The following is a 72089-nucleotide window of genomic DNA, read 5'->3' on the forward strand; positions in this document are numbered from 1 at the left end:
TACTCTTGTAAAGGTAAAATACTATTGTTATTCTTTTGATTTGAAATCACGGTTGTTAAACCAGTCTTGATTACTTAGCACCCTTTATTTGCTCTTCAGATTAGTATCAACATCAGTTCCACTGTTATCATGTACCAAGTACATGATCAAGTACCAGACATTTTCTGAGCTTTAAGCCAGATCTTGTCGGAGGTAAGCAGAGTTATCTTTGGCACTTCCACATTTTGGACAGGGTTTTTTCCATCTTATGGCTCCACCTATTTCTTTGTCCTTAAAGTCGTCTCCATTCAGCAGGAGAATGGGTAGTGAAAGAGTGAGGATTGTGCTTGGGAGGTTTTTATGGACCCAGGAGTGGTTTCTGCCACGTCTGCTCACGTTCCATTGGCCAGAACACAGTCACATGGCCACACCTAAGTGTAGTGCAAGCCGGAATGGATTCTAGCTGTGGGCTAGGAAGAAAAGAACACAATTATGGGTGAGCACCAAGCCTCTGCCACATGTAAGCAATCATGTGACACCAACATTAGCTAAGTCAGAAATTATTTTTCTTTCTTTGGAATTCCTTCAGCATTTATATATCCACTATATCATGTTTTGTTGTAACATTTAATTATATATTTCCTTAGATTTATGTCTCCTGCCTCCATTTTTATATCATAAGCAGGGGTCCTGCTTCAAGCGCTTTGATATTTATAGTGCAAGCTATACAACAAGCAGCATAAATAAATTTAAAACTCATGCTGAATGATTTCAGTAAAGATCTAAGAAGCTAGAATTTGCAAATCAAAGTTCGAAAATAACTGGTTTAGTTGCTATGGTACAAATTAATGATTAAACTATATATAATATATACATTTTTTCTTCCGGTTTTATTGAGACATAATCAACATACAGGGGATACGGGTTCAAGCCCTGGTCCGGGAAGATCCCACATACCGCGGAGCAACTAACCCCATGCATTACAACTACTGAGCCTGTGCTCTAGAGCCCATGAGCCACAACTACTGAGCCTGCGCGCCACAACTACTGAAGCCGCGTGCCTAGAGCCCATGCTCAGCAACAATAGAAGCCACCACAACAAGAAGCCCGCACACTGCAACGAAGAGTAGCCCCTGCTCGCTGCAACTAGAGAAAGCCCGTGCACAGCAACAAAGACCCAATGCAGCCAAAAACAAATTAAAAAAAAAAAACTGAGATACAGCACTACATTAGTTGAAGGTGTACCGCACAATGATTTGACTTACATACATTATGAAATTATCAGAATAAATTTAGTGAACACCCATCATCTCATACAGATACAAAATTAAAGAAATAGAGAAGAAAATTTTTTTCATGTGACAAGAGCTCAGAATTTACTCTCAACATCTCTTCATCTCTTTCATAGATAACACACAGCAGTGTTAATTATATTTATCATGTTGTACATCACATCCCTAGTACTTATTTATAACTAGAAGTTTGTACCTTTTGACTGCCTTCATTCAATTCCCCCTCCCCTTTCCCCCACCTCTGATAACCAAAATTCTGATCTCTGTTTCTATGAGTTTGTTTCTTTTTGAAGTATAATTGACTTACAACACTATATTAGTTCCTGTTATACAACGTAGTCATTTGGTGTTTATGCACATTTCAAAATGATCACCATGATCAGTTTAGTTATGATATGTCACCTTGTAAAGATATTACACAGTTATTGACTATATTCCCTACACTGTATATTTTTTACCTGTGACTCATTTATTTTGCAACTGGAAGTTTGTATCTCTTCATCTCCCTCACTCACCTATTTCTTTCCTCCCCACAAACCTCCCCCCTCTGACAACCACCTGTTTGTTCTCTGTATCTATAACTCTGTTTCTGTTTTGTTATGTTTGTTCATTTGTTCTGTTTTTTTAAGATTCCACACCAGGAAGATAAACCCCCAGAATGTTTGGCTTTGAAGGCCAGCAAGACTTACTTTCGGGAGAGCCAGAGGGCTGTGGGAAATGGAGACTCTACTCTTAAAGGAAGCTCACAAAATCTCACAGGCTCCAGAGCCCAGGGCAGAAGCAGTAATTTGAAAGGAGCCTGGATCAGACCCACCTGCTGATCTTGGAGAGCCTCTCGGAGAGGCAGGAGGCAACTGGAGCTCACCCTGGGGACATGACACTGGTGGCAGTCATTTCTGGGAGCTCGTTCTACCATGTGGAAGCTGGTGATGGCAAGTTCCATTTTGGACTCCTCCCTCTAGCTTATTAGCACCAAGACCTGGCCCCGCTCACCAGCCTTGCTGCACCTGTACTAGGACCTTGGACCAAGCAACTAGTCTGATGGAGACACAGCCCCACCCACCAGTAGGCCTTAAGTCCCTCTAGGCCCACACCCGCCATGGGGCCAGACCCTGTCTACCAGATGGCCCAGGACCCTGCCCCACACACCAGTACACCAGCACTAGCTCCAGGACCCACAGGGCCCTGCAGCCAGAAACCCGGGATCTAGCCCCACTGACTAGTGGGCCAGCACCAGCTCTGCAACACCCAGAAATGGAGCATGTCAAAGGGACACAAGGGACCAACTGAAAGAACTCCAGATAGGCAAAGCTGGAACAACTTTAGTAACAAAATTAATAACATAGTGTTGGATTATAACTCAGAGTAAAATTTGGCATATATGAGTCCACATAGATATGAATGAATTAATGAATAAACAAATAAATGGAGAAGAAACAAATCTTACTGACAGAATTCCATTTAATATATGTAGATTGGCCCTCTTCCAGGAGGTGAACTTAATCTCTACCCCTCCCCCATTCCATTCCGCTTCCACCTTCATGAGAGTAGGCTAGATTTAGTGATTTGCTTCCAAAGAATAGATTACAGAAAGGGAGAAAAAAGTAACTGTTGTTTTTTTTTTGGCTGTACCGCGTGGCATGGGGGATCTTAGTTCCCTAAACAGGGATCGAACGCACGCCCTCTGCAGTGGAAGCGTGGAGTCTTAACCACTGAACCTTCAGGGTAGTTCCCCAAAATATCTTTATAATGGAGAAACCTGGCAAATTCTGCCTTAACCTAGTGATGAAGGCTAACTTCACCAGTGATGTCATGTAATGTCATCTACCCCTGATATAAGAAGGGCACCTCACCTCTGAGGTGTTCTTTTCAAAAACCCATAACTCCAATCTATTTGTGATTAAAAAAAATCCTACCTTGAGAGGCATTCTACAAAATATACTCCTCAAAACTGTCGAGGTCATCAAAAAACAAGGAATATCTGAGAAACTGTCACAGCCCAGGGGAGCCTAAAGAGACAAGATGATTAAATGTAGTGTGGTGCCCTGGATGAAATCTGGAATAGAAAAAGGACATTAGGGAAAAACCAGTGAAATCTAAATAAAGTGTGGAGTTTACTTAATAGTAGTGGACCAACGTTGGTTCCTTAGTTGTGACAAACATCCTATAGTAACATAAGATGTTAACAACAGGAGAAACTGGATAAGGGGTTATGGGCACTGTATTATTGTTGCAACTTTTCTGTAAATCTAAAATGATTCCCAAATTAAAACTTTTATTAAAAAAATTCTTACAGGGCTTCCCTGGTGGCGCAGTGGTTAAGAATCCACCTGCCAAGGCAGGGGACACGTGTTTGAGCCCTGGTCTGGGAAGATCCCACATGCCGCGGAGCAACTAAGCCTGTGCACCACAACTACCGAGCCTGCACTCTAGAGCCCGTGAGCCACAACTACTGAGCCGGCACACTGCAACTACTGAAGCCCACGCGCCTAGAGCCCGTGCTCCGCAACAAGAGAAGCCACCGCAACGAGAAGTCCGCGCACTGCAATGAAAAGTAGCCCCCACTCACTGCAACTAGAGAAAGACCGCATGTAGCAATGAAGACCCAACGCAGCCAAAAATAAATAAAATAAATAAATGTATTTTACAAAAATAAAAATTAAAAAATTAAAAATGCTTATATACAAGGTGATTTTTTTTGGAGAGAGCCTCAGGTTGTAAAATACACTTTTGTATAAATTATTCCCTCTTGAAAGTGGTCCTATCAAGAAATAGAGAGGCTTCCCTGGTGGCGCAGTGGTTGAGAGTCTGCCTGCCGATGCAGGGGACACGGGTTCGTGTCCCGGTCTGGGAAGATCCCACATGCCGCGGAGCGGCTGGGCCCGTGAGCCATGGCCGCTGGGCCTGCGCGTCTGGAGCCTGTGCTCTGCAACGGGAGAGGCCACAACAGTGAGAGGCCCGTGTACCGCAAAAAAAAAAAAAAAAAGAAAGAAATAGAGGCCATGAGGGTGAGGGTGAGGTGCCCTTCGAAAGGATCCCTTAATTTTATAAACTGTGTTTTAGGTCAGAACATATTAGCATTTGGTCTAGCAACTCCATGCTAAGCATTTACGAGGAAATTTTTAGAATGTTCACATAAGCAACATTAGGGCCTGCCTGTCCTTGCCTGAGGCTTTATTCATCTGTCCTTGTTCTCTGGTAGAAGCTGTGGATTTGACATCTAAAGGAATATTTTCCCACTGATTTCTCATGCTAGCCTGGGGCCTCTGAGAACCAGGGGGTGAGCCTTCACGCGGAGCTCCGAATCTGGGGAGGGTGTGATTATGCAGACCAAGCTTTCTGCATTTTCCCTTCCTCTGCTTGGCAGCCCAAGTACAAAGTCCTAAAGATAAAAGGCTTCCATTAATACCAAACCAATGGAAGTCAAAGAAACTTCTTGGCTATGGTCAGGTCCTAACTACAATTTCTTTTTCTTTCCTTTCTTTTTCTTTTTTTTGAACATGTTTATGAATCAAAGTCAGGATTTTGACTATGTTAGGCTGTGTTCCAGCTTCTATATTCTAGGAGTGCTGCAAAGATTCAAATGTAGCTTTAACAGTGAGTAGAAGCAAATGCTTTAATCCCTGGCAGCTCCTTTTCCAGCTTCCAAGGAAGGGAGGGAAATAGGGAAACAATAGGAACTGTCTTCTTCTGTGCAACATCATTGTTCCTACCTTCATAGACATCTACTCTCTCCATTCATCATTCAAAGAGCTGTCTTCACTGCACTTCGGGGACTCACACCCACTTTTACACCCAAACCTTGTTGTCATTATGGCTCCACTTCCTTCATTAGGCTCCACTTCCTTCATTAATGTGCTCTCTGGCCACAGTCTCCTTCTTTGTTTGTTCATTTATTTATTCAAAAACTATTTATTGAGCATTAATTCTTATACGAATTAAGTGCAGGAGATGGGGTATGCACAAGATGAAATGGATCCTGCTCTTGGGGAATTTACAGTCCACTGGAGGAGGCAGACGTAGGCGAGTAAATAAATAACTGAGGGCTTCCCTGGTGGCACAGTGGTAAGAATCTGCCTGCCAATGCAGGGGACACGGGTTCGAGCCCTGGTCTGGGAAGATCCCACATGCCATGGAGCAACTAAGCCTGTGTGCCACAATTACTGAGCCTGCGGCTCTAGAGCCTGTGAGCCTAGGGCCCTGAGGCAGGAATGTGCTTAAAGTATTCACCGATCTATGTGGCTGGAAGGCTGTGATCAAAGAACAGAATGAAAGGAGATAAGGCCAGGGAGATAAGCAGGGTCTACCTCTCAGGGACTTTGTAAGTCCTAATGAGTTTTCCTTTTCATGTCTTCAGAAGCCATCAAAGAGTTACTACCAGGGGACTAACATGATCACTTTTCTTTGGAGGGGGTAACTTTTCCATATACCCTTTACTCAAATTCATCAGTTGGTTAATTTTACCCTTATTTGTTTTCTATCCCATCTTATAAAACCTCAAAAATATCAACAGCAAAAACCTTTCCTTGGGGACTTCCCTGGTGGTGCAGTGGTTAAGAATCCACCTGCTAATGCAGGGGACCATGGGTTCGATCCCTGGTCTGGGAAGATCCCACATGCCGTGGAGCAACTAAGCCTGTGTGCCACAATTACTGAGCCTGCGGCTCTAGAGCCTGTGAGCCACAACTACTGAGCCCACATGCCACAACTACTGAAGCCTGCACGCCTAGAGCCCGTGCTCTGCAACGAGAAGCCACTGCAATGAGAAGCCTGTGCACCGCAACGAAGAGTAGCCCCTGCTCGCCGCAACTAGAGAAAGCCTGTGCACAGCAACGAAGACGTAATGCATCCAAAAAATAAATAAAATTAAAAATAAAACCAAAAACCTTTCCCTGGACCTCCCTTTCCCTTCCAACTGCTGACCTCACTCTCTTTCTCCTCTGGCAGCTTCTCCACATCCTTGCCACCAGGCTACCCTTCCTCCACCTAGATTGCTCGCCTTATATTACCTCCTCTTTCTTCTTTATTATTATTATTATTATTTGGCCACACCATATGGCATGTGGGATCTTAGTTCCCTGATCAGGGATCGAACCCACATCCCCTGCATTGGAAGCGTGGAGTCTTAACAGCTGGACCACCAGGGAAGACCCCTATTACCTCCTCTTCCATGTGGCTAAGGTCTATTTCTTCAGGGCTCAACTTACAAGTTACTTCCTCAAGGAGACGTCCACTGACCTCCAAGTTGGAAAGTCTCTTTTCTGTGTCTTCCTAGAGTCATGTACTTTCCCATCACATCATTCCTCACACCTTGTTGTAATTTACCCCTTATCAACTGTTTTCTCTCCTATGCTCCAAGAAAACAGAGACTTTAGTTTTCCTGTTCACTATGTACTCAGCATCTGACACAGTGCCTGAAACACAGTACTCGGTACATAGTTGCTGAATGAATGCGTAACTGTTCTTCAGGCATTTTGGTGGCTTGCAAGGGCTATGTATTATTGAAGTGAGTGCTGTATGGGATGACAGTGTTTTTGGAATCCCAAAGGTTTCTGGTAACTCTGCATATGGATTGTTAAATTCGGAGATGAGCAGCTCGTGATGAATTTGCACAGCAGTGGACACCGGAAATTGGATACCTGGCAGATTTCTGGCCTTAACGTCCAGGGCAGCTAACTCTCCACCCAGAGTCTCTTTAACAGCCCAGACTGGCTCATTCTATTGTGGATGTCTCTCTGTTTGAGGTCTTAGTTCGAAAAAGGCTTTGCACCAGCCTTTATTTGTTTCCCTGATAAGGACAACTTTCAGATGTCCAGCAGGTAGCAGAATATTACCTGGCAGTGACACTGCCCAATCTACACTGGGAAGCCTGGTTTTTAGTTATTCAAATGTAAATAACTCTCTTTGAAATAAATGTGTTTTATATTTGCTTAAGAATCAGATGTAGGTTTTAGGAAGAATGGGTCAGAGTGTGACGATTCTGACTTCTGGAAGAGAAAAGCTAACAAGGAGAGTTGGTGAGACATGGTATGGTGGTGAGGGAGATGCAAGGTCAGGAACCCTTTCCTAGGTTTTGAAATGGGCAGTGGATATGAGTAAAGCAGGTTTAGAGTAGATGAAGAAATTTTTTTTGGCACATGGTGAATCTGAGTTGCCCATGAGACATCTAAGTAGCAATACTGAATGTATAAAATGTATACATATGCCTGTTCATAGAAAAAATTCTGGAAGGACACACACCAAAGTTTTAAGTTATTATTTCTGAGTGGTAGGATTATGGGTGATTTTAATTCTTTTTAGTATATACATGCTATGATGAACATGTATTATTTGTGTATCAGGGAGTCGTAGGAGATGATCCTGAGGCATCCCTTGTTCCCCGTGGCACCTATCCTAAATTGCTTTCTCCTACCTACTTACCACTTTGTTTCTTGTCCATTCAAGATTTTCCTAGATTCTGACCTTCAGTACTTCTTTTTTCCCCATGTAGGGACTCTCTCTGTCCTCAGACTGGATTCCAAGCACAGTCTCCTTGGCCTTGCCACTTGTTTTTCTTCTAGCACAATTTGGACTCTCCCTCAGGCCATGGTGCTGCTGGCCATCCTGAATAACAGAGAAAAGATGCTGGAATATGCAGCAAGGTACTCTTCCTTGTGAAGTATTATTTCACTTTGTAGAATTCTGTAGGACTTTGAGAACTTGGGGAGAAAGATCAAAAATGCAAAATAAAGGATTGGCAAAATATGACAGGCTTATGAAGTAGATGAAAAGACAAAGCTTATTTAAGATTGAATGGTTGATTATTTCTTGAGAGGCCCTTAAAATGAGTTACATAACAAATTATTCATCTCCACTGAAGGAAGAGCAAAAGAAAATATGCTTAAGTTGCAAAAGGGAAATGCCGGTTAGATCAGTAACTTTTAAACTTTTGGCAATGGAACACCTTCTTTAAATAAAACGGAACCTGGGAGTTCAATATATAAAACAGAGAAAAGGGGAATGGATAATGGAAGCCTGAGTGGGGACAGCTTAGTACAAACAGCTCTTTCACCCCTCAGAGGACTTGCCAAAGCAGTTTGAAAACCAGTGGTTTAGGTCAGGAGTCAACAAACTTTACCCGGCTGCCTGTTTTTGAATGGACCATGAGTTAGGAATGGTTTTTCCAGTCTTAAATGGCTGGGGAAAAAATGGATTATTTTATGTGCCATGTAAAATTAGATGAAATTCAAAGTTCGATGTCCATAAAGTTTTATTAGAACACAGCCAAGCTCATTTGTTTAGATATTATCTATAGCTGTTTTTGCATAACACGAGCAGAGTTAAATGGTTGCAAGAGAGCATATGGTCTGTGAAGCCTAAAATATTTACTGATCCTTTGCAGAAAAAGTTTGCCAAACTCTGGTTTAGATGAAAGAAAAGGTTTTATGATACTGCTTTTAACACTGGGATATGTGATCAATGGAGTTTATATGATTTCTCCTTTTGGAAAGCATTAAAGTTAGGCTAGGCTGTGGTTTAAAGAGGTCCTGTCTGTAGGGAGGGAAATGACTGGTCTCAACCTCCCAGGATTCCTGAGTCTGTCCCTTCCAGCCCTGGGAGGCTGTGGTTTTATCCTTGGCCTCCAGCCAGTCACCTCCAGATGGCTGAAGGGAAAAGAAGAAGGCAATTACCTGGCGGTATGCCAAAAATCCACCCCTCCCCGCTCCCACCCCCCGACCCCCACATGCTCCCTTCACCTCCCAGTTTGGAGCCTGAAATTCCCGGCAGTTAAAAAAAGGATTTCCTTCAGAAGAACACAATTATGGTAAGCTCTGGCCAGCTAGTCACTACATTTCACAGGGTGGGAAAACATCTGTGATTTGGGAAGAGGAAAGAAAACCCAATTCTTTTTTTTTTTTTTTTTTTTGCTGTACGGGGGCCTCTCACTGTTGCGGCCTCTCCCATTGCGGAGCACAGGCTCTGGATGCACAGGCTCAGCGGCCATGGCTCACGGGCCCAGCCGCTCCGCGGCATGTGGGATCTTCCCGGACCGGGGCATGAACCCGTGTCCCCTGCATCGGCAGGTGGACTCTCAACCAGTGCGCCACCAGGGAAGCCCGAAAACCCAATTCTAAGAATTGACGAGAGATGGAGGAAAGCTCTAAGTAAGACCATGAGAAAGAAAAGCACATCTAGAACAAGTAAAGAATGAATGACAAAATCTTAATATCTATTTATGCTTTCTTTCAAATTATTACAGATCATTTAAGATCAAATCAGATCACTTAATTACACTTAACTACAACCCTTAGGCCCCCAGTCTAGCATTTCATAAACATTAGGTTTCTCCCATTATATTAAACAGGTGGAACCTGGAGTTATAATTCTGTGACCATAACTCTTCTGTGATTCTAGTTCTTCTGCTATAAAATGGGGATGATGGACTTCCCTGGCAGTCCAGTGATGAAGACTCTGCTTCCACTGCAGGGGGTGTGGGTTCAATCCCCCGCGTGCCCCACAGTGTGGCCAAAATATGAGTAAATAAAAAATAACAGTAATAGGGGCTTCCCTGGTGGCGCAGTGGTTGAGAGTCCGCCTGCCAATGCAGGGGACACAGGTTCGTGCCCCGGTCTGGGAAGATCCCACATGCCGCGGAGCGGCTGGGCCCGTGAGCCATGGCCGCTGAGCCTGCGCGTCCGGAGCCTGTGCTCCACAACGGGAGAGGCCACAACAGTGAGAGGCCCGCGTAACGCAAAAAGAAAAAAAATAAATAACAGTAATAAAATGGGGATAAGACCTTAATACCTTAAAAACCATAGGGTGATTTCTCAGCCTAAAGTATAAAGACTAGTAACTGGGGACTAAGGGAGGGAATATGTGGAGAACTGATGAATCTCAAATAATTTGTTCATTCCTACTTTACACTCCCCACTTTGTTCTTTATTTGAAAAGCCCTGGTGATTACACTGGTGAGATCACAAAGCTAACAGAAAATATATAGCCCTCCTGCCCTCTGCAGGGAAAAAATTAAACCAATAAACAACAAAACAAATAGCCGGTATCATAGCTTTAGATAAAACGTACATTGTGGTAGCTTTGGACTATGGCTTTGTTTATTTTATATTAAAAAAAATAAAAATAATACATGTGAAAAATAACATAAGCACATGGTTTTCATAAAATGAAATGATACAGAAAGGAATGGAAAGCAAAAATCTGTCTCCCTATTCTCTGATCCCCAAATCTCCAACTGCTCTCTCCAAAGGTGGCAACTGTTAAGTTTTCTTGTAGATGGGTCCAGTGGAATAAAAGAAAAGAGTTACATATATATCCTTTCAAAGATTTTACACAAATGGTTTCACACTGTTCTGCACTTTGCTTTTTCCACTAAATAGGTACCTGGGAGATTTTTCTGTATTTTAATGGTTGCAGTTTTTGGACATATGATTATTTACTGGCCCTTATTTATAGGTTATTGGGGTTGTTTCTGGTTTGTTTTACTATATGAACAATGCTATAATATATATCCTAGTACCTAAATCTTAGTGATGTTTATGACTATATTTGTACATTAAGCTAGCAATATCATTGCTTGATTAGCCCTTTTTTTTTTGCCCTTTTAATAGATGTTAGCAAATGCCCTCCAAAAAGCTTCTACCAGTTTATACTCTTACCTATAATGTATGTCTGTTTTCCGACAATCTGGTCAACACTGGGTATTATTATTATATAAGGGTAATTTGATAGGGTATAACTCCTCTTATGTTTATCGATCATTTGTATACTCTTTCTAGGATTACCTGTTATTTGTATTTTTTATCTTTTTATTATTAATTTAACTTCTTTACATATTAAACCATTTCCTTGTCATATTTTGACTATTTTACACTATTTTTGCCATACAAGTTTTTATGTGGTCAATTTTATCAACCTTTTCCCATTTTCTGAATTTCCTATATTTTAGAAAGAACTCCTCCCTGCATAATTATAAATTTCTCTGTCTCTTTTAAGACCTAAACAGCTTAATTATTTATCTATTAAAGAGGTTCTGTTCTTTTGGCCTTGTTTAGTTTGGTTTTAGGTTTTTTTCTTTGCTATGTTGATTCATAAAAGGTAAAAAAACAAATGAAAAAAAATATTTTGACTGCATGACAATCAGTTATTTTTGATTCGGCAATGAATTCAACTTTTTCGATTTGACAGTGAATTAAAACTATGTGGGCCAGCATTCTGTGGAGCAAATCAAATATCTTTACATCAGAATCTGAACCAAAAGCAGGCAGTTTACTATCCACGGGCTCAACAATCCCAATTTCCGTCCCATCTCTGAGAACATGGTTTTTAAAAGACTTCCTCAAACAACAAGGACCAACTTTGGAGCACAGGAAACTACATTCAGTCTCTTGTAAGAACTTAAAAGGGAAAAGAGGGCTTCCCTGGTGGCGCAGTGGTTGAGAGTCCGCCTGCCAATGCAGGGGATACGGGTTCGTGCCCCGGTCCGGGAAGATCCCACATGCCGCGGAGCGGCTGGGCCCGTGAGCCATGGCCGCTGAGCCTGCACGTCCGGACCCTGTGCTCCGCAACGGGAGAGGTCACAACAGTGAGAGGCCCACGTACCGCAAAAAAAAAAAAAAAAAAAAAAAGGAAAAGAATCTGAAAAAGAACATATATATAAATATAAAGAATACATATATAAATGTATCACTTTACTGTACACCTGAAACACAACATTGTAATTGACTATACTTCAATTTTTAAAAAACGTTAAAGGACTTCTCTGGTGGTCCAGTGGCTAAAAATCCGGGCTCCCAATGCAGAGGGCCCAGGTCCGATTCCTGGTGAAGGAACTAGATCCCACGTGCCACAACTAAGAGTTCGAACACTGCAACGAAGATCCCACACTCCACAACAAAGATCCCGCATGCCGCAACTAAGACCTGATGCAGCCAAATAAATAAATATTTTTTAAAATAATAATTACTTAAAAAGTAAAATAAAATAAAAAGATTGACCTTATCTAAGATGGTGTTATTAAGGGTGCACTAGTTGCTGAAACAAATAAGAATATCTAATAGGTTGAATCATATGAAATTATCATTTATATAGGTAGAAAAGTCAAATATTGGCAGTTTCATATGGTTCAAGCTAATATAATGGCCCAAGTGTAGCAAAAGTTTATTTCTTCCTCTATAAAATCCAAAATGGAAGTTCTACATCAGTGGGTAGCTCTTCTCCAAGCCACTGGTGGTGATTCAGAGCCCCAGGTGTCTTTTACCTTGTAGCTTTTCTATCTTAACACTGGCTTCTAAGGTTACTGTGTTTGTCTGCATCAAGCCAACAGCAGGGTGATAGGGCATTGAGGAGTGCAGTGGGGGATTTTATGGACCAGGCCTCCAAGTGGTGTACATCACTACCATTCCATTGGCTAGAACTCAGTTACATGGCCACACCTAACTGCAAGCAAGGCTGAGGAATATGGTCAAGCCGTGTGCCCAGAAAGGGATAAATGGTAAATGGCTTGCTAGTGGCTGCCACACAAGGTTCCCCAATCCCTCCCACTGACTTCTCCCCTGGCATACATAATTCTCGAGTCTTACTGTTTTTAACTAGAACAGATCTTGAGTAATAATACCTTAGATTTGTCCAGTTTACAAGGAATTTTTGCATAAATGATCTCACCTGAGTTTCCAAGCGCCCTAAGATAAACAGAGAACTATTATTTCCATTTTATAGATGCAGAAACTGAGGCTCCAAGAGGGCACAGGTTTACTTGTCCAGGGACATGAACTAGTAAGTGGTGAAATCAGCTCATACTAACAGGAAGGATACTTTATACAGTTTTGGCTTATGCAGCACTTTCATGCGGATTATTTCATTGACCACTAGTGTAGGGATCTTCCCATTCTGACAGTCGGCTTGTGGCCTCTCCATCATGCCCAGCTGGTTATTAGCATGTTGCTGGCCCAGCAGATTATAGGATATAAATAGATGCATTTGTTGCCTGACCAATTTTTTTTTCCCCTGGAGTCAGGCACATTTAACATTCACTCTTGCTATGAAACCAAGGCCTTCTCTGCTTCTCGGCTCAGGTTAAGAAGGCAGGAGTTTTGAGGCCCCAAGAACTCACAAGATGGCTTCCCCACACTTCTATGACACAGCATGGCTCCAAGTGAGTATCAAATTGCCAAGGCTCAGGACTTCCCCAGTGGCCCACAATGCAGGGGACACGGGTTCAATCCCTGGTCCAGGAAGATCCCACATGCTGTGGAGCAACTAAGCCCATGTGCCACAACTACTGAGCCTGCGCTCTAGAGCCCGTGAGCCACAACTACTGAAGCCTGTGCGCCTAGAGCCTGTGCTCCGCAACAAGAGAAGCCACCGCAATGAGAAGCCCGCGAACTGCAACGAAGAGTAGCCCCCGCTCGCCACAACTAGAGAAAGCCCGTGCGCAGCAACAAAGACCTAACGCAGCCAAAACAAAAACAAACAAAAAACCTAAATGCTGCTGTGATCAACAGATGGTAATAACTGCTATTAAAAAGAAAAAAAAATTGCCAAGCTTCAAAGGCTGTTGGAGAGCAGTTTTAGGATGAGGATACAGGGTACAACGGGATGCAGCTGCACTGACAACTCTATTACCTGCCAAGGGGTAGGTCTCTGCTGCCGTTATTTCTGCTCTTCTCTGCTTCCTTCAGAAGAAGGGAGGGGGATGATTTCTCTTCCATAAATTCAAATTCCACTTTGCAGCTTTTGTCTTCATAATTTCCATATTCTCATCTTCTACTGGGATCTCTACTAGCGCTTCCCTGAATTTCCCCTTCCTCAAAACAGACTTAAAAAAGACCTTCAGAGGGTGTGAGGTTTGAAGTTCACTTTGTAAACTTCCTGAGGGCAGGATCTTCCTGCTGCCGAATCTTCTGTTCCCTTGAGTTCTCCTGGTCATCTAACAAGTGCCCATAGTGGCTTTCCCCAAATACTTGTTGATCAACAATGTTGTAACGATCTTAGAAGTTTTCAGAGATAAAGAACACAGAATTAAAGCAAAATAAACAGCATGCTATTGCTTTAAAAAAATAAACCTTTTAATTACGATTATTTTCAAGCATACAGAAAAAAATACAATGAACATCCATATATCCACCACCACATATTTCAATAAGATTTGAATTATCTTCAGGCTATTAAGAAAATGTTTCGCTATTAAGAAAATGTTTCAACGTAGAGTAGCTTGCACTTTTCAGAATCATAGAGCATTAGCATTAGAGGCATTCCTAATGATTGGAATGGCATTGACTAAGTTCCTTAACCTCTCCGTGCATCTCACATATAAAGTGGGCATAATAGTATTTGTTAGAAAGGGCTGTTTGACTAAAAGTTAACAGCACCTGACACATAATAAGTGCTCAATAAATGTTAATTATCATTTTAGGCTTACTACTTCATATTTTCCAATAAATGATAGTAGACCATAATTAAGAACCACAGAGGTGCAGCGCCATGCTTACAACCGTGCAAGTTGTTCTGTGCACACCTGGGGTGGGAGTCATTGATCTGTATTTTCCGGCACCAAGTGGTATAGTGTGTTGAAGACGAGTTATCTTTTTCTACTCAAATTCCCTCTTTGGAGAAGTAGCACAGGGTCGGGTGGGAGTGTACAATCTTGAATATGATTCAGTTCTGTACTGATAAACTGGAATCCTCTTGTACATCCTGACTACAGAATTTCAAAAAATAGAAAGGGAAAATTATCGAATTTAAAACTAATTAATTCAAGTTAGTATTTTAAAAAACTTAACTACCATGTGCAAAACTGTGTTAACAAGTAAGAGGCTGGGGTAGATGCTAATAAAAAGACAAGTATGACAGTTCCTGAAACAGGAGCTTTCTCTTACCACTATTAGTTGGCATATAAATTACAATATTTTGGAGGCAAACTGACACTATTTTACACTTGATCCCTTTGATGCAGAAATTTTACATTTAGAAATTTATCCTACAGGAACACAAGTACATGAAGATAAATGTACAAAAACATTCACTGCAGCTTTGTAATAACCAGCAAAAGAAACCAGCAAAAACTCGAAAGAAAAATACTAAACACTTTGATATGAAAAAATGGTGAGGCTGGCATGGACACTGATTTACCATGTTAAATTGATAGTCAACCAAAGCTAAGACTGAGAAATATGCAGCCATTTGGCTGCACTGGGTCTTCGTTGCAGTGCACGGGCTTCTCTCTAGTTGTGGTATGCAGGCTTAGTTGCCTCACGGCATGTGGGAACTTAGTTCCCCAACCAGGGATCGAACCCAAGTCCCCTAGCATTGGAAGGTGGATTCTTAACCACTGGACCACCGGGGAAGTCCCCAGAGCCAAGTTTTATTTTGTTGCCTTAGAAAGGCAACAAATGGATTGGAGAGAATTCAAGGACAGAGAACTGGAGAAAGTGTTCTGAGGCTGGAGTTCTGGAGAGAGGGCAGAGCTCAGCCAAGGTCTTGATAAGTAAGCATACTGAGGACCCAGCAGACCCTGGAGAGATACAGTAGTTTAAACCAGAAAATATAAATTTGCATTTTTGAAGGGAAGGGGATGGAGGACAATCAGTAACTTTTTAAGCATGGATTATTTTATGTGGCCTTGTCACAGAAATTCTTCAAATTTGCTAATCAAAATTAGCTACATACAATTCACTTGAGCTTCCCATTCCAGCCTAAGTTCCCAAGGCTTTTCAATAGGACAAGTGTTTTGTTTTAGCACAAAGAACCACAACCTACCTTTCGCTTAGTGTTTTTTTCTTTTTCTTTTGGACGCACGGAGAGGCTCGCAGGATCTTCATTCCCCGACCAGGGACTGAACGCAGCCTGGGCAGTGAAAGCGCTGAGTCCTAACCACTGGACTGCCAGGGAATTCCCTTGGTTAGTGTTTTAAATAGTTAGGACTTTAGCACTTAAGAAAGTGGATAGGTCTGTGATTCATCTAGGTTTCCTCCAGGCCTACAGGAGACCACTCAACGAGTAGAAGCTTATTAATTAGTATTCTCAAGGTCTATCTTTTTTCAGATATAAAGCTTCTGGACTATACAGCCCCTAACACATCAACAGACTCCTTTCATCAAAATTTGTTAAAAATAAGTCTGGGGCTTCCCTGGTGGCGCAGTGGTTGAGAGTCCACCTGCCGATGCAGGGGACACGGGTTCATGCCCCGGTCCAGGAAGATCCCACATGCCGCGGAGTGGCTAGGCCCGTGAGCCATGGCTGCTGAGCCCGCGCGTCCAGAGCCTGTGCTCTGCAACGGGAGAGGCCACAGCAGTGAGAGGCCCGCGTACGGCAAAAAAAAAAAAAAAAAGTCTGTTATGTCCCAAATCAAGGATGTGTCTGGAGTAGGTGGTCCAAAATGACAATATTCTCCTGGAGGCAAAAAAGCCAGTTTTATTACATAAAATTTTCTAGAGATGGCTACATGTACTTCATGTAGCATTTACTTCAATCAAAACATCTACATCAGAAACATATTTCCATCTCTGAAAATTTGTACTATTTCATTTTCTACAAACGATTGTTAGGAGGAAAGTTGACCATTGTCTCTGATTTGCAAATGAGGGATTAATGTCACGAGCTGTTGACTTGACTTGCCCAAGGTTACAGGAAAAGCAGAGGTGGAACTCAAAAGCTTAGTCATTATAGCTCCTCCACTGCTGAATGCTTTTATTAAATTGGGTTTTTTCGCACCATGCCTGTGGCATACCCAAAGATGCAAGACATAAAAGTCCATGAAACTTGTAGCTGTCATGACTATATGGCTGCCATTCATTTATTATACACCATCTTTTAGAAACAAAGATTTCTCTTCAGTGTTCTATGTCCTGGTTTACACCTCACTCCTACTGACATTTTATTTTTGCTCATCTTGTTTTCCCTTTATAATCCCCCCATTCTTTACTATAAATAATCTTGTATTATCCTTTTTTTTTTTTTTTTTTCCGGTACGCGGGCCTCACTGTTGTGGCCTCTCCCATTGCGGAGCATAAGCTCCATACGTGCAGGCTCAGCGGCCTCGGCTCACGGGCCTAGTTGCTCCGCGGCATGTGGGATCTTCCCGGACCAGGGCACGAACCCGTGTCCCCTGCATTGGCAGGCGGACTCTCAACCGCTGTGCCACCAGGGAAGCCCCGTATTATCCTTTAAGTCACTTTAGATTACTTTAAAAATAAATCAGTGTCTAGATTAATAATGATTTTCTTGTACCTTTCAGAAATGCAAACAAATAAAGTTAGGAACAATTTTTTTCTTCCTGAAGAGACACCAAAATGTTTTGCTCACCTCATTTTAAAACCTTGAACACAAAAGACAACTTTACTTAAAGACAGGAGAAAAATTAAAGACAGTCCAAAAAGGCAAGAGAAACATATTAGACTGGGATTCTTAAACTGGTCCATCTAATTGCTACCTTCCAAAAGGCTACGTTTCAAATTAATGGTTCACAACTCTCACTTTTCAGGTGTAATTATCAAAATACTAATCATCAAATGCTAAATAACATACAGAAATGGCCAAAAATTCTCTACATAAAACAGAGAAACCACAGAACTGCCTTAAAATACAAAGAAAATATTTTTATTTGTATAACAAATATTCTAAGAAATGATGATATAATAAAATTAACACAGTTGATGTGATGTTAAGACACAAATAGGTATGAAATGCTATTGATGATTAATCATTTTGTTTCATCCAACCTCCCACTGATTATTTTAGAGAGCATCTCTGATGTATTTCTGACTGAATCTTAAGCATGATGTATCCAGGTGATTCAATTAAGAAATCTTTGAAAGAATGGTTCCTTCCATTAGTCCTCATTAACTCTTTTTTTTTTCTTTTTCTTCTTTTTCTCTGGACTCTGAAAATAACCAACGAGAATGCTTTTGAAAGACCTGTAAATGTATGAGTGATTAAAAACAGCTTTTCCTCATAAAAAGCAAAGTAGGTCTATTCTATTTCCCTGGAAAACAAGTTTGGAGCAAAGACTAAAATCTAAAAATATAAAACCACCTTTATCACCTGTACCAAATGATGTTCTCTTCCACCCTTAAACAAAACCCATTTTGCAATAAGGTTCTAGGTTTAGGAAATAGCCCTTTATAATATAAACACAGCAATGTTGTTGTACTTCCTCATCAATGAAACCATTTTTTAAAAACTACCTGTTCATTTCTAATATACAGAGTAGAATAAAATATAGAAACCCTGCCCATGTCAATAAAGTATTGGTAATTAAAAACAAACATACAGCAATTGCTGTGCTGGTGCATGGTTCTTCTTCAGAAAGCGGTTCTTCTTTAATGTGTTTCTTTTTGTCCTTTTTCTTCTTTTTCTTCACAGATGTCTCCTGTTCTTCCACCACTTCTACTACATCTTCTTCTACTTCTACTACTTCCTCCTCTTCTTCAACTGAATAAGGTTAAGTGTAAAGATACTACAATTAACATTGTATCAGACTTCTCTCCCTCAAAACCCCTTTGAGAGTCTTAGTTTTTTCCTGTCATTCAGGTCAACTATCCAATGTTTATTACATAATTTTATAACTGCAAAGATCCTTCAAATATCTACCTAGTATACTACTACTAACTTTATAAATGATAGAAAACTCAGAGAAGTAAATTTCTCATGATCATGTAGCTATATAGAGAGATCAGGATTAAAACAAATCATCTGATTACCAAACCCACTTTTTTGGGAAGACTAGTCAATTATATTAGAAATGATTAATAAGAGTTTGGAGTTAGGAGACTTCGGTTTATCCAACCTGTTGAAACCCTGAGTAAGTCATTTAACAACCTTTATTAAACTCAACTTCCTCATCCTTATAAAATTTAGTAATGTCTATCTCACTGGACAATTTCTAGGATTTAATGATTTAACACATGAAAATTTATGCAAAATGCTTAGCATGAATGCTTGGCACATTAGAATGAGGACTTAATAATTGGTTGCTATCATTAGAAATTCATTGATCAAATACTTACTTTGTATCTACTATACGCCAGGGCTTGTTCTAGACAACTAGAGATACAGCAAGGTGCAACACAGACAAAAATTCCTGCTTTTATGAATCTTTTACTTTAGTAGGAGAATGGAGACCAAAAAAAGAAAAAAAGATATGCTATAAAATATTTTACATAGTAAACAGTCCTAAGGATAAAGAAGAGGAACACTGAGGAGGGCAATACATGTGGACATTTTAGACAGGATAGTCAGGCAGATACCTAAAAGAGGGAAGGGAGGGGACTTCCCTGGCGGTCCAGTGGTTAAGACTCCATGCTTCCACTGCAGGGGGCGGGGGTTCAAACCCTGGTCGAGGAACTAGGATCCCACATGCCGTGTGGCCAAGGAATTAAAAAGAAATAAAAATAAAATAAAAGAGGGAAGGGAGTGAATCATGCACCTATATTAAGGGAAAATATTCAGGTAAAGAGAAGAGCAAATGCTAAGGTTATTTTAGGAAAGAAGGGGGGTTGGCAGGTTCATGGAATAGCAAGGAATCCAATGTGGCCGGAGCAGAGTGAGCAAGGAGTAGAATTCGATCAGAGAGCTAATGGGGGTGCCACTGAAGCTACTACATTAAGAATAACAGAGATGGGTATGAGTGGTTCAGTTCTAGATACACTTCCAAAGTAGAATTAAGGGACTTCCCTGGTGGCACAGTTGTTAAGACTGTGCTCCCAATGCAGAGGGGCTCGGGTTTGATCCCTGGTTGGGGAACTAGATCCCACATGTGTGCCGCAACTAAGAGTTCGCATGCCACAACTAAGGAGCCCACCTGCCACAACTAAGACCTGGCGCAACCAAACAAAAAAATTTTTTTTTTAAAAAAAAGTAGAACTAAGAGGATTTGCTGCCAGAATAGACTTGGGTTATAAGAAGAGTCAGTGTTAAAGGCCAAAGCAACTAGAACTGCCATTTATAAGATGGAGAATGTTATGGAGCCACAGGTTGGGAGTGGTAACGGTCCAGGAATGTTAAGTTTGAAAAGCTTAATGAATATATGAGTAAAGATACAAATCTGGAGTTGGGTGTTTCAAATGTTACTGATGGGTTTAGGGATCTCCTTATTGTTCAGTAAGGAAATAGAATCACTTAAATAAATAACTTGTTTATATTTTCTTTACCCAGAGCAGGAGTCCACATTTGCTGATAGTACTTTTGACCACTAAGCTATTTAGAAACCCAAAATTATATCAGTCATTGCTTTAATGCCTTTCTTGCTAGACCAGCTGGTAGGCAACTCAACACAGGGGCAGCTAATAAATGGGGGAGCTCAGTTATCAACTTTTCAAGAGAGCCTAGTTCACTGGTGAGCACCTATTAAATATTATCACTCTGTTGGCAGGCTACCCAGTTATTACTCTAGTCCTTTCCATGTAACAGAAACAATGACGAAAAGTAGTGCTGCATCAATTCTATGTTCTACTATATATATAACAGAAATATTTCAACAACTAATTTAGAAACCACATACCTTTTTTTTCCATTTTAAGCTGATTCTCAAAATAGTTCACATGATAGAAACTAAAGTTTTAGTACACTTAGTATAATCCTACATATTCAAAGAGGCACTTCTCACATTCCTCTATGAATCATGATAAATTTAACAATATCCTAACTATTCCCAGAGAACATGATGGTTTATTAAAACACCATTAGCTTTCAATATGGATGGTTTTGCAATAAAGTTCAATGGTATGTACTTTCCCCAAGATTTATGAAATCTGTACTTCTTAAGGAATAAGAGTATAAATGACATTAAAAAAAATTCAAACTAACCTTTAATTTTAACCTTGGCTTTTTTGGCCTTCTTTTCAACCACTTCATCCTCTTTGTCTACCTGTTCAATCTTGCGTTTTTTAGAATAGGCTGGCAGTGTTGAGTCACCAGAAGGATCGTAAGTCTTCACTTCACTGAAAGAGCCATAGAATTTTATAAAATCCCTACAAATATCAGTAATCAAATAATTCTAAAGAGATTTAAAAGGAAACGTCATTAGGTAATACTTACACAAACATACAATGCTGTTTCATTTTAGTGGCTTTAGGGCAGTTTATGAAAAAGTCTCCAAAAGGTAAAGAGGTGTCAACAGTAGGTCACACTTCACACTTCAAGAGAAGTGGTGAGCTAAATGAATTGTTTTAGTAATCAGTGTAGTGACTATAGTATAGAAAAATAGTCAATCAGCATAGGGGAAAAAATGGAGGAAATCTCTTTATACCAAATGATTACACTAGAAAGTAAAAACTGAACCAATTCGAGTTTTAGAACACTGGGCAATTCAATGAAAGACAAAACAAAAACCCTAAATCAAATTTAATACAGAATACTCCATCACAAGATTCCAAGCGGCAGAGGAACAAGAAGGGATATATATGGATAAAGATTCCATGAAACCCAAATGTTTGCTTTTGTTCTAACAAAGTAGAAAAAAATTAAAGTACTGCGTGCCAAAAATGTGAACTAAACCTCATAATTGGTGCTTTAAGCACATGTGTTTAAAGTCATAAGCATAATGGCATGGGAACATTAAAACACTGTTCAAAACAAGCTAAGGAATGTTCTATTAAGCTATCTTGCAGGCTCACGGCTGTTAACTTTTATAGGTTAAAAACATTTATAACTTAAGAAACAAAGTAGTGACTAGGTTCTCCTGGGTCTCTCCCAGATATATGTGTTATTAAACTTTTGACTTTCTGTAAAAAAAAAGAAAAACAAAAACAAAGCCCCAAAACAAAGATCCACATTTTTTTCAACTAAACACAACAAATTAGGCTTTAAAAATTATAAAATACATGGTCATTGTAGAGATCTTAGAAAATTCACAATATAAAAGTAAATGTTAATTAATGCCCGTAACTGAATACATTTGGTTTCTTTCCAGAATAAAGGAAAACAATTTTTATGAATGTGTATACTAAAACATATATCTAAATACATATTTATAATGAGATGTTACTATATTGCTTTCCCTGCCCACTTATAAGATTTTACTGAAGGACTGTAAGAAGTCCTAAAAGCACAGTTTATGGATTAATGACTAGAAATGTTTTTAAGGCTGACATATACTGTCAATCTCTTTTCCACATTCTATTTCTATCATTGCAACCTCATCAGTATTGAACATTATCTCAAATAGTAACAAAAACACCACTCCCCACAAGTATCTTTTGTAATTTCATAGTGAGGTCTGAATACTTATCATGCCTCTTAGCCACTTTTAGACTTTTCCTTTGTCTTTTGACTCTTTTTAAAAAAAAAAACAGGTTTCCCTGTGGCTTAACTCTGAATGGACTTTGGTTTCGATAAATGTTATACTATATAGGAACTACGAAGGAAAAATATTTATGATCAATATCTGGAAATGAGTAAATTAAATATTAAGGAAAAAGGCCAAAACAAATATATTATGTGTACTTACTGCAACAACGTAAAAATGTGTGTATGATTAAAAACTAGACGTGGGGCTTCCCTGGTGGCGCAGTGGTTGAGAGTCCGCCTGCCGATGCAGGGGACACAGGTTCGTGCCCCGGTCTGGGAGGATCCCACATGCTGCGGAGCAGCTGGGCCTGTGAGCCATGGCCGCTGAGCCTGCGTGTCTGGAGCCTGTGCTCCGCAACGCGAGAGGCCGCAACAGTGAGAGGCCCGCGTACCGCAAAAAAACCCCAAAAACCAAAAACCAAAAAAAAAACCTAGACGTGAATATGGAAAACTGTAAATGGCAAAGAAATAAATTAGGGGGATACTTAGTTGTTTTAAACAACAACAAAAAAACTGTCAACAATTAACATTTAAATAAGCAAAAATTGTTCATTCATGCTCTCCCAAATGTACTCACTCACCTTTTATGTTCATACTTTTCTGCTTTTGCTAATGCCTTTCCTGTTCCACTTATTTTCCGTATCTAAGAAAAGAAAAATCATTAATAGTTTTCTAAGGCATAATCTCTTTATAATATATATGGTAGTATGTCAATTCTTAGTATATATTAGGTAAACTGTTAAGAGCAGGCAGAAAAAGAATATATTAGACATACTAAAATGTATCATAAGAGTAAAACTGGTTAGCAAATGAAATGAAAAAGTACATAAACTACTCATGGTTTATTAACTTTTGACAGGTAACACTTCTGCAATATGCAGGGTGTGATTCTTACCCCTCTATCTTCCAAGGTTCTCAACCTGGCCTCTAATTTGGCTCTGTTCTCAACTCCCATCGCAGAACTGGAATCTTCACCAAAAGCATCATACCGGATGGCCAAAACAGTTTTGGCTGCCAGCATCCGAGAAACCTAATAGAGAACTTCAAATTAGAGGCATTCAAACTATACTCCAAGATGAGATATAAAAAATTCTCTCAATAATTTATTCATGAGAACACTACAGATGAATCATTGACTCTACAATTCACTCTAGGATTTTTGAAAAATCAGGAGTTACAAAAGTATTGTAAACCATACAACTCAAGCCACTTAATCTTCTATTTGAATCTCTGCCACAGTATGATGGCTAACTGGTTATATACACAACCACCATTATTTTGTTGGATGAAAAGATATTGTAGTAGTTTATGTCTAAAACTAGCTCAAACCATTCTTCCATCTTCCCTTAGTTTCTACTATGTGACATTAGTCCTACACCACGGGATCATCCAGATTAAGTATAGCCCCCAGCCCCCGCAAGCTTAACTAACATTTTATTTTACTGAACCCTTTATCTCTCTCATCACTCTGCTCTGAATTTTATAACATTTCAATTCCTGTTAAACTATGTATCCTGTAAAAAGCTTGAAAGTACTTTAAGCCTCAGTCTCCTCCTCTGTAAAATAGACACCTACAACTCATAGGGCTATTAAGAGGATTCACTAAAGTCCTATCAAGTGTTAGCACAGTGTATGTACTATTATTTTTTATAGGTCATAAATATTGATGTTAAATTGGTTTCCTGCCACACAGAAAACTTTTGATGTGCCGTCCCTGTCCCCACCAATGGGTGGAGTCTAGAAAAATAGTAACAGCAAGCAATAACACTTTCTTCTAACCTTTTCTTTCAGTGTACATAAGTGTTTATTTAAAGAATTCACCATTCTCTATTTGATGAAAAAGAAACAGTAGGAGGAAAATGGTTTGGAGGAAAAAAAGGCCTACTCCAGGAAAACCGTAACTGACCTTTCCTTTGTGTTTGGGACTTGTCTGGCCTACAAGTGAAGCATGATAAATGAGACCATACTTAGGGGTATCTCGTCTAGACTTGAGGGCTCTGAAGAGTGCCTTTTCTGCTCCAAGAATCTGAACTGTAGAAGCTGCATGTTTGGCCAAATTCAAAAGAGAACCTTCAAAAGAAAAGAAGTAGTTACCAGGAATGTACTTGCAAGTATTTGAAAGTTCCATATATTAAAAAGACCTATAGTCTTAATATTATAGCCATCAGAGTAAATAAAAATCTGATATAATACAGGATTCTATAGTCTGGAATTACCCCAAATTCCTGATATCTCAGCATTTGTGATTCATCCATTAACACCACAAGCAGAGGTCTGTGATGAATCTCTATGACAAGTTGAAGGTTACTTGTTCAATTTTACTTATTTGCCTGAAGAGATGGTATCACTATTTCACATTTCATTAGCATACCATGGGAGAGATAAAAACACATGTATTCACAGACACCACCCCATCTAGCCCCTATTTTTCTGAGATTTATTTTAGACATCAGATATCCTACTACTATAGATATGAAAAAACATACAGATAAATAAAGTGAAAATTTAGTATTAGGACATCTCAGTAGATCTATGTGATAAACTTCTTACACTTTATTTACCCCTCGTTTAAGATATGGATGAGGAGGACTTCCCTCGTGGCACAGTGGTTAACAATCCACCTGCCAAGGCAGGGGACATGGGTTCGAGCCCTGGTCCGGGAAGATCCCACATGCCGTGGAGCAATGAAGCCCATGCGCCACAACTACTGAAGACCGCACGCCTAGAGCCTGTGCTCCACAAGAAAAGCCACCGCAATGAGAAGCCCACGCACCGCAACAAAGAGTAGCCCCCGCTCGCCGCAGCTAGAGAACGCCCGCGGGCAGCAATGAAGACCCAACGCAGCCAAAAAAAAAAAAAAAAAAAAAAAAAAGATATGGACGAGGAGATATAAGCACAATAATTAGGTATTAAAGTTGATGCTTTGTTAGATGTGCTGCACTGATTTTCTGTCAGAAAACAATTAAAAAAAAAAATCTCTTTCTCTTTTTTTTTGGCCTGGCCACGCGGCTTGTGGTATCTTAGTCCCCCGACCAGGGATTGAACCCGGGCCCCCAGCAGTGGAAGCGTGGAGTCCTAACGACTGGACCGCCAAGGATTTCCCCAGAAAACATCAATTTTAATGCAGCTGCTCAACCACTAGATACATGTTTAAAATTCAACAAACATATACTCGCCTTCAGGAAGTTGTAGTAGTGACATCAAAGATCACTGACCAAAGATCAACGTTAACAAATGTAAGAATGGCAAAGTTTGAATTATTGTGGGAATCACCAAAATGTGGCACACAGACATGAAGTGAGCAAATGGTGTTGGAAAAATGATGCCAATGGACTTGCTCTACACAGGGCTGCCACAAACTTTGTATTTTTTAAAAAGGCAGTATTTGTGAAGTGCAATAAAACGAGGTAAGCCTATACTAACTGATTTCATCCTCCTGCATTCATGTGATTGTTCTAATTAACCATAACAAACTTTTGACAAGGAACCACAAGTGTCTCAGAAGAGGCAGTGACTAAAGATGCCTTCATTATCCGAAAGGAAATCAGGCATACAAATAAAAATCATCATTGAACACCTGGGCCTTAGTCCTCACAAATATACCATTTACTTCTATTTATTACCTAGAATTACTTTAATAAGTGTAGTTTAAAGATAAAAGAAAAAAAAATCCTACCTAGAAAACAACTCAACTCTCAATACCCATGTTTACAAATTACATTAAAATCGTCACCTGCATGAGCAATAAGCCGTGCTCCAACTAATTCACCAACCATGACTGTAACGTTGGGTGCAATGGCCATCATTCTATTTTGCAGATATTCATAGAGTTGGGTTCTATATTCGGAGATTTCAATCACCTGGTGTAGGGAACGAAATGAATAAGTCATAAATGACAAGAGTAAAAATAGTATAAAATTCACATGTCTACAACATCGGAGTCCCAAATTATCATAGAGCAGTTGTACAACCTGGGAAAAGTAACCATTTCTTACCTCAGTTTCCTATAAAAGGGCTGTTGTGAAGATCTTATAAGATAATGTATGGAAACAAGCTAATACACTGCCTAAAAATAATGTTAATCAATATTACTGTTATTTTAAAACACTCCAAGGGCTAGACATTTCTGTCATCCCGTGATTCTCGTATAGCTATCTTCAAATGAGAGGGAGAAAAAATACAGGCTACAAACATAAAAGTTAGAATTAAATAAATGAAGCTATACTTCTCTGCCTTTTTAATGGATTTATTATTCAGATAATGCTTACAATATAAATAAATTAGACAGTACTCTTAACTTCATTTTAGTATATATCTCCCCCTCTAAGTATAAATCAAGATGGCATCAGATGAGGTAGTGACTGAACACCCTCATATTTATTTATCAGGTGAACAAAACATTAAAAAATCATCATTGCCATCAGAAATTACAGAGCTGGTACCACCACAACTAGTTTCCCTATGTGTATAGTTTACCTGAGTGCAGAGATGCAGAATGTTGCAAATATCTTCTTCTGAAACCTCTGTTCCCATAGATATCTCTGCAGCTGCTTTCACTTCTGCTTCAACCTCTTCTGGCAGTAATTCAGAAAGTGTGGCCGAGGCATAATTCTTCCTATCGCCTATGGAATGTTTGCAGAGGATGAGGGAGAATCACTCTTCAACAAATTATATAAAATCCACCAAACAGTCAAAAAAAAAGTAGAGATAAGCTAATGAAAAGGATGCCTAAACAAAACAAAAAGCGAACAAGTTTGACCTAGTAACTTTCCTCATATAAAGGCTTGATTTTTCTCCCCACCACCTCCCTCCAAAAAACTACAGATAACAAAAGAAACAAAATACACCATGAAACAGGACTTACAATACTGTGATAGACAATTTGTAGCTAAGGTTATACTGAAGCTAGGGCCATGAATTCTTAGGGGTAGTAATATGATAATATAATATGAGCCAAGTAACTCATATTTATTAACAATCGTCTACGTTCTTCTACTAATATTGCTGTACTAATAGTATACAATTTAACACTAACAGTATAGAGAGCAATACTATTTTTAATATTAATTATTATTAATATATTGCAGGATACCCCCAGTCCACAGTTGTCCTTATTAATGGTAATTTCATTAACCATAAGAAACCATTAACCATAAACCGTTAACCATAAGAAACCATTTCCAGAAAAACCAAATTAGGGGCTCCCTGGTGGCACAGTGGTTAGGAGTCTGCCTGCCAATGCAGGGGACACGGGTTCAAGCCCTGGTCCGGGAAGATCCCACATGCCTTGATGCAACTAAGCCTGTGTGCCACAACTACTGAGCCTGCATTCTAGAGCCCGCAAGCCACAACTACTGAGCCCGAGTGCCACAACTACTGAAGCCCATGTACCTAGAGCCCGTGCTCGCAACAAGAGAAGCCACCGAAATGAGAAGCCTGCGCACTGCAAAGAGTACCTCCCACTCAGCGCAACTAAAAGAAAGCCTGTGCGCAGCAACAAGGACCCAACGCAGCCAAAAATAAACAAATAAATAATATTTTTTTAAAAAAGAAAAACCAAATTAGAGCACCATGTTCTCTGCTGCACAGGCCATCGAAATCAAAGTTAATTTTGTTCCTGAACTCTAACAGATATTAATATGGTTACACTCCCCAAACCTGCAAGACATAAAAATATCTTGGAAGTTTAAGAAAAAAACCCACTGTAATTCATGTTTTAAATGAGTCACAGTGAAATGAATAAATAAAAATAAATCGCTATTTTCAATGCCTTAAAGGATCAAATTACTTACCAACTTTCTGTAAACACTTGCAGTATGTCAAATTATCCGAAATAATTTTTCCTAATTCAGGGAAATGCCAGCCATACCATTCTCTACACCGCATAATGTAGTTGTTTAGTTCTTTATCTAAGTCATCTAACAGGGCTGCAGTAGATTAAAATGAAAAAGAAAATAGGAACTTAAAAGGATTTTTAAAAAACTTGTGATGAAATATAAATTTACCATTTTAACCATTGTCAAGTGTACATTTCAGTGACTCTAATTCATTCAGAATGCTGTGCAACCACCACCAGTATCCATTTACAGAACTCTTCCATCAACCCAAACTGAAACTCTGTACCCATGAAATAATAACTCCTCGTCCCCACCTCCCCAGCCCCTGGTAATCTCTTCTACTCTCTGTCTCTATGAATTTGCCTATTCTAAGTACCTCATAAGTGGAATCACACAATATCTGTCTTCTTGCCTGTGGCTTATTTCACCTAGCATAACGTTTAAAATTCATCTATGTTGTAGCATGTATTAGAACTTCTTAAGGACGAATAATATTCCATTGTATGTATATATCACATTTTTTTAATCCATTCATCTGTTAATGGGTATTTGGGTTGTTTCCACCTTTTGGCTACTGTGAATAATGCTACTATGAACATAGCTGCAAAAGTATCTGAGTACCTGCTTTCAGTTCTTTGGGTATATACACCTACAAATACAATCGCTATTTAAAGGGATTTTTTAAATTGGAAACCGTTAAGACTTTGATGTCCAAAAATCATCCAATGACATGGGAGAATGACCTATTATAAACTACAAGTGAAAAAAGCAAAATAAAACACAACACAGATCCCACTTATGGTTTTATGATTTTTCATGGAAAAAGAGAAATCAATCAGTTTACATTAATAGTGTAATCCATATTATCCAACTAGTCAAATTATAGTTAGTTTTTCCTTTCTTCTTTTCTGCATTTTTCAATTTACTTACTAAAAGTTCTAGCTCATCTCCCTTTTCTTCCTCAACAATTATAAAAGATACAATTTTAACAGTAGGAAAAACCCACAACAAAGAGACAAACAGATTAGTCCTCTCATGTACTATACTTACAAATTGCCTGAACAATCATTGTATCCACTTTATCAGCACTAAATTTCAATCTGTATCGGGACAAGCTGGGGAGAAGGGGGAAAAATATAAATCACTAAAAAAAAGCATTTAGGAAAAGCATTTAATTAACATCTTACAAAAACTTTTACCAGAATCCCTATCCTGGAGCTACACTGTTTACCTTTTTCATGCATGGGAAACATCAGCTAAATAAGAATACAATATTTAAGATCTAAAAATACACATTTAAAAAGAAAACGAATACATCTGTCCTGCTACATTTCTGAAACATGAATTAATTTATGAATGATAAATAGGATAATGCTGTGTAGCTCAAACCATACTGGTTCACATACGATTTTTGCAGCATATTTAATGCTTTATGCCACTGGAAAAAAAAAATAAGTACAGCACTGTAACACCTGAAAAGAAGAAAGCCATGTAGGAACAATATTATACATAAGGGTTTCTTAATCTTTGCACTATTAACACTGTGGGCCTAATTATTCTTTGTTGTGGGGTCTATTCTGTGCACTGTCAGATGTGTAGCAACATCCCTGGCCTCACCCCAATTGCCAAATGTCTTCTGAGGGGTATCTGATTGCCCTTGATTGAGAACTACTGCTGTGCACAATGCCAATTAATCTTAAATTTGGACCCTAACTCAGTTTAGCTATTTGTTCTCTCTTAGAAATGTTTATTACAAAGTTTTCCCTGACTTTTGTGCATTTTGCTCGTTTCTGTAACTCAGCTTTAACCCTTTCATTAATCTATGCTCATATTTTATTTGTTCAAAGGTCCAGACCTTTGTTTACTGTAGTATTTCTGTAATATAAATTTAACATGTCCTTTATTTTTTGGCTGTGCTGGGTATTAGTTGCGGCACACTGGGCTTAGTTGCCCTGCGGCATGTAGGATCTTAGTTCCCTGACCACAGATCAAACCCGAGTCCCCTGCATTGCAGGATGCATTCTTTACCACTGGACCACCAGGGAAGTCCCAAACATGTCTTTTCAACTGTTAATTTTTTTAGCGTTACAAAGGTTTTTTTAGGGTTACTTAGGTTTTGAGTGGTTTACCCTTAATCCTATTTTTATTTCACAAACCCTATTATTGTAGTGCTATTTCAAAGAATGCCAAGCTTTTCAGGATTATATATATCACAGTATAGCAGAAATTCCTGGTCTAATGGACCTCTGGCTAAACATCACAGGTTAATGTTTTTCTTTGCCTCATAAAAACTCAAGAAAAAACTCAAAAACAAGCCACACACACAAAGCAGAAGAGGAGGTCATTACCAGATGAGAAAATTCAGGGAGATGGCAAGTAGATGGAATGGTAGCAAATGATTTAGGAGATGTAAAAGAGAAAAGAAAGCCCAAGAATTGTGGCATCTAATACTAGAGAGGTAGAGAATGCCTATCATCAGGTTTACAGCCCAAACAATGGAGCCAAACTGCCTGGGTTCAAATTATGGCTTCATCACTTACCAGCTATATGGACTTCGGGCATCAATTTCCTCATTTGTTAAATGAGGATACTATTACTACCTTCCTCATAAGATTCTTGAGGATTAAGATAGTATTTGTAACATACCTTGAACTGTGCTATATAACTGTTTATTAAATAAAAATAATAAGACTATTTTCCAGTAAATCTCACCTGTGTGCCAACCCAAGACACATGGCTGCCATTTCACGTGGTTCTACCCCAGGGATTAATCCATCCATCTGTGAACGGATTCCCCTCATAAGTTCGTTAACAAGAGGACTATGGATACAACTGAGATTCAGCTTTTCCTATAAGAACAAGAACATTTGTATCAAATAAAGAACTAAACTTTTCCTAAAATTATTTAAATACTAAAATACCATTGATTTAAATGTATACATTTCTCAGTTTCATAAAAGCAGTTTCTCGTGTTTGTGGGAAGAACACTTGAATATACTATTGGTAGAGGTCAAAATTGGTATAAGCTTCCGGGAAGGCAGCCTGTCTACATGAATCAAAGCCATAAATAGATAAATACAATTTAACCTAGTAATTTTGTTCTTTTTGTTGGTTTGAGGGATCTTTTACTACCTTACATTATTTAGCCTCTTATAAAAATTATAAAGGTAATAATACATACAGAAGATTTTAATCAATATTACTATAGGGAAGGGGACTGAATGAAAAGCACAAGTTCTGGCCTTAGGCCCTTTCCCTACTGTTAGGATCCCTGAAGTACTTCCAAATCTATACTAATGTTAATGTATATGTGTACACGTATACATAAATCTTTATAAAATTTAAGTTTTTACACACCCCAGGCAAACAGGATGAATCTGTTCTGGACGCCTTCATTTTTTTCACTTTGCAGTGTATTTGCTAACTCTATACAAATTTACAGTTCTATTGCATCAAATGCAAATGACAAGCATGCAAAATTGTGTATGTTGCATCACATTTAAAGAAACAAATATTTAGTATGCATACAACAGACAACCAGTGTTTAAGTTTTTCAAAAGGAGAAACTGAGAAGAAAAAATTAAAGATATTAATAATCCCACCAGCCAGCAATTTGCTGTCCCATGTGCCTTTCTGTATGTTTATTATGCTAAAATTCAACGTTTTTAACAGAAAAATATAAACTAAGACTTGTGCGCACTTCAAAGGATGAAGATAGAAACTGATATCACTGAAAACTTAATTACCTGACGGTATTAGAAATAATCTATCCTAACGATCTTATTTAATTCACAATCCTACCTCAAAATAAAAAAAAACCCTCTAATCTCTTCAGCACTTTCCTACCTCTAAACACCTAGAATTGATCCTTACTTCAAGAATGAGAGAACTGTAAATCAACTATACTTCAATTAAAAAAAAAAGGGCTTCCCTGGTGGCGCAGTGGTTGAGAGTCCACCTGCCGATGCAGGGAACATGGATTCGTGCCCCGGTCCGGGAAGATCCCACATGCCGCGGAGCGGCTAGGCCCGTGAGCCATGGCCGCTGAGCCTGCGCTCCGCAACGGCAGAGGCCACAACAGTGAGAGGCCCGTGTACCAGAGAAAAAAAAAAAAAAAGAAAAAAGAAAAAAGAAAAAGAATGAGAGGTATGTTCATGAACTTGCACTGTTAATACCTACTGTAACTATTGAAAATCAAAGTATCGCAACTGGGATTTCCCTGGTGGTGCAGTGGTTAAGAATCTGCCTGCCAAAGCAGGGCACACAGGTTCGAGCCCTGGTCCAGGAAGATCCCACATGCCACAGAGCAACTAAGGCCATGCATCGCAACTGAGCCTGCATGCTCCAACTACTAAAGCCCACGCGCCGAGAGCCTGTGTTCCTCGACAAGAAAAGCCACCACAATGAGAAGCCCACGCACTGCAACGAAGAGTAGCCCCCGCTCGCAGCAACAAAGACCCAATGCAGCCAAAAATAAATACATACATACATACATACATACAAAGTATCGCAACTGACCTCTAAAATTTTCTGCCTTGCGTGTTTGGGAGCCTACATATCCAGCCTTTCTTTCCATTCTCACTTTATGTTTAACCTTAGCAATTCTACTCCCTACTAAAATTTTCTAATAAACACATACAATAAAAAAGAAATGTGATTTATGTTGAAAGGGAAAAAAAAGTCACTAAATAAAAATATGTCAGGATATACATAAAGTGTTATCATTTTGGGGCATCACTTATATAACCTTAGTTTTGATAATCATATTGGAAACCAATTATTATGTAGCGTAGGGGAAAAAGATCAAGTATTCAAATCTGAGAACTTATGATAAACAACTCATTGCAAAGGCTAGGCTTTGTAGTCTTTATGCTGTATGGTGAGCTCTGATCAGCAGGCATAAAAGGAAATTATAACTCTACCTTTATGACACCTCCTAGTTTAGCATCAGCTACAGCCAGGGGTTCATGGGCTTCTTTAACTATTTTCTTCAGAACTTTCTTCAGCTGCTTATTGATTTTGCCCTCCATCAGAGCTGTGAATGCTTTTTTAGGAAGAAAAACAAAAGAGTTAACTCAAAACTTTAACTGTAAGAGCTTAAGATTTTATTTAAATTTTATAAATAAAGAAAAAAAAACCCACTTATTTTCAGAAGAGCTGAATTTAATATTACTTCTGAAGTGAAATGATAAACGTTACACATTTCACAATCTCACCTGATCGTCCCACCCTCATTTCCACTCCAGAACCAGGAGTTAAACCAGATCCAGCATTCCTTTCTCTATGGTCACACAATCCTTCTGAACTCAGAATTGTAAGTTGTTAGAAACAATCTGTTTTGGAATGATAAACTGATTCACTCTCCTGTGTCACTATAGACCGACTGGCCTGATTGTGAGATACCATAAAAACCGTGTCAAGACCGGTAAAAAGGAGTGTATTCATTTTGAAGGTGCTGCCACAGTTTAAGTATGTCCAAGTGGAGGTCTTACTTTTGCTAATCCTTGATCCAGATGTGTCAACAGGCCTCTAACTTATAAACCTCCAGCGACTGAGAACTTAACTACTGAAGGCAGCCAATTTGAGTTGGAGGCTGTTTTCACTTCTGGCAAGCTCTAAATGTGCTACTTTGTAACTCTCACCCTTCTTTAGACCTATACTTATACCCTTTAGACCCATATGGACTAATTAATACTAATACCTCTTCTAGTTGTCTGGGTTTTGGCTGAACTTAAAGCATGCCTGGCAGGAAGTCTGTCACAATTTCTAAGGTCAGGCAGCAGTTTGTGCTTAATCAGCCAGGTACATGCTCTTTCCTCCTTGGGAATTCAAATTCCCAATCATTTGAATTTCAAGTGCATTTCATCTGCTATCTGGAAGATGAAAGAACATTGACTCCTTTCTAATATACATTTCTCTAATAACTGTATTTTCTTTACAAGTGTTTAATCTTTTCTATTTAAAAGATTTTATTCAATGTCCTGCTTCTAGCTCTCAATCTTTCCTATCATTTACTCACACTTTAACCTAGTGTTCTCCTTTAAGATTTCCTAAAAGTAAAAAAATTTCTACTATAGATCCACTCTAACATTCACAAACATTTAACTTCCCTGTTAATCACTCTTCATTATATGTATTTTAAAAAGATGGTATACAGAGATGGTGACAGGGATAAGGGGAAGCTGAATCTTTCCTCTTCTCTATTAGCCACTATTCAGCATCCCTCAGCAGTCTTCCCCTTCATCCAAATTTAGGCTGGCTCCAAACCTTACTGTGGTTGTTTGTAAGATGTGAAACTTACAAGTCTAACCAAGAGTAAAAATAAACCTTGCTATGCAAATGGCACATTTTAGCTACTGAGACCACTATAAGTTGACACACTCTGGACTCATTCTTAGGCTACAGGTTTGTTTTTTTTTTGTGGTACGCGGGCCTCTCACCGTTGTGGCCTCTCCCGCTGCGGAGCACAGGCTCCAGACGTGCAGGCTCAGTGGCCATGGCTCACGGGCCCAGCCGCTCCGCGGCACGTGGGATCTTCCTGGACCAGGGCACGAACCCGTGTCCCCTGCATCGGCAGGCGGACTCTCAACCACTGCGCCACCAGGGAAGCCCTAGGCTACAGGTTTTAAATGTATTCCCTGACATCTACAACCACTTAGTTCTAGTTCTGTCATGTCAAAACTGCCTTATAACTGGGAGAGGGAAGTTAATTTCCAGGAAGGACTCTGTTCTCTTAATAATAATAAGATGATGTTCAACTTTCTGGTGAAAACTGATGGGAAAAGGCATTGTAGGTTTCTATGACTAGATTCCTGACAGAGCTCACTACCTTCATTCATTTACCCAAAAATATTTTTGTGCTAGGGATTTGATGGTGAACAACACAGTCTCCGCCCTCATGGAATTTAGATTGAGTGTGTGGGGTTGACTTTAAATTCTTACCCAGCATGCTATTTTCTCCATTTATCTTACATTATTTTAAGGAATACCTGCCCCCTCCCAAAAGGGCCACTTGAGATCAGAGCTGCAGCACTTTCCAACTCCAAGAGGAGCTACTCAAATCAATCTATATGAATAATGCTCCCCAGAGTTGGAGAATAGCTAACACAATCTTGCCTGGGATATTACCAAAATTCTACCCATATTTATTTTTAAAGCTGTAATGTACAGAACTATCTTTTAAAAATTTTCCAGGCAAAAATTACCATATTTATGCTTTATGGCTCTATAAGACTTCAATTACTGGATGTGTACAGCCCTAGAACTATTTTTAAAAATTTGAAAATTGGCCTCGTTGGCTCCTCCTTCAGCTTACCCCTCTGCCAAGGTTGGGGTGGCCCATTAATATTCCAACATATTTAATAAGATTCTTAATTTTCACTATATAAGAGAACTATACCCTTCTCCTGTGGCTGGTGAACAAAATTACTTGGTTCAGTCAAATGAATCTTATGGCTTAATTTTAAGCCACACTCTTCCTTATGGTCCTTCATTTTCAAATTATACCACTAAGTAGTTGGCTGATCTGAGATACAGAATTTAAGCAACTGAAAATTCATGATTAGAGTTTTATATCTGGTCTTGTTTTCCCTAGCATTAAAAGAACATTATGAGACCAAGTGCCTACTGAAGCCAAGCCTAGTCAGTAAACCCTACTCATGTCTGTTGTCTCATCCCTAGGACTAGCTGAAGGATATAACAGCCATCCATTCTTGTAAATCATAAAAAAATCATGCCCCCTTCAGGTAAACTCTTATGCATTTCTGTAGTTTGTGTATTAAACAAAACAAACACCACACACACACACACCCCTCTACTAGTTTTCTTAAATCTTTTAATAATACTGTGCTTTTTTAAACTAAAAATGTAAATACCTGGAGAGCTGTTTTATTATTATTCCAACTCTAAATCCTGGCTATTCTCAACTTTACCCTTGGATTAAAATGATCAGAGAGCAGTGTACTTGACCACATTACCTTGATCCCTTGTAGAACAGCTTTTACTGAATTGTGCTTCAGCATTATGCTGTTGGTTTCCACAGGGAGATCAACTTAACCACTTCTCACCTCTCATCACATGTAGGGAAAAAACCAGCCCTATAGTGAAAAAAGCTAACTCAATGTTGTCTCAGTGGTAGTGACGAATTTGAGTTAGATCACTTAAATTCAGTTCCAAAAAGAATGCATCATTGACAACATTGAATAGGGTTAACTCAGGCAACTGAAGCAAACAATCTTTTAATGAGGATGACAAATCACCAATATCTAAAAAACCAAAAGAGCCAGTCTTTGACTTTACCTGCCAATGCCTCTGCTGTATCCTGAAATTTCTCAAAATGTTTCAGCTTTACTCTAGAATTAAGGGGAAAAAAAAAAATGTTATGGGGGCACACTGATTGTGCAAAAGCCACATATTTAGGAGAAGAGGTGTTGGACTGTTTCCAAAGCATACACCAATAAAAAACTTTCCTGCCATTGGGCATTGGTGTAAAGTTAGATATTCTTCTAAAATGACCAATAAAATGACCAATTTCTCTAAATGTTAGGCTAGTAATGTCTGAACTATTATAGAGGTTGTAGGTTTTGAAGGAAACTTGGAACAACAGAAAAGACGTTTGCTGCCACATCTAAACGACAGGAAAGATGTTGAAGCTTCAACATAACCTCTGCTGCTTAAAGTTAGACACAAATGCCTTTTACTATACAGCACAGAAGTGGCTTAAGAAAAGGTGTAAGGGTCCCTCTTACGTCAGAAATCTCATGACATTGATTTGTGCATCCAGTACAGGTTCCATTAAAAAATAACTAATTGTTAGATCTAATTCCTGTTACCCTTACTTTACCCCCTTCCTCCCTGCTCACTTATGTGCAGGGCAACATTATTTTATATCAAAACAAACACATACAGTTAATCCATTGTTGTCTCAGTGGTAGTGACGAATATTTGAGTTAGATCACGTAAATTCAGGTCCAAAAAGGATACATCATCAACAACAATGAATCAAGTTAACTCAGACAACTAAAGCATATAGCCCTTTAAAAAGGAAAACTAGTCTTCCACTGTGTCTAAAATAATGTTATCTTAAGCAAGGTTTTCTCACCTCGTCAGGGAACACCCTGGTGGTACCTTAAATGCACACTTAACAATAGAAAGAGGTAAGAAAAAAGCAATTATTTCACCTTATCCCACCTAACCCCATTTCCACTCATCTGAAGTGGCATTTGTTCATATCTCTGTATATTTGCATAAATGCATATATAGGCATACAGCAACACTTGCAAAATGCAATCACGTTATACACATTACTCTGAAGCATGGTTTTCCAGTATACCATGTTTCCCTAATTATTTAGTATGACATCTCTTGGGGTTCAACACTCTTTAGCAAGCTTGAGTAGTTTCCTTCTATTCTAGTGAGTTTTTATTAGCACAAACAGATGAATTATGAAATGCCCTTTGGCATCCAAGGACACAATCAAGAGATCAGTCGGCTCCTTCCTAGGACCACACTCACCAAATGGGATATTTCACAGGGTGATTCACAGATGGTGAAATAGCCTTCTTGACTCTACCTTGAGGAAAAGCCAGCTCTCTCTCCCACCACTCCTTTCTTAGAATGGGCATCAAGGTTATATTCTATATTCCTGTCCAGAGACCTTGGGGAACAAAGGTACGCCTTTCCAGTATTTACTAGCTAGTTATTTTACTACGCCAGAGGGAGTTAGGAAATACAGGTCATAAAGAATAAATAAACTACGAATTAAGTTCAAAAACACCTGAATAACACTAACTTAGAGAAATTATAAGTTAAATCATTTAGCAGCCCATGCTTTTGACAGTTATTACTTTAAACAGAAATTTATACTTAATTCACAATCAATTTACGCTTTCAAATATCTTACAAAAATAGGTGCTGTCCAACCTCATCTGCAATTAATACAAATTAGCTGAGATGGCCTATGCTCCAAATAAGGAATCTAATGATTGGGCTCATACCAATATTATTCCTGAAATGAGTTAAAAACAAAAAGTTATGGATATATTACATGAAGGGGGGGCACAAACACACAAAACAAACAAAAACAAAAACCTCTAAATGTTAACTGCTAAGTTCTTAGTTTCAAGATGACTTACATTTTATTTGCTTTCTCTGGAGTTTCAAATTCTTTCCACAAACTATCAACCTCTTGAAGTTTCTTTTCATTCAAAACCTGTAAATAAATATTTAAAATAATTTTCTTTAAATTGCACAGCTTAGGCATATACAGCTATACCCTTCAAGTACAATTGTACATGCAAAATGAGGGTGGTGGGAGCTATTTTTCTCTCTGAAATAACCAGTTTTCTTACCCTGCATAAATTTTTGGTCAAACTAATAAATCAAGTAGCCCAATGAGTAACTGGGTGGAATTTAGATCTAGCTGGGTATTTGTTTAAAACTTTCTATTTTTAAGGAGCTCCCTAACCCCTTCACAAAGCCTGTCATATTCACAGATCAAAAGAATTTATCTGCCCACTTTCTATGGAATAAAATTTGTTCTTAGGGACTTTCCTGGTGGCGCAGTGGTTAAGAATCCGCCTGCCAATGCAGGGGACACAGGTTCAAGCCCTGGTCTGGGAAGATCCCACATGCTGTGGAGCAACTAAGCCCCTGCGCCACAACTACTGAGCCTGCGCTCTAGAGCCAGCGCGCCACAACTACTGAAGCCCGCGTGCCTAGAGCCCATGCTCCACAACGAGAAGCCACTGCAGTGAGAAGCCTGTGCACAGCAACGAAGAGTAGCTCCCGCTTGCCGCGACTAGAGAAGGCCTGTGCCCAGCAATGAAGACCCCATGTAGCCAAAAATAAATAAATAAATACTTTTAAAAAAAAATTGTTATTTATTGCTATGAACATCCTGACAAGAATTACGGATTTCTCTAAAACTAAGATACCATTAGTTCTAAGACACATCCTTATGTAAGAAATTTTAACATGCCAAGGGAAAAAAGGGGTACTTTTATCTATGAAACACAGCCATTAACATTTAGGTATATATTCTTCAAGACTTTTTGACTGTCTATGCTGCATTTTATTAATGCGTACTTTTAGGAATCGTGCTATACAGTTAACACTTAACATATTGTGGACATAATTCTAGGTTTTAACAAGAATCGCATTGCATGAATATACCATGATTTATGCCCTTATTGATAAATATACATAGTTTTGTATGTATACATGTTGTATTTCTTAGGACAAATTATTGGAAGTGGAGTTAAATGATCATATAAGAAACGCATGTTGACATATGTATTATCAAAATGCCTTCAAAAGCTTCTATTACTTTCACTTAAATCAAGAGTGAATAAAAGTTCTTATTTTCCTACACCCTCACCAATACTGTGTGATAAATCAGCTGCCCAAGTATAAGCTAGGGTAGGATCAATCCTAAAATCCATTTCCCCCCATATTTAACATCCTTGAAATTGGGCTGTCTTACAATTGATGGCAGGTCAGTTTAACTAGCAGTGTAAAATAACGGTGTATTATACTTGATGAAATATAGTATTATAGATATTATACATATCTTGTGGAAAAAGGCTGCTGATCAACTAAAAATTATACTTTACCGACAAGCCACATTTCACCAAATCCACAGTACCACAGAATATTTACATAGTTAAGACTTATTACCCAGTTATAGCCTAGTACATATTTCCATGATGAAACATGAAGAAATACGATATTGCACACCTTTATTTTCTGTCAGATGAGAGTGGCAAGATGACTTTAAGGATTTATTGTGTTGTTTAAATTTAATCCCACACACAGCTGAATCAAACATATTTACAGAACTGGAAAAACAGGAATCAGAGTAATGAAGCAGTAAACAATTGCAAAGCACATGGTTTTGTATTAAAAAATTACAAACCACTAACAGTTCTATTTTGTATGTCATGAAAACTTTAGAATACAAAGACATTCCATCAAATCTCATGAATGCACTGAAACTTTAATTCAAAGTTATTTTTTTGTTAAAGGAAATTCACAGAATAGTAGTGATTTTTAGTAGTAGTTTACTCAGTATGCGGTTAACCATACCTAAAGTTCAATGATTGTTGACAGGATACGTACCAAATAGGGGATATGACTCATGAGTAAAATTCACATTTTTTTTCTAGTTGAAAAGCAAGTATATTTGAAGATAACATTTGGATAACAAAATTGGCATATTAAAGAGATATTATTTCAAGTTAAAGCAACAAAGGAAATGTAATGAAATCATGTTAATTCATGACCACTGAAAGGTCTCCAAGGATTTTGTTATGGCAAACAAAACCTTAGCTACTTTATGTTCCCAGTCGTGCACAACATACTGAAAAGAACATTACTAATAAAGTCTGAACAAAAACAGAATTAGAAATAATTGCTACATTTTCTGTTATAAATCTATCTCAAATTTTTAATCATTCATTTTCAGACAAGGAAATCTGAAACATTAATATGCAAATCCATTTTAAGTTTTATCGTTTTGGATTAAGATGGAATGAATAATTTAGCTATTGTCACCACTAAAATCTTTGGCACCACTGTTATATTGTTTGCTAGTTTTACTGTAATAAGTACTATATGTACCCATTTACATTTACAAAAAGTGAGTTATATAGTATGTAAGTTATACCCAATAAAGCTGGAAAAACTTACTGCTTAGTAATCATGTTATATAGGAACTTTGGTATTCACATAAAAAGCTCTTCCTCGAGCCCTTGAGAAATAAAGGAACACACAACACTATGCTACACAGCAGCACTGTACAACACGAATACTAAGAATTTAAATGAATTAAAATTAAAATTCGTCTCCACAGCTTTACTAGCTACATTTCAAATGCTAAATAGCTGTATGTGGCTAGTGGCTACCATACTGGGAAGCACAGCTACAAAAGGTCTGGGATGAGTAAGACTGAAGAATATCTAGTCGTACTCTGTGTGCCATGTGACATAAGGGACACAGGCTTGAGTTTCTGCAATATTCTACAAATAATAATAATAGTTCTTTTTAGGTATTGTCTCTGCATTTATATATAACTTTATTAACAAGCAACATTTTTTGGAAAGTTTTAAATGCTTTTTGAATCACTGTGTATATATAGATGTGCATATACTGGGTCATGATATAAAATGTATTCCTCACTGTGAACTGAGATTTAAAAAAGTATGAAAAACTTTCTTAAAGCATTCTTATTCAAGCATGAATTTTATGCAACCAAGGTAATTTTATACCCCAGCATTTTGAAAGATTATGGGAAAGGGAGCTAATAACCTTGTATTGCATTATCTCCACACACATAGATATTTCACGTACTGTGATATTCACCCCTTTAAGGTGTAAAATTTACTTTTCAGTAATTTTCACAAACTTGTGCAACCATCACTAATTCCGGAATACTCTGTATGCCTATTTTATTCAGGAAGAATCAATAACAGCTACTAACTCCAAATATTTATAAATGAAGCAATATTTCAATATATTTAAGCCTTTAGTTATTTCTCTAATATTAGGTTACATAAAACATAAACCACAATTTTTAACAATGTTGAACAGTAACTTGCAGATAAACAACATTAAAAACTGCAACAGAATACTCAAGACTTATTTTTATGGAGAATACTCTTTATTAGTAGAAATCAATAAATCATATGACTTTATACTTTATGACCCAGGTCTAGAAACCATACAATTGCTAAACCAACTCCTCCCCACTGTTAGAAGCAACCACTGGACAGTGCAAAGTCACCCCTCCCCTCTTAGCATCCAGGTCAGGACAGTATACGTAACATCGATTTGGATGAAATTCATCCACAGATGCTGATTCAAAATATGACAGACTACTCTGGCTAAGAGAATTTGGGGGCATGTGCAGAACTCTAAGAATTTAGAGGGACCTTCCTGGTGGCTCAGTGGTTAAGGCTCTGCACTCCCAATGCAGGGGGCTGGGGTCCAATCCCTGGTCAGGGAACTAGATCCCACATGCATTCTACAACCAAGAGTTCACATGACACAACTAAGGAGCCTGAGAGCCGCAACTAAGGAGCGTGCCTGCTGTAACTAAGACCCGCTGCAACCAAATAAATAAATATTAAAAAATAATAATAATAATTTAGAAAAGACTGCAAAAAGCTGGGGAAAGTCTAACAGACCCGTTTCCGGGCTCCAAAGCCTTTTATAAAGTCCCTTAAAATTGCTAATACTACAATCTCAGACAACTCTAATGAGAGGAAAAAGAAGCAAAAACAGCTTTCAGTTTTTAATTATCTCATTGGTTTCCTTAAAAATAACAAGTATTTCATGTAACATGCAAACAGAAGTATATTTTCAAATGTCAAAGAGAAACTTGGAAAATAAAATGAAAAACTTTCCAAAATAAACATTTTGGTATGTGCCCTTCCAGACTCTCTGCACCCGTACCACACAGGTGTTTGATTTATAACTAGAATCACACTATATATAGTTTACCTAGCATTTTTTGACTTGTCAGTACATATGAAAAATTTGTTTTTCGTTGCTATATTCGTTGAACCCAAGAGTCCGACACGTAGATAGAACTCAATTTACCTGATGCTTCCTATCATCTCAACAGCACCCTATTACACGAATGTCCCATTGCTCAGTTATTTCCTTAATGATGAACTTGAAGTTAATTTCAAACTTTCCTTATTAAAAAACCCAAAACTCAGGTTGATTATATCCAGCTCAGATTTCCCCCCTGGGCTTCAAATTTGAAATGACCACTGTATCTCCACGTCTAACAGACATCGAAAGCTTCACACAACCCAAACTGCAACTCTTTAGTATCCTCCCCATTCCCAGCCCCCAAATCCCTAAACCTTCTCTTCCCTTCCCTACCACCACAAGCCCACTTACTTAAACCCAAGCCTCGCATTCTTCAACCAGCCAATCCCGTCAGTTCTACCTTCTAATTTTCTCCTGATATTTCCTTCCCTCCATGCCAGCCTTAACCCAAGCAACTTCATCTCATCTAGATTAATGCAAAAATATCCTCCTTCCGTTCTTGCACCCCATCCCTCGTAATCTATTCTGCACAGAGCAAAACAAGTGCATTAAAAGACAAAGTTAGGTGAGGTCAGTTCTCTGTTAAAACCTTCCAATCATTCCTCAAAACTCTCAGAACAAAACCCATACTCCTTGTCATAACCTGTAAAATTCGAATACGGCTCCTGTCCACCTCCCTAACTGGGCCAAATCCTCTTACTGAACCCAGCGCCCCAAACGGCGCGGCCACGTGTTCACCGAAATATGCGCCTCCCAGGCCCAAAGCCTTCCCCCTTCCCTTCACAGCAGGGGGACACAAAAGGCACCCACACGATCCTGAGCACCGTCGTCCTCTCCTTACGTCTTTCCGTCTCCTCTCCTGCCCAACACCTGCCTTCCCCCTCCAACGGCTCAATCTCCCACCTACCTTAAAGATGGCGTAGCCGACGGACGTTTCAAACAGCACCAACATGGTGAGGACGGGTCAGGGAACTGCGCGGCCCGCCGCCGAGCTCTTGTATCAGTGAAAAAAGACCAAATCTGCGGCCCCCAAAGGCCCGCAACGCCGCGGCTGGCCAAGCACCAGGGCGCCCACCTTCCCGCAAAGAACCAGATCACGTTGCCTAAACGTTCCACACTCCACTACAAGCAGAACGCGTGAACGCGCGTCTCCTTCTCCATGGCTTCTGGGTTATGACCTCACTTCCGCCAGATGACGTGCCGCATAGTGCGCCTTGGCTTCCGTTTTGTTCCCGCCTCAGAGGACCACGAAAATATCGCGAGAGTTCTTAGGGAAGAAAATGTGATTTTCCACGATTAGGCTCACGGAAATCTGAAAGCGAAAGCCATCGCGCTTTTTAAATTGTTTTTTAAACTCCCATATATGATGTATTTTACCTTGAGAGAAATGCGAAGCTGTCTCATCTGTTTTCCTTAAGCATTTGGAATTCGGGAAATGCTAGCCGCTAGAATTTACTCCCCCGATCGCCCTGCTTTGAAGTCGTCAGAATGACCTCACCATGACTGTCACTTTTTTTGCGAACACTCGTAGCCGTTCTCTTCTCTCTGGCCAAACTGATTTTTACCATAGATGTCGTCCAAATATATGTAGACCTTTCCCGTTTTTGCTTCAAGGACTCTCGTCTGCATTTAGACTTTGTTTCCTTGTTTTAGTGTAATTTGGGTCTTTTCAGTCTCAATGACTGATTTAAATACCTCAGTTATTCCACAAGTCTGGCTTCCAATAGGAGTAAAATTTCCTTCCCCACTTCCCAGGCCCTGTATGCAGATTGCTTGTAAACATTCAGTTGCAACATGCTGAAAGTTATGTAATATTAAGTTGCTTGATTTTCTTGTGCAGCTCTGCAACCTGGGATCAAAAGGAATGAAAATCTTGAACTGAGTAACAGAAAAGGTGAAAGTGGGGAAAAGTCAAGGCATGAGAGAATCTAGGATACAGACAAGAGTATAGCCACAGTATACCATGTGGTCAGGGAGGCAAGAGAAACCAAAATGGCTTGATGGGGAGAGGGAGTGGATGGGTGGATGGAAACACTATGGCTGTGTCTGGTCTCCTTAATGGAAGTGCCATGTGCTAGAGAGCACAGTCTATATCTTACACTTATTGTATCCGTATAGAGCATCATATTGTGCTATGCATGAAGTAAGATCTCATTAAGTAATTCTTAAACATTAAATGAGTGAATGTTTGCAGGAAGTAAAATTATTTTCCTTACATCCAAAGCTTGCATCCTTTACCCAAAGAGAAATGAAACCACTTATTAACGAGAAACATCTTTACTGTGGCATCTTCGAGAAGTTGTCTTTGCACATTACCATTTATATAATCAGCTAGTGATGCGTTAGTCAGGGGTTCAGAGCTGCCTCTGATTTTGGATTTGGATCTTGACCAAATACAGTAATTGCCTGAAAATTCTCTGTTACAAGAGAAAAGCAAGAGATTCCATACTTCATTAAACAAACTGCTAGGTCAAGGGCAAACAACACAAAGTATGAGGAGGAGAATATGGGAGACCATAGATATCCCAAAAAAGGGGCTTATAATTAACTAGTGGCTTAGCAAGGTGACAAAAATAAGAAACATGGTTCTTCTGTTCTCTCCCCATCCCCAACCACATCTTTGTCCCAGCTAGAATAAGTTCCATGAAAATTCATTGTTGGACCCCCAGTACTAAGCTAGTATCTAGCATATAGTAAGAACTGCATGAGTATGAATAGTGAATGGGTAAATGAATGATTGGAATTAATGAATGATGGGATCCAATTATATCAAGGTGCTAACAGAGGTTTCCAGGTACTTTTTGAGACCTACTGGTATTAGCAAAAGATATCTTTTGCCTAGAGACCTCCTGTGTGCCTTGTAACAGGAAGGGGATGTTCTGGATCTTTCACGTAGTTCATGTAGTGAACATCTTTCATGTAGTCAACAAATATTTGAGTGTCTACTCTCTGCTAGGCATCCTTACAGGTACTAAGAACATAGCAGTGAACACAACATGGAAAAACCTCCATACTTAATGGAACTTATATTCTAGTAAGGGGAAACAGAAAACAACAAAAATACCTAGTGTATTAGATTATATAAATGCTACAGAGAAAAGTAAAGCAGGAGAGAAAAATAAGATGTTTTGGGATAATCAGGAAAGGCCTGATTGAGCAGATGACATTTGAATAGATGAAGATATATAGAGGAAAAGAGGGTCTTCCCTGGTGGTCCAGTGGTTAAGACACTGCACTTCCACAGTAGGGGACATGGGTTTGATCCCTGGTTGGGGAACTAGGATCCCACGGCCATAAATAAATAAATAAATAAATAAATAAATAAATAAATAAATAAATAAATAACACAGAGGAAAAGAGGCAAAGAGAACACTGTATTCAAAGACACCATGGCAGGAGGGAGCCTGGTACGTTCTCAGAACAGTGGGACCAGTATTGGAGTCACTATAAATGACCTCCATTTTAAAATAATGAATTACAGGGAATTCCCTGGCGGTCCAGTGGTTAGGACTCTGAGCTTTCACAGCTGAGGGCCCATGGTCAGAAACTAAGATCCCACAAGCCTTGCGGCCAAAAAAACAAAAACAAAAACAAAAAAGCAAAAAAACAAAAAAAACAAAAAAAAGAATTACAATTTTAGGGACTTCCCTGGAGGCGCAGTGGTTAAGAAACCGCCTGCCATTGCAGGGGACATGGCTTCAATCCCTGGCTCAGGAAGATCCCACATGCCGCAGAGCAACTAAGCCTGTACGCCACAACTACTGAAGCCCATGCGCCTAGAGCCCGTGCTCTGCAACAAGAGAAGCCACCGCAATGAGAAACCCGTGTACCGCAATGAGAAACTCGTGTACCGTAATGAAGACCCAACGCAGCCAAAAATAAATAAATTAAAAAAAAAAAAGGAGTTACAATTTTACCAGTGTAACAACTAGTATATTTGTTGGTTCTCAGTGCTCATAAGAAACTTTGGCAATAGGTACTCTTATTGTTACCCTCATTTTCCTTCTCAGAGAAGTTAAGTAACCCAAGTTTTTCCCTTATCTTACCCTGTGGGCCCTATGTAAATCAAAAGCATTTGTTTCAGTTGAGTTCCTATGCTCATTTTAGAGTTTCCTGAACATTGAAACATAAAACTTTGGAGGCTAGTCTATCCAGAGAACACAAAGGTGATCTATGTTCTAGTGACAAACCTGTCCAAGAAAATCTAATCTCTGACCAGATAAAATACAGTTATGCCCATTCATCACTTTCTTGTGAGCGTGGACAAAATGAGTATCCCCTGTAAACCAATCAACTCTGGATACATGGTCAAAATTGAGTTTCTTTTATTTTTTTGGCCACATGGCATGCAGGATCTTAGTTTGATCGAGCCCAGGCCCCCTGCAGTGGAAGTGCAGAGTCCTAACCGCTGGACTGCCAGGGAATTCCCCAAAACTGAGTTTCTTACTTGTAAAGCTGAGGTCCATATCCTGAACTACATCATAGTATGGGCCCAGGCAGACCATTAGCTAGCTTCTACCTTTGACATTACCGTCTCTGGTTTAACTTCAACATTCCTTGCCTGAAGGGAGCTTAATATCTTTTTCTAAAATAAGATCTAGGACTTCTCTGGTGGCGCAGTGGTTAAGAATCCACCTGCCAATGCAAGGGACACGGGTTCCAGCCCTGGTCCGGGAAGATCCCACATGCCACAGATCAACTAAGCCTGTGTGCCACAAATACTGAGCCTGTGCTCTAGAGCCCTCGAGCCACAGCTACTGAGCCCGTGTGCCACAACTACTGAAGCCCGTGCACCTAGAGCCTGTGCTCCGCAACAAGAGAAACCACCACGATGAGAAGCCCACACACGACAACGAAGAGTAGCCCCCAATCGACGCAATTAGAGAAAGCCCGTGCCCAGCAATGAAAACCCAACGCAGTCAAAAAATAAAGAAATTTATATATATATATATAAAAAAATTAGATCTATCCATGTTAGACAATTATAAAATTCTAAAGGATAGCTAATTTGTTTACATGCCTACTACATACTACACCATATATTTTGTTTTGGTCATTCAGAGATGCAATACATAATCCCTGTTGTCAAGGAGCCTATGATTGGTGGAGAAAGCAAACTAGCACAACACGGCAACAATACGACGGAAGTAAGCAGGAGTCCAAACCTCAGTTTCGCCTCTTACTACTTATGGATCTTTGGGTCCTTGGATAAATGATTTAGCTTCTTTGGCATTTTTGTGTGTGTTTGTGTGTGTGCAAAATAAGAGTAACATTTACCTCATAGAGTTATTGTGACTATTAAGTAAGATAAGAGTTTTGTTTGACATAACTTAAGTGCTCAGTAAATGACCTTTGTTACCATGCAATTAAATTAAACTAAAACAATAATTCAAACAGACTAGGGGAGGGAGATATCAAGAAGGAAACTAAAGAAATGTGGAGGGCTTCCCTGGTGCTGCAGTGGTTGACAGTTCACCTGCCGATGCAGGGGACACGGGTTCATGCCCTGGTCCGGGAAGATCCCACATGCCGCGGAGCGGCTGGGCTCGTGAGCCATGGCGGCTGAGCCTGCGCGTCCGGAGCCTGTGCTCTGCAACGGGAGAGGCCACAACAGTGAGAGGCCCGCGTACCGCAAAAAAAAAAAAAGAAATATGGAACACAATCCACACTGCCTGCTTCTACTAAGGATAAGCATACGTATCACATCCTACAGGTAGGAAACAAACACGCATGCACAACACTTTACACACTGAAAAAACAAAAACAAAACACAACAAAACCAGGGTCTAGTTCAGGATCCCAAATTAAATGAAACCTTGAGCCTTCCTTTAAATTACTGACTCTCAAACAAAAACAATTCTATTTCTGACTTTTGCCATGCTAATATCTGAAGATATGGGGGGAAGCTTTATAGATAAGATAATCATGTGAGAAAATTGCTATTTGTCCTTTATTAACAAACTTAATTTGATAATCTTGGTACTTTGTGGGTATTTTCCTTTTAGATGTTTGTTCAGTTATTCTGCTTTGTTTTGTGGTGAGCAAGGCTTTTAAATACCGGCCTTCTTAATTTATTGGCCTCCTTAGTCTTCTTTTGGCAGTTTCAGATTCCACTGAGAATTCCATGTGGACTTTCCCTATCGGATCTGAGTACACTCCATTGTCAGAGAAGGGAACCAGTGGACTATTTTCACCTAGACGTAGTCTTGCTGATTCCTGAGTTCACTCTCATGTGGCGATGGAGTTTGACCAAATCTCTTTCTGGGTTTCTGGTTCTATGTTTCAAGTTAATGGCCAAGTCTGGATATAGTTCTGGTTTTGATTTGTGCACAACTGCTGGCGCCAGCAACATGGAATCCGGCATTTATTTGTTTGTTTGTTTATGATGTAACCTTTTTGTCTACGCCAGATGGCAGACAGAGGGAATCTGGTCATGACTGGGCAGCAGAAGTCAGAGTATCTGTCTTTCTATGTTTGTTTTTTTTTAAGTTTTTTGTTGGTTTGTCTTTCTGTTTGTTTGGCCTGGCAGTCTATGTTGTTTGTTTTGTCTGTAGGTCATTATGAGTTAAAGAACTAAAAATATTTTATGTGTCCGTGAACAGAAAACAGCTTTTTGAGGTCTGGAACAGCTATAACCAACTGGTGAGTAATATGTTCTGTGTTTCCTTTCAACCCTTGGCTGAAGTTGGAGAACTATGGCTACTGGTTTGCTGTGTATGAATGAAAAAAAGCCTTTTCTTTCCCTGCAAAAGAAAGGTAGCTAGCCTTAATAATGGTTAATTTATATTTTTGTATCTTTAGCTATCTACCCTCTCTCTGAAAACTATTAGAGATTAATTGGTCGTAAAAATCTGTCATTTGTATGCAATCAGAAAAATCACCATCAAAGGGGAGAAAATGTATACAATGAAAGAAGAAACTGGGGGAATTCCTTCGCAGTCCCCTGGTTAGGACTCTGCACTTTCACTGACGAGGGCGAGGGTTCGATCCCTGGTCAGGGAACTAAGATTCTGCAAGACACGCGGCATGGCCAAAAAATTATAATAATAATATTTTAAAAAAGAAAAGAAAAAATTGGAATTCTTTTCATATGATGTATGGTAAATAATTTGACCTTGCTCAAAGAGAGGTCTGGCCTTTGCCCTTGGCTTCTGGGAGGTAAGCTGTGTCACTCCTGATAGGAGTGTGCTCCTTTAAAGTGGGGGTTGGCCTTGGCCATGCCAGAAAGGCCAACCATGGGACCAACCTGGAGACTGAGTTCAACCATATGGATCATCTATCAATCAGTCAATCAATCATGCCTGTATGATGAAGCCTCAATAAAAATTCTGGACCTGAAACCTCAAGTGAGCTTCCCAGGTTGGTGATACCCCTGAATATTGTCACATATGGATGCTGGAGGATAACAGCATCCTAATTCTGTGGGAAAGAACTCTGGAAACTTTATGTTTGGAACTCTCCCAGATTTTTCCGTGTGTGCTTCTTACTTACCTTGGCTGATTTTGGCCTGTATCCTTTTTCTGTAATAAACTGTAACCATGAGTATAACAGCTTTCAGTAAATCCTGTGTGTCCTTCTAGTGAATTGTCTAACCTGAGAGTGGTTTGGGGAAGCCTCTCAACTTGCAGTTAGTGTCCAAGGTGAGGGCAGTCTTGTGGAAGACTTGTGTGTTCTCTAAACAGAACAGATGGCCCTAAACTCTTCAGTTTGGCTAACTCCAGGCATATGGATTTAGAACAAAGAAAAGAGAACTTTAAAATGGATTCAGTTGTTTTATACAACAACTATATGAATGAGCCTGAATGTGTGATAGAACATTTTTCTCTCCCCTTTCTTAAAGGGACGTAGGAAAGTCCCATAGAAATATACAAATGAACTAAGTCAAGGTGTGACAGAAAGCTCCATGTATAAACAAAGTATTGGGTTGGCCAAAAAGTTCGTTCAAGTTTTTCTGTAACATCTCATGGAAGAACCCAAACGAACTTTTTGGCCAACTCAATATTAACAAATCCTAAAGTTGTGCCCCTAGATTAATTCATAATCTGACTGAACAAATACTATACCACACAGTGCATGATGGCTCAGGGAGAGTTCCAATTAGAAAATTCTTCAGAAGCAACTTCCCTGGTGGTGCAGTGGTTAAGAATCCGCCTGCCAATGCAGGAGACACGGGTTCAATCCCTGGTCCAGGAAGATCCCACATGCCGTGGAGCAACTAAGCCCGTGTGCCACATCGACTGAGCCTGCGCTCTAGAGCCTGCGAGCCACAACTGCTGAGCCCATGTGCCACAACTACTGAAGCCTAAGGGCCTAGAGCCCATGCTCCACAACAACAGAAGCCACCGCCATCAGAAGCCGACGCACCACAAGGAAGAGTTGCTTCCACTTGCTGTAACTAGAGAAAGCCCGCGCACAGCAGCGAAGACCCAATGCAGCCAAAAATAAATAAATTAATTAATTAAAAAAAGAAAGAAAATTCTTTAGAAAATCCTAGCTTGCCTGAGATTTAAATAAGATTCTACTATTGTGTGAATGTGAAATATTTTCTGAGTAAATACGTTAGTATACTTTTGCCTATCTCCAGAAAAAAAGTAATAAAAATTTTATATATATATATATATATATATATATTTTTTTTTTTTTGGCCTCACCATGCAGATTGCAGGACCTTATTGTTAGTTTCCTGGCCAGGGACTGAACCTGGGCCAGTGAAAGCGTTGAGTCCTAACCACGGGACCACCAGGGAATTCCCTAAAAATTATCTTAAGTTTAACAGAGCTCCTATTTTGTTTGGCTTATAGAGATTAATAGTTACTTATGTCACTTATGTTCATATCTTGTCTCCTTCTGATAAGTCTTTTAATTACAATTCTTCTGCAATTCAAAATAATAAAACTGTCCAGATGACTTTTACACCTAAATTTTATTTGGAGTTTCCTAGACAGCAGTAGACAACAACAAGGAAGTTCTTTTTCACCTGATACAAAGAAGATGATGCTGATTATAATTAAATATGCTTGGCATTCTCTGGATATTTAATTATTTCAACACTGCTATGAAAGTTCTCTTGTTTCTCAAGCTCAAAATTTGAGAAGAACTGCTAAATAAAAAAGAAAGCTCAACTTCTATAAGTTAATTATATAGAATCAAAATGATATCAATTATTGATATGAGTATGCTTCAGTGACTGTGTACTTTTCAGGTTGGCTAGAAACACACTCATGTTCACATACGAAGAAACTGCATTAGTTTCCTATTGTTGTTGTAACAAATTACCACAAGTTTAGTGGCTTAAAACAACACAAACTTGGGACTTCCCTGGTGGCACAGTGGATAAGACTCCGTGCTCCCAATGCAGGGGCCTGGGTTCCATCCCTGGTCAGGGAACCAGATCCCACATGCATGCCGCAACTAAGAGTTCTCATGCCACAACTAGGGAGTCTACAAGCCACCACTAAGGAGCCCACGTGCTGCAACTAAGGAGCCTGCCTGCCGCAACTAAGACCTGGTGCAACCAAATAAATAAATTAAAAACAAAAACAACACCAACGCAAATTTATTTCTCATAGTTCTAGATATCAGAAGTCCAAAATGGGCTAAAATCAGTGTCTCAGTAGGGCATCTAGAGTTTGGAGACTCCAGGGAAGAACCTGTTTCCTTGCCTTTTCCAGCTTTTAAAGGTTTCCCGCATTCATGGCCCTACTGCAGTTTTCACATGTCCTCTTAGACTCTGACTCTCTTGCCTCCTTCTTTTATTTACAATGATTGTTGTGATAGTATTGGACCCGCCTGGAAAATTCAAGACAACTTCCCAATCTCAAGGTTCTTAACTTAATTGAATCTGCTAAGTCCCTTTTGCTCTGTTTGGTGACATATTCACAGGTTCTGGGGGTTAGAAATGGACATTTGGGAGGGGCCATTATTCTGCCTACCACAGACATCAGAACTGTCAACAGATTGGTTACTCTTTTTTAAAGGAAGAGTGATTTTATTTCTAGGCATCTAGAAATAATATGTAATTTAAGAAAATATTAATTTTTTGAGCAATGCATTCTGAAGTATGTAGGGGTGAAATGACATGTCTGGGTTGCCTTAAGAGAACTCAGGAGAGAGAGAGATGGTGAGAGAGAGAGAGGCAGGAACTGTGCAAAATCTTAATGATTTTTGAATCTGGATGTTTCGGCAAGAGAAAAGGTGGCTGATGGAGATACTCTGAGTTCTACTAAATAGATAGGAATGATCTGAGTGAAGTGAACTAGGAAGGGGATAGGATTCTCTTCTAGTCAGAGAGAGCAGTATTGTATTAATACGTTTTTTAAATGTTCCATATCTTATGATGACCTTAAGGACATAGGGAGGGACTGTCCCTCCCTGTTAATTCCCAGAGATAGTAAAGGACTTGCCTGGCAAGTCTGGCAACTTGGCAACAGGCAAGCCAATCAATCCTGAGTCCACACCCCACCCAGCTCCTTTTACCAGGCTGCTGTAGTTCAGGATGCCATCCTTCTACCCTAAAATAGCCTTCAGGATGCTATACCCTAAAATAGCCCCAGGGCCAGACACTGGACGTCTAGGGACTAACCCTACAGCTCTCCACTAAAATCAAACTGTCGAATCCTAAACCTGCTCAGCTTGCTTACTCTGCCTCATCCTTTCCTTCCTGTGAAAACCACAATAAAGGATTTTTTTTTACATCTTTATTGGAATATAATTGCTTTACAATGGTGTGTTAGTTTCTGCTGTATAACAAAGTGAATCAGTTATACATATACATATGTTCCCATATCTCCTCCCTCTTGCGTCTCCCTCCCTCCCACCCTCCCTATCCCACCCCTCTAGGTGGTCACAAAGCACCGAGCTGATCTCCCTGTGCTATGCAGCTGCTTCCCACTAGCCATCCATTTTACATTTGGTAGTATTTATAAGTCCATGCCACTCTCTCACTTTGTCACATCTTACCCTTCCCCCTCCCCATATCCTTAAGTCCATTCTCTAGTAGGTCTGTGTCTTTATTCCCATCTTACCCCTAGGTTCTTCATGACATTTGTTTTTTTCACAATAAAGGATTTTAACCATGCTTTCCTCTCACTCCCTGTGCCTCGCGGTGCTTCCACGTGTGGTCCTGCATGGTGTGCCATGCCTCCTGCTTCCAGAGATCTGTGAATATAAAAACTTTTTCCTTTATGACAGTTATTTCCATATCTGCATGTCTTATCATACTTGATTAAAACAAATCCTGAGCACATTTTATTGTTTTTTTTTTTTTTTTCGGGTGGGGGGACATGTGGGATCTTAGTTCCCAGACCAGGGATCGAATCCATGCCCCCTGCACTGGGAGCACGAATTCTTAACCATTGGACCACCAGGGAATTCCCTGAGCACATTTTAAAACAAGCATGCCCTTCCCAAAATAGAAGCATATCAGGAGTTAGAAGAATACTATAGAATGTAAGCTCAGGGAGAGTAGACACTTTATTTGTTTTGTTCACTGCTTGAAGTGGAACACTACTGTAAAAAAAATACCTGTGTGGCATTTACAGAGCAGGTGGGTGGTGGGCTGCAATGAACCTAGTATTAGTGGCTGAAAAGATGGTTAGCCATGAGATGCAGTGGCAAAACTTTTGGCAAAATTGTTGCCTGAGATTACTTGAGCAGCAGACCATGTGTCTACTGAGTCCTGGGGGACTGGAATAGAAAATAGAAACTTAACAGAGGTTATTTTTAGCAGTGTGTGGCAAGATATTATAAGAAAGAGATGATATCAGGAAAGAATTCCCTCATGGGATTTTAAGAAATAGAAGGGAATAGAACCTTGCAGGTAAAAACTCTGGCTGCTTCTAGACCTCAATAGTAAGAGATAAAATAGTCTTTGAGCTTTTTCTTTTCCTCTTCAGCTCTTTTCCCTTCATTTTCTCTTCTTTTTTCTCTCTTTTCCTTCCTGAATTATTCCACCCTAAGTCATTAAGTAGAGTCATTAACTAATGACCTGGTCACCTGAATAGGAGTGAACAGCCTGGGGTGAGAAGGCTGTCCTGCAGAGCGGAGGCTTAGCAAGGGGTGTCAGAGCTTGGGTGGGGGAGGGAGACGTTCATGTGGATGGCTGTCCAGTGCAGGATATTAGAGCTTGAGTGGAGTGAGAGCATCCCTGTGGGGTAGCAGGCTGGTGTGAGGTATCAGAACACCAACGGGGTTGACCTACTCCCAGAGAAAGAGACCTTCACAGTATTTACCAGTGGGATTTCAGAACCGCTCTGGCCCAGTGAATACTGTGTGTCTTCAGTTCTTCCTTGTTCTGAATATGAATGTTTTTTGCAGTCTTCCTTGCATTTTATTATCAATGGGTGTGGCTGTGTCTTGGCAGATTACTAGTCTTTTTAGTTCCTAGGTCACCAGACCATAAAGAGTCATATCTGAGCCTGATGAAGAAAACTGGACATTACCTGGAGAGCATGGACTTTGAGCTGGATGTATTTATGGGTGGAACTTTGGGCCATCCCCTTGGTGACGGAGAAAACATTATCTATACAAAGGAAAAATAGTAAACAATATATGGTGACAAAAAGAGCTGACTGTGCCACAGCCTGGCAGCGAGTCAGCAATGTCTTTTCCTTTCATTGAGTCACAAGAAAGGTACATATCCTAGACTCATCTGGTTGAGGCCATGTGACTAGATTCTGGCCAGTAGGATATGGGTTGAAGTCATGTCCCATTTCTAGGCCTGCCTCATTCTTTCTCTTGACCACTTGAATGCAGAGAGGATCCAGTTCAGGACTCTGAGAAGATCCTGGAACAGGGATTGGTAAACTATGGCCTATGGGTCAAATCTAGCCCACCAAATGTTTTTGTAAATAAAGGTTTATTGGAACATACCTATGCCCATTTATTTACATATTGTCTAGGGCTGCTTTCATGCCACAATGGTAGCATTGAGTAGTTGTGACAATATGTCCCACAAAACTTAAAATATTTGCTATCTGTCCCTTAATAGAAAATATTTGCAGATCTCTGCTTGAGAAGATGGTGCCACCACAAGTTGATTGGAGACAGAATCCTCAAATCAAAATATAAAAGGCTGCCTGCTGAACACCCAATTCAGGCTGTGATGTGAATGAAAAATAAAGCTTAATTTTTTTAAGACATTGAGATCTTTGAGTTACTTGTTAGTAGCTAGTTACCTTGTTACTAAAATACTGCTCTCCCCAGTATCTGGCTCATGGCAGGAACTAAACAATTATTCGTTTACAAAAGTAGTATATTCGTGGTGTAACAAACAATCTAACTATTATCCCAAAAAAGTAACAGAACTTGAAAATTCCTGTAATCCCTCCTTGATAAAGAACCATTGTTAAGAGTTTGAGGTATGTTATTGTAAGCTGTGTGTGTGGATGCTTACATACATACATTAGGTGACTTGGTATAGTGGGTTAAGGTGATGGACTCCAGAGCCAGACTGCCTGGGTTCAAATTCCAGTTTTTTGTCTATGAGATCTTGGGCAAGTTACGTAACCTATTTCTCCCCCATTTTGCTCATCTGGAAATAGTGTCATCTCATAGGGTCATTCTGAAGATTAAATGAAATAATTTATAATTTGCGTAGGGCAGTGTCTTACAAACGGTAAGTGTTTGCTGTTATTAGTAATAATACTACTTTTGTAACAGTTTCTTTTCCTTCACAGAAATGGAAATCATAATAAACATACATGGGGTTTTTGTTGTTGTTGTTTTGTTTGTTTGTTTTTAGCGGTACGCGGGCCTCTCACTGTTGTGGCCTCTCCCGTTGCGGAGCACAGGCTCTGGACGCGCAGGCTCAGTGGCCATGGCTCACGGGCCCACCCGCTCCGCGGCATGTGGGATCTTCCCGGACCAGGGCACAAACCCGTGTCCCCTGCATCGGCAGGCGAACTCTCAACCACTGCGCCACCAGGGAAGCCCCTGTTTTTTTTACAGTAAGTATAGCTTGGATATCTTTCCCATGTCAGTCTCTACAGATTAATCTCATTAATTGCAGGCTTCACCAGTTTCTAATTTTATGCACTGTTTCTATTCATAGAAGACAATATGTTGATTGCACATGTAGTCTTATTGAAAAGGCCTCTTCTTCAGAGCTACTGATATTATAATAGGGAAATTATTAGAAAAATAGGAATAGTTGAAGTTCTTCTAAGCCTGTTGGATGATCTGCCAATGGATGGGAAATGCTTCCATTTTTTGTTACTTTGCTTTTGCACCTGAGGCAAAAGATACCACATCCTAACAAATGCAACTCTCTACCATTTTCCCACCATTCCTTACTTTTACGTTTTATGCCTTTTCCAGCCCTTAAGAATGTTCCAACTACCAATGGCTTCCACAGACAGGGCTTAACTCCCTCAGATGGCAAAGAAGTTGTTTATCCCTCAACTCAGGAATTTATTCTTGGCTCGTTTGTCCATTAATTAACACAGCTGTGGAATTCTGTTTCACCCATAGTGTCCTGCTAGTGTAGGAAGAAACTGCTGTGATTCTTTTTTGGGGAAGGGAAGGAGAGAACAGACAAAGAGCTGACGACCAAAGAATGGCCAAGGGCGTGGAGGCAGAACAGATTTGCAGGTAATGTTTAATTTCTCCAAGAATTTTGTTTGAGAAACACTAGAAGACTGGTCAAAGTTCTTGTTTCCGAGCCTCTCCAATCTTACTTTCAGACCAGCATTCTTCTGTTTAGTTTAAAAACTTGTTCTTCCTCTTTACTGCCATACACTAAACTCATTCAATGGTCACTGGCTTCCCTACACTCCCAAGCTACACTGTCATCTAGAGTAACTTCAATTTTTATGTTATAACCCATCCAACACCCTAATCTTACATTGCTCTATCTCCTCATTTCTCAGGACACTTTAGCCACTCTCTTCAGAGCCCTCACCCTACTCTGTGTTATCACCAAGAATTTCTCACCTCTGAAATCTTAAATTCAAGCCACACTCTTACTGCCATAACACACCTGAGGACTGTAAGACTCCCCACAACAGTAATTGTGGTTTACCTTGACTGTGATTCTCAAGGTGAGGAGTGAGGAAGAAAGGAATGAACTGCTAAGGGCATTCATCTGAATCTCAGAGGTTTGCTTAATTTGAAAACCCTCACGGGTGATTTTGATGAGCATTCTACAGGTAGCATTTCTCCTGCCTTCTCTACCTGTTATAAATCACTGAAGGAACTGCAGTAAAGATCTCCTGGGTTCAAATACTGACTCTATCACTTATCTGGGTGAGTTCAATCTCTCTTGCCTCTCTTTTTGCACCTGTGAGGATAGCATTATCACTTATTCATACTTTATAGGATCAAGTGAAATAATAAATGTACAGTACTTGGAAGAGGGTTTGCAGCTCAATCTTTACTACCATTGATCTAATTTCCTGTCATTCTCTTTTTTCTTCTGGACTACTGTTGCAACCTCCTAACTTATTTTCCTCTTTTTTTTGTCTTGCTTCTTCACATTGCAAGCTGGTATTATCACTTCCACTGATTAGAAACGTTTTATGCCTCCTACACCCCTTCACTGCCATCCTTATGCCTTTCAGGATTAAGTCCAAATTTCTTAATATGGTTTACTAGACTTTCTGTGAATGGGCCCTTACTTTCCTCTCTGGCGATTCCTTCTAGCTCCTACTTTCCAAACCATGCTCCTACTATACAGAGCTTGTCATGCTTGCTTCTTTACCTCTTGTCAATTGTCTAGGCCAGGAAAAGCTTTTACTTCCCTTCCTCTACCTCAAAATATGGTCTTTGGGCTACTAGAGGACCTGGGACTTTTTCAGGGGGTCTGCAAGTTCAAGACTATTTTCATAATAATATTAAGACATTATTTGTTTTTTTGCACTATGTGGACATTGGCACTGATAGTGTAAAACCAATGGTTTGTTAAACTGCTGTCATTTTAGCATGAATCAAGAGAGTGACACCAAATGTACTAGTATTCATTGTATTCCATACTGTGATGCACTTGAAAAAAATGTCATTGAGAATGTCCTTGATGAAACAGTAAAAAATTAATTATGGTAGGCTAATTAATGGCCTCCCAAAGATGTCCACTTCCTAATCCCTGAAACCTGTGAATATGTTACTTCACTTGGCAAAAAGGATTTTGCTAATGTGATTTTTTGTTTAATTGGAGTATAATTGCTTTACAATGTTGTGTCAGTTTCTGCTGTACAACGAAGTGAATCAGCTATATATATACATATATCCCCTCCCTCATGGACCTCTCCCCCACCACATCACATCCATCTAGGTCATCACAGAGCACCGAGCTGAGCTCCCTGTGCTATACAGCAGGTTCCCACTAGCTATCTGTTTTACCCATGGTAGTGTAGATTTGTTAATCCTAATCTCACAATTCATCCCACCATCCCCTTCCCCCCGCCCCCCGTGTCCACATGTCCCTTCCGATCCTCGGTCCTCCGAGGGTCCCTCCCCATCCCTGCTGATCCCCTCACAGTGGGTGGGCCCCTCCTGAGCGTTGGAACCCCTCCCCTCCCCCAGCTGCCCTTCAGGGGCACCAGTCCCGTCCCGCCTCCACTTCTCCTCCCCCCTCGCTGCCCCCCACGTCCTACCCAGTCGCACGGGGGTTTCTCTCATCCCCTTAGGTGTCCTAGGTTCCCCACCAGTGCCTGGTAGGTGCCCTAGTTGTGCGGAGATGCGAACTCTGCGTCTGCCTAATCTGCCATCTTGACTCCCTCCTGCTAATTTGATTTAAGTTAAGGATTTTGAGATGCGGTGGTTATCCTGGATTATCTGGGTAGTTCAATGAAATCACAAGAGTTCTTATAAGAGGGAGACAGAAGGGTGAGAGTCAGAGGAGATGTGACCACAGAAGCTAAGGAGACGGAGAGGGAGAAAGGGAGAGAGGGAAGGTGGGAGGGGAGGAGGGGAGTTATTAAAGATCCAGCAGGCCCTGATGATGGAGGAAGGGGCCACGAACCAAAGAATGCAGGTGGTCTCTAGAAGCTGGAGAAGTAAGAAAATAAATTCTCCCCAGTAATTCTCTGGTGGTCCAGCAGTTAGGATTCTGAGCTTCCACTGCAGGGGGCATGGGTTCGATCCCTGGTGGGGGAGCTAAGATCGCACAAGCAGTGCAGCCTGGCCAAAAAAAAAAAAATATATATATATATATATATCCCCTAGAGCCTCCAGAAGCAACTTGGCCCAGCAACGTCTTGATTTTAGGATTTCTGACTTCCAGAACTGTAAGATAATAAATATGTGTTGTTGTAAGCCATGAAGTTTGTGGTAATTTGTTATACCAGCAATAGGAAACTAAAACACTAATTTTGCTAAGTTTTAATGCTTGAGTAGCATTTAAAAAATATTCTATGTGAAGAAAAGCAGTCATTTCTTCTCCATAAGATTGCTATCTTGGGACTTCCCTGGTGGCACAATGGTTAAGAATCCACCTGCCAGAAGACTTAAATAGACATTTCTCCAAAGAAGACATACAGATGGCCAAGAAGCACATGAAAAGCTACTCAACATCACTAATTATTAGAGAAATGCAAATCAAAACTACAATGAGGAATCACCTCACACCACTTAGAATGGGCGTCATCAGAAAATCTACAAACAAATGCTGGAGAGGGTGTGGAGAAAAGGGAACCCTATTGCACTGTTGGTGGGAATGTAAATTGATACAGCCACTATGGAGACCAGTATGGAGGTTCCTTAAAAAACTAAAAATAGAACTACCATATGACCCAGCAATCCCACTACTGGCCATATACCCAGAGAAAACCATAATTCAAAAATACACACGCACCCCAATGTTCATTGCAGCACTATTTACAATAGCCAGGTCATGGAAGCAACCTAAATGCCCATCGACAGATGAATGGATAAAGAAGAAGTGGTACATATATACAATGGAATATTACTCAGCCATAAAAAGGAACTAAATTGGGTCATTTGTAGAGACGTGGATGGATCTAGAGACTGTCATACAGAGTGAAGTAAGTCAGAAAGAGAAAAACAAATATCATATATTCTTGCATGTATGTGGAACCTAGAAGAATGGTACAGGTGAACTGGTTTGCAGGGCAGAAATAGAGACACAGATGTAGAGAACAAACGTATGGACACCAAGGGGGGAAAGTGGTGGAGAGGGTGGTGGTGGAATGAATTGGGAAATTGGGATTGACATATATACACTAATATGTATAAAATAGATAACTAATAAGAACCTGCTGTATAAAAAAATAAATAAAATAAAATTTAAATGATAAAAAGAATCCACCTGCCAATGCAGGGGCAACGGGTTCGATCCCTGGTCCGGGAAGATCCCACATGCCGTGGAGCAAATGGGCCCCTGCGGCACACCTACTGAGCCTGTGTGCCACAATTACTGAAGCCTAGGCACCTAGAGCCCGTGTTCTGCCACAAGAGAAGCCACCACAGTGAGAAGCCTGTGCACCACAGAGTAGCCCCCACTCACCACAACTAGAGAAAGCCCGTGCACAGCAATGAAGACCCAATGCAGCCAAAAATAAATAAATAAAAAATAAATAAATTTATTTTTTAAAAAGATTGCTATCTCTAGGAAAAGCTCACAAGAGATTGAGTTATAAGCTTGTTTAGCCCTTAAAAAAAGGAACAGTATTTTTATGTGACAGAATGAATGACAGGTCAATAGTGGTTTTTCAGACTTGGAAATATAGCAGACATTTTCTCAAAAAATGAACAGATGAGCCTAACACTTAAAGAAAACAACTGACAATATTTGTTGTCAATGACAAAATTTGACTTTTCACACAAAAATTAGCATTTTGGAAAAACTGTACTGATCACTGTGAATTTGACAGTTTCCCAGTATTTAAAGACTTTTTCTGTTAAGTCTGTGAAAACAATGAATGTGATTTTTAGATACCGTATAATGAAATGTGTCAACATTTAGGAGATCTGTATAACTCAGTGAATCAATGTTTTCTAAATGACCAATCCATCATGTTACAGAATTATGCATGGGTAAAAGAGCTCTCTGAAGTGCAAGACAGACCAATGGATTTTTAATGTAACAGAGCACAAAAAGTTCATTGATAGGGTTTCAAATTCCACACTTCAATTAAGAAACTATACTCGTCAGGTTTGGGTGTGCTATGAAAGAAAATATTTACATTTATCAGCAGAGGTTATTAATATAGTCCTCCTCCCCTCTCCCAATTACATGTCTGTATGAGGCTGGATTTTCTTTACATATTTCGACCAACTGCAACCAATATGGCAACAATTGAATGAAGTAGATATAACTATCCTGCTGTCTTCTACCAATTAGGCATTAAGGAAGTTAAAGACATTTGCAAAACTCAAAAACACTGCCACTCTACTCACTAGCTTTTTTTGTATTTGGAAAACATGGTCATTTTTCATACAAATATGTTATTTATGCTAACACGTAAATGACTTATTATTTATTTATTATTTTTAATTGAATTTTTTTTTACTTATTTTTTTGGCTGTGTTGGGTCTTTGCTGATGCGCATGGGCTTTCTCTAGATGCGGCGAGCAGGGGCTACTCTTCCTTGCAGTGTGTGGGCTTCTCATTGCAGTGGCTTCTTTTGTTGTGGAGCACGGGCTCTAGGAACATGGGCTTCAGTAGTTGCGGTGCACAGGCTCAGCAGTTGTGGTTCGCAGGCTCTAGAGTGCAGGCTCAGTAGTTGTGGTGCACGGGCTTAGTTGCTCCACGGCATGTGGGATCTTCTTGGACCAGGGATCGAACCCATGTCCCCTGCATTGGCAGGTGGATTCTTAACCACTGCACCACCAGAAAAGTCCCCAAAGACTTATTATTAAGGGTAAGCTGGGACAAAGTGAGAGAGTGGCATGGACTTATATATACTACCAAATGTAAAATAGATAGCTAGTGGGACGCAGCCGCATAGCACAGGGAGATCAACTCGGTGCTTTGTGACCACCTAGAGGGGTGGAATAGGGAGGGGGGGAGTGGGGGAGACGCAAGAGGGAGGAGATATGGGGATATATGTATATGTATAGCTGATTCACTTTGTTATAAAGCAGAAACTAACACACCATTGTAAAGCAATTATACTCCAATAAAGATGTTAAAAAAAAAAAGAAAAAAAAAGATTACATATGAGATTTCATGATGTCAATAAAATGGTAGGAAGTTTTTTGGTTAAAAAAAAAAAGATATACATAGATATCCACAGTTATGTTCAAAATGTATGTAGAGATTTTGAAAATGGGGAATCACTATTTCATTAATAATGTTTTGTTTAATTAAAATTGCAAAAGGATAAAAAGGTACAAGTGCAATGCTCTTATTAATCACCTATATCCATAATTTCAATGAACAATGTGTAGTTTTGGTCATCTTTATTGTGTTTTCTTCTGATTATATTATTGAAATGTAATTTTACATTTGCTGAATCTAATAATAAAAATGTGGGCTTGTAAAAAAAGACATTATTATTTTTCAGTGAGTTAATACATACTTTAAAATTTTCTCAGTTTTAATTTTTAATATGGTAAATATCAATAGATATAACACACATAAACAAAAGCTCTTTGGGGTCTTCAATAAATTTAAAAGTTTAAAGGAGTCCTGTGACCGAAATGTTTTGAAACTGCTGCTCTAGCCTATTTCAACTTCCCCTTTGGATTTCAATTTAGATTTTATTTATTCTTTTGCATGCTTTTCATGACCATCCTGGTTGGATGTGAAGGTCCTATATACTCCCTTAATAATACGCTATACTTCACTTATTAGCAGCTCTACACTTATTAGCATTATATTTTTGTTTTTGTTTTATATAACAATAGTTTTATTGAGATATAATTAACATCATACAGCTCACCTATTTATTTATTTATTTATTTATTATTATTATTATTTCTTAATCCAGCAAACATGTAGATTTATTTTAAATCAGTTTGGTACATGATACAGATTGGTTTTGCAGTTTTGTTTTTTTTTTACATCTTTATTGGAGTATAATTGCTTTACAATGGTGTGTTAGTTTCTGCTTTATAACAAAGTGAATCAGTTATACATATACATATGTTCCCATATCTCTTCCCTCTTGCATCTCCCTCCCTCTGGTTTTGCAGTTTTTAATGAACTGAAATAGAAATTTCTAAATACAGCAGTGTCTGTGCAACAAATATCTGTAAGGTAAAATAAGGGATTTTAATAGAACTACAATCTGCATGAACAAATCAGATGAAAAATCTGAAAAGGTTTCTATATACCTTCCGGATTAAAAAGAACCCCAAAATTATTAATGGCCCAAGATACTAAACTGCTAAAGGAAGAGAGGGAAAGCCTGTGAGTTCTGTTGTAAGAGCTCTTTTTGTAAAATCTAATTCCATATTATGATTCTGTTAGAGCAGTATTCAAAATTATAGAAGATGAGAGGCTTCATCAGCTATATTTTCACAAGAATAGCTATAGTGTTAACATTAATGTGTGGCAAGGTATTCCTATCTAGGTAAATGACAATTATACCATTGTAGCTAATTTTTACCACTTTGGGAGAATGGAAATTCTGTATATTTTCAACTGAATCTTGTATCTTAAAGCACTCACTAAAAACTAATAGCCATGGAACCATAATAAAATTTTTTGTGAGGTACCTAAAATATTACTACTGAGGGAAACAAAAATGTGAGGTAAGCCTACCTTTCCCCCAAAACCTTTGAAGCCAGAGATTTTAAACAATTAAGGAACTGGAAAACTTAGGTGTATGTACCAATGTGCAAGTAAAACAAACTTTAGCTGTACCAGCAAGTAAAGAAGAAACAGTAAATCTTCATTTTAAGAACCTTTATTTATCTAAATGTAAGGAATTTTGGCTTATGAAATGGACCAAAGCAACTTGTCATTTCTTACTATAAAATATTGAAAACCAAGTGCTAAACACAGCCACTATAGGCTAAAGAAACTAAAACAAAAAACCTTAATGACCTAGAAAAGCAAAAGCTTATTTTAAACTGATTTAAGCCTCTGAACTAATCCAGTGTGTCAAAGACAGGGAAGAAGTATCCCTCTAAATCTGAATAAACTAGTGCTTCATAAGGAAGCTAAAGAAATAAAAGTATGCATGCTTATTATACTACAGCAATTGAAACTGAGAAGAAGAAAGGATGGAAAAGGAGAAAGAAAAAGTGCAACCTGTTTATCCAGGGCAATCATCATTAAAAATCTACAGTAATATGATCAACTAAAATTTTTTTCTGAAATTATACTGCTCACGTTTGCTGTCTCAAAACTTAAAATGATTGTCTCATTTAAAGAGTTAATAAATGATTCTAAAACAACTTCTTTCTTTCTTGCCTTACAGAAGTTACTTTTCCAGAAAGCTTCGTGGAAATCCTTTTAAGGTACAACAGTGTTAGGATAATTTTTTGAAGTACAAAGGAAAATATAATTAAATCAACTTTATCTCTATACTGTTTAACAGCCATAAGTAAAATGTTGGGAGATTCAATAGATGAAGGCTTCTGACTTTGTATAACATCCTTTAAGTTACTCAGGCTTGAAATAAAGTAGGTAAGTTTTCAATTAAATACTAACAGTATGGTATCTAAAAGCTGGTTTACTACTGCTCACATCAACAGTTACATCCTCAGACCAACCTTTCCCTTCATTAATGTGAAAGAACAAATCACCAACATTTTAAGTTACAGTCTACCTTTCAGTCTGTCTTTTAAGGCACTGTTCTTTATTTTCTCAATCATATAAGGTGCTTTACAAGTATGAACAATAACCTGCTACACTTTAATGTTTCGTATCCTTTCCATTCATTTCTTTAAATCTGGAATGTAATTCCCTGTGAGCTCACCTATTTAAAGTGTACAATTTTTAGTTTTTCAGTGTATTTACAGAGCAGTACAGTCATCATTGAAGCAATTTTATAGCATTTTCATCACCCCTCAAAGAAACTCTGCTCTTTAATAGTCACTCCCCATTTCCCCACTAATCCTCCAGCCCTAGTAGAATGCTGGAGCAGTAGCCCACTAATCTATTTTCTGTTTCTATAGACTTGCCTATTCTGTGTATGTCATATAAACAGAATCATACTTTGTGACTGGCTCCTTTCACTTAGCATAATTTTTTCAACTTTCATCCACATCATATGAAGACTTCATTCCTTTTTATGGCTTAATAATGTTCCTTTATATGGCTATACCACTTTTCTTTATCCATTAGTCGGTTGATGTACATTTGGGTTGTTTTCTTTTTTTTTGCTATTATGAATAGCAAAAATATGAATGAATTATGAATTCATTTTGAATTATGAATATGGCTGCTGTGAACATCTGCGTACATGTTTTTGTGTGAACATACATCGTCAGTTCTCTTGGGTGTATATCTAGGAGTAGAATTCCTGGGTCATGGTAACTTTATGTTTAACAGTTTGAGGAAGTGCCAGAATGTTTTTCAAATGAAGTGTTTTCCAAAGCATTTTATGTTCCCACTAAGTAGAGTTTGAGGGTTCCAATTTCTCCATATGTTTTTCAGCACTTATTATTTTTCTTTTAATTTATAGACAATATACTAATGGGTCTGAAATGGTATCTCATAGTGGCTTTAATTTGCATTTCCCTGATAGCTAATGATGTTGAGCATCTTTTCATGTCCATTTGTGTATCTTCTTTGGAGAAATTTCTATTCAGATATTTTGTCCACTTTTAAATTGGATTACTTGTCTTTTAATTGTTGAATTATAATAGTTCATGTATTCTGAATATTAGACCTTTATCAGATATATTATTTGCAAATATTTTCTTCTATTTCTTAGGTTGTCTTTCCAACATAAAAGACAAAAGTTTTAATTTTGATGAAGTCTATATTATTTATTTTTCTTTGGTTACTTGTGATTTTGGTGTCATATCTAAGAAGCCATTGCCTAATCCAAGGTCAAGAAGATTTATACCTATGTTTTCTCCTAAGAGTTTTATAGTTTTAGCTCTTCAGGCCTTTGATCCACTTTAAGTTAATTTTTCAAATATTGTGAGATAGTGATCCAAATTCATTCTTTTGCATATGGATATCCAGTTGTCCGAGTAAGTTTTGTTAAAAGACTTCTTTCACCATTGAATTGTCTTGGCATTTTTGTCCAAAATTAATTGATGTGTGAGGATTTACTGATTTATTCTGGAATCTCAATTCTGTTCTGTTTGTCCATATCCTTATGCTCTATGCTTTTGTCAGTACGGCCACTATATTTTAAAGAACTCACAGAAGGACCATTCTTTAATTCAAAGCAATGAAGTCAAGGGTGGGAGTCAGCTTCTTCTCGCCACCAGTTTAGAACTTTCAGGAGCATCTTTTTCATCAGTAGCCATCAAAATCCTGCTCAATGGGATCATGTTTTGTTTTGTTTTAATTAAGTTCATGTGTTTGGCCAGGGTTGGTTAACCAAAAATGCTAGCTCTAGTGTAAGAAGCACTAGAGTTCTAGGTATACAGTATAAACTACTGTATACACTAGGTATACAGTCCAATTTATTCAGGGAGATCGATGAGCAAGGCCAGGAGGAGACAATAGAAGTATCCTGCGGCTTCCCTGGTGGCGCAGTGGCTGAGAGCCTGCCTGCCGATGCAGGGGACACGGGTTCGTGCCCCGGTCCGGGAAGATCCCACATGCCGCGGAGCGGCTGGGCCCGTGAGCCATGGTCCCTGGGCCTGCACGTCCGGAGCCTGTGCTCCGCAACGGGAGAGGCCACAACAGTAAGAGGCCCGCGTACCGCAAAAAAAAAAAAAAAAAAAAGTATCTTGGATCAGCCTTCAGAAACGGGCAAGGTATCAGAGGGAGGGGTCTGTGCTCAGTACGCTTCCAAACGTCGAGACTGGGCACCCGGAACTTTTCCCCAGGGGGATGGGTTCGGGACCCAGGCACAAGGCCTAGTCTAGGTGCAGCTGAGGGGACTGTCGTTTATTCACTCGCGCGACCACCACTAAAGCCGCAGCGGCCCTCCAACCTCCGGGCAGCAACCACCCCCCCGGCTTTCCCGCCTCGCCTTTCCTCTCTTCCTTCCCCCTCCTCCTAGCGCGTAGCGGAAGTGACGCCAGGCGTAGCGGAAGTGCCTTCAGCCGCGGTGTTGTGCTGTGGGGAAGGGAGACGGATTTGTAAACCCCGGAGCGAGGTTCTGCCTACCCGAGGCCGCTGCTGTGCGGAGACCCCGGGGGAAACCACCGTCACCATGTCTGACCAGGTACTGGCCTGGGAGCCATCCGATGGCGGTGGCCGAGGCCTTACTCCGCACGTCCGCCAGCCGCTCGGCTGGGGCCGGGGATGGAGGCGCGGGGGAGGGGAGCGCGGAATGGGGGAGGGGGCGGCCGGTGGGGACTGGGCTGGCGAGGAAGGGGAGTGGAGTAGGACCGGAGACGCCCGGGCCTGCCGCGGGCCTTCGGGAGACGCCCTGGCTCTCGCCTGGCTGGCTTATCACCCCCTGTGCCCCAGCGCCTCCGGTCGCGGCCTCAAGTCGTCTCCCTTCTTTCTCCGGGGCCGACCAGGTGCAGAGAGCCCAGCTTCCACTTTCCCGAGAGGGTCCGTGAGGAACCCGTGTGCCTGCCTCTTCAGAGGACTCATTGCAGAAGCAGGGCCCTAGGCCCCAGTTATGTAACGGGGGAGATTACCTGCCCCGGAGCCTCCGTGGCCCTGAAAAGCGGGTGGACTCCACTTTTGGGTTCTTAGTCTTTAGATAGTCTTGGAGTGGGGACGTGGGGGCGGGGGGGAGGGAGACATTGTCTGGTGTTGCTGGGAACCTAGAAAGCTCTGCCTTCCGTTCGGATTGCAGCTGGGGCCGGGCTGTCTCTGCTCTGCTCTGAGTCCTTTTCCGTGTGGGTGTGCAGAGCTGTCGCCTCTTTCTTGTACTTTCCTATTTCTTACTCGGGATTGGTTCAGTAGCTCTCCAGTTGTAAGAGAGAACTCAGAATAATCAAGAAACAAAGTAGAACAAAACTGCTAGAGCAACAGAAAGCGTTTCATCTGGGCGTTAACATGAAGATGACTGATACCTTTGAGGAAAAGGATAGGAAAACTTCGTGTCTGTAGAGCAGTTGCAGAACATTTGCAGAAAGCTTCCTGTTATAGCAGAGTGCTCCATCTGAATGTTAATATCAAGAATTTACTTGGGATTTGCACTCAATCAGGAGTGTTCGATTTTATGTGGTAAGTTTTTCTTCCTCATCCTTTTCTATTTAACCATGTTTATGGCTAGTTTTTGCTTTATAGGTTTTTTGTCTGGACTTTGTTTTGTTTGCTCAGACGACTTTGACTTTTTAAAGTATTTTTGGACCTTTTGCTTGTTTAGTGATAGTTATCTAGAAAACTGTTTCTCATTCAACCCCATAATGTACTTGAACTTTTAAAGTTAACACACTTATTCCCTTGGCTTTTAACCCAGTTCAGTTTTGTACCACTTGGTGAGAGCAAGTGAGGCTTTTGTGGATTTGTACTGTTGCGCAAAACGTACATTTATATTTTTAAGGTTAAACCATAATCTAGATTAGTTTTGGGTGGATCTTCTTACTAACAGTCTAGATTAATTCCCAAATTGGTATGGGAATGGCGTTATAACTGTCTCCCTAGATAGTTGTTTACTTGGTTACCAGGGAGGAAAGAACAGGTGTAAATGCTTAATTTTATCAGCCTTTTATTTTGATGCTCAGAAGTGGCTAGGAAGCCTGTTGAAATTTACTATAGTCTGATGAAAGAGCAGTGTACAGAAGGGATTATACAGTAAATTGTAGAATTTATTGCTCCAGTTTGAATTCCAGTCATTTAAAAGAGACTTGAAGGAAGAAATAAAGGACCTAGGACACTAACAGGTGCCTCTAGGCCAGAGGTTCTTTAGATTCTTTTCAGGGGGTCCTTGGGGCCAAAACAATTTTCACGATAATACTAAGACATTGTCTTTTCCACTGTCATTCTTTCATGAGTGTTCAGTGGAGTTTTCTAGAGATTGACATGACCTGGTATATCACAACAGATTAAAATGTATCAGTAGAAGCAGATGTGGAAATCTAGCTGCTGTTAAGCCAGACATTGAAGAGATTTGCAAAAATGCAAAACAGTGCCACTTTTCTTACTAGTTTTGTTTTGAAATATGTATTTTTTAAGATTGATGCTTCATTGCTACTTTCAAGAAATTGTGATTTATATACACAGTACCATTTAATGAGGGTAGTATCATATCCTTACCAGTGTTTCATATTGCTATTATTAAAATATTTTTCGGGACTTCCCTGGTGGTGCAGTGGTTGAGAATCTGCCTGACAGTGCAGGGGACATGGGTTCAATCCCTGGTCTGGGAAGATCCCACATGCCGCGGAGCAACTTAGCCTGTGCACCACAACTACTGAGCCTGTGCTCTAGAGCCCGCGAGCCACAACTCCTGAGCCTGTGTGCCACAACTACTGAAGCCCGCGTGCCTGGAGCCCATGCTCCACCACAATGAGAAGCCCGTGCACTGCAACCAAGAGTAAGCCCTGCTCGCCGCAACTAGAGAAAGCCCATGCACAGCAATGAAGACAAAACGCAGCCAAAAAAAAAAAAAAAGTTTTTTTCATAAATAGCAACATGAAAAATATTTTTAATAAAAATACATTATTTGCTAATATATATTGGGTTTATTATCTTAAAATGAATTAATATGTATATAAAACATTTCTCAGTTTCAGTGTCTAATACTGCAAACCTCAGTAGATATAACCAACTTCACAAAAGCTTTATGGGGTTCTAAATAATTTTTAAGAGTGTAAAAGAGTCCTGTGACCGTAAAGTATGAGCACTGTTGCTCTAGGCTGATTGACCAACGTCGTTGTTAATAATAATCGGGACCCAGTACAATTTTAGTGTTGGGATGCTAAGGATTTAAAGAGATACGAAGCTGAACTCTTACCCTGATGAGGCTTATGCGTGAGAGTAAGAATCCCAAGTTACTACTGTGCCATATCAGCAGCATGAGACTGAACCACTGTCCCCAAAAGACAATATAAACCAGGTTGTTTTAGAACGATGTATTTTCTGAGGCATCTCTCAGAAGGTTATTGTCTGTGCTAAGATATTGGAATTGAGTAATAATTTCAAGTTAAAATAGGTGGACAGGGCTTCCCTGGTGGCGCAGTGGTTGAGAGTCCGCCTGCCAATGCAGGGGACACGGGTTCGTGCCATGCCCCGGTCCAGGAAGAGCCCACATGCTGCAGAGCGGCTGGGCCTGTGAGCCGTGGCTGCTGAGCCTGCGCGTCTGGAGCCTGTGCTCCGCAATGGGAGAGGCCACAACAGTGAGAGGCCCGCGTACCGCAAAAAAAAAAAAAAAAAAGTGGACATTAAAGTCACATAAGACTTGAATTGCTGGGTTCTCCATTGACTAATGAAAAATGATTATTTTTGGAATTTGAATGAAATAATTTCTCATAATTCTAACAATGCCATCATTATCCAGTGTACCATTATTGAATAATCCTCTAATACAGGTTCTAAACCTGAGGATCATGAATCCTAAGGGCTGAAAATCCACTGAAATTGTATGGAAATTGTATGAAGTTATATTTGTGCATGTGTATTTTTTTAGGGAGAAAGGATCCATAGCTTTCATAAGGGGTACGTGATTCCTCAAAAAAGGTGAAGGACTAGCCTTTAACCAATAATAGAGACCTGATTGGGTACTCACTTTTAGCCTAATTTCACGTTGCAGCAAAACTGAGCACTTACATAGAACAAGAAGTTTAATATCAAACTGGTAAGGGTAATTTGTACAAATATTTTTCCTTCTTCCTTCCTTACATTCACATTTATAGTGTTTCTTTTTCAAATCAGAATCATGAAAGGCAGCATGGACTTCAGCTCTTCAATTCAGGTCTGTTAATTTGTAATAATTGGATAACTGATTTGCTTCAAATGCTGACTGAATCTGTTGTAGCAGTTTTACTCTGTCCGTCCCCACCTCAGAGAGAGGGCTGGCAGAGAGGGAGAGAGATAGAGATATTGATTGAATGATCTCCTTTTATCTTTAGTCAAGGATTTTGAAGCATTATGTAATTCTGGTTATCTGTTGGTACCTGACAGACTACTTCAAAACGTAATGGCTTAAAGCAAAAGTCTTGTTTTGCCCATAAATTTGCAATTTGGGCAGGGCTCTGTGGGTTGGGCTCA

At 39.6% G+C, this 72089-nt stretch overlaps 2 protein-coding genes and 4 non-coding genes across 6 annotated transcripts in view; 1 reads left to right on the forward strand and 5 right to left on the reverse strand.

Annotated features, from left to right (window-relative positions):
* Positions 1 to 18012: 18012 nt before the first annotated feature.
* Positions 18013 to 44101, reverse strand: NOP58 (NOP58 ribonucleoprotein). Its single transcript, XM_029225737.1, has 15 exons — positions 43851 to 44101; positions 38521 to 38597; positions 36686 to 36738; positions 33310 to 33431; positions 31100 to 31236; positions 29438 to 29502; positions 28343 to 28477; positions 27027 to 27172; positions 26284 to 26410; positions 24457 to 24620; positions 23446 to 23580; positions 23132 to 23193; positions 21069 to 21202; positions 18535 to 18695; positions 18013 to 18144 (listed from the first exon to the last, which is right to left on the reverse strand). The coding sequence occupies exons 1-15, from the start codon at positions 43893 to 43895 to the stop codon at positions 18094 to 18096; spliced, it is 1614 nt and encodes a 537-aa protein (XP_029081570.1). The 5' UTR covers positions 43896 to 44101; the 3' UTR covers positions 18013 to 18093.
* LOC114897351 lies at positions 26044 to 26127 on the reverse strand. The gene has a single exon (XR_003794076.1). It is a non-coding gene; the product is annotated as a small nucleolar RNA SNORD11 (small nucleolar RNA).
* On the reverse strand, positions 26888 to 26973 carry LOC114897352. The gene has a single exon (XR_003794077.1). It is a non-coding gene; the product is annotated as a small nucleolar RNA SNORD11B (small nucleolar RNA).
* LOC114897340 lies at positions 36503 to 36589 on the reverse strand. The gene has a single exon (XR_003794066.1). It is a non-coding gene; the product is annotated as a small nucleolar RNA SNORD70 (small nucleolar RNA).
* On the reverse strand, positions 37299 to 37387 carry LOC114897341. The gene has a single exon (XR_003794067.1). It is a non-coding gene; the product is annotated as a small nucleolar RNA SNORD70 (small nucleolar RNA).
* A 23888-nt stretch (positions 44102 to 67989) lies between the features above and the next one.
* Positions 67990 to 72089, forward strand: part of SUMO1 (small ubiquitin like modifier 1) — a 27394-nt gene continuing 23294 nt past the window's right edge. The window contains exon 1 of the mRNA XM_029225675.1: positions 67990 to 68145. Coding sequence (XP_029081508.1) covers positions 68134 to 68145 — 12 coding nt within the window. The 5' untranslated portion in view covers positions 67990 to 68133. The remainder of the gene's footprint in view (positions 68146 to 72089) is intronic.

Source organism: Monodon monoceros, unplaced genomic scaffold (assembly GCF_005190385.1).
Source record: "Monodon monoceros isolate NGI ecotype Baffin Bay Population unplaced genomic scaffold, NGI_Narwhal_1 Super_Scaffold_16, whole genome shotgun sequence".
Classification (NCBI taxonomy): domain Eukaryota; kingdom Metazoa; phylum Chordata; class Mammalia; order Artiodactyla; family Monodontidae; genus Monodon; species Monodon monoceros.

Bases quoted from the DNA above. Each gene is read 5' to 3' on its own strand.
- NOP58 (XM_029225737.1), bottom strand. From the start codon at position 43,895: ATGTTGGTGCTGTTTGAAACGTCCGTCGGCTACGCCATCTTTAAG. The intron at 23,581-24,456 runs GTCAGTTACGGT...GTTCTCTATTAG, and splicing joins GTCCCAAACACAAAGGAAAG to GTTTCTCGGATGCTGGCAGC. The intron at 18,696-21,068 runs GTTAGTTTGAAT...AACCTTATTCAG, and splicing joins AGCCAAGGTTAAAATTAAAG to TTGAAGAAGAGGAGGAAGTA.